This window comes from Delphinapterus leucas, chromosome 12 (genome assembly GCF_059928025.1).
Source record: "Delphinapterus leucas isolate spDelLeu-1000000601 "Yukka" chromosome 12, BTC_Dleu_Yukka2, whole genome shotgun sequence".
Classification (NCBI taxonomy): Eukaryota; Metazoa; Chordata; class Mammalia; order Artiodactyla; family Monodontidae; genus Delphinapterus; species Delphinapterus leucas.
This window is the reverse complement of record NC_143140.1, coordinates 87994894-88066982: the sequence shown is the minus strand read 5'-3', so window position 1 is coordinate 88066982 and position 72089 is coordinate 87994894. Positions and strand designations below refer to the sequence as shown.

At 40.3% G+C, this 72089-nt stretch overlaps 1 protein-coding gene across 1 annotated transcript; it reads left to right on the top strand.

Moving 5' to 3' along the window:
* Nucleotides 1-12804: 12804 nt before the first annotated feature.
* RSPH3 (radial spoke head 3) lies at nucleotides 12805-68608 on the top strand. Its single transcript, XM_089921683.1, is given in 11 exon segments — nucleotides 12805-12861; nucleotides 12917-13108; nucleotides 13110-13627; nucleotides 18565-18652; nucleotides 24567-24708; nucleotides 26273-26418; nucleotides 27798-28001; nucleotides 29577-29739; nucleotides 32140-32226; nucleotides 32641-32911; nucleotides 32913-68608. Coding segments are annotated over 11 exon segments (1908 nt in total). The 3' UTR covers nucleotides 32953-68608.
* Nucleotides 68609-72089: the final 3481 nt, after the last annotated feature.

Below are 72089 nucleotides of genomic sequence, written 5' to 3'. Positions count from 1 at the left end.
CTCCCTATCCCACCCCTCTAGGTGGTCACAAAGCACAGAGATGATCTCCCTGTGTTATGCGGCTGCTTCCCACTAGCTATCTATTTTACATTTGGTAGTGTATATATGTCCATGCCACTCTCTCAGTTCGTCCCAGCTTACCCTTCCCCCTCCCCATGTCAAGTTCATTCTCTATGTCTGCGTCTTTATTCCTGTCCTGCCCCTAGGTTCTTCAGAACATTTTTTTTTTAAGATTCCACATATATGTGTTAGCATATGGTATTCGTTTTTCTCTTTCTGACTTACTTCACTCTGTATGAGAGACTCTCAGTCTATCCACCTCACTACAAATAACTCAATTTCATTTCTTTTTATGGCTGAGTAATATTCCATTGTATATATGTGCCACATCTTCTTTATCCATTCATCTGTTGATGGACACTTAGGTTGCTTCCATGTCCTGGCTATTGTAAATAGAGCTGCAGTGAACGTTGTGGTACATGACTCTTTGAATTATGGTTTTCTCAGGTATATGCCCAGTAGTGGGATTGCTGGGTCACATGGTAATTCTATTTTTAGTTTTTGAAGGAACCTCCCTACTGTTCTCCACAGTGGCTGTATCAATTTACATTCCCACCAACAGTGCAGGAGGGTTCCCTTTTCTCCACACCCTCTCCAGCATTTATTGTTTGTAGATTTTTTGATGATGGCCATTCTGACTGGTGTGAGGTGATACCTCATTGTAGTTTTTTAATCACTTTTTAATAAGATTTTTTCCACATACCCTTTTTAATCACTTCTTCCTATAAAGATTTTATAACATTTTGTGTAGAAAGAATAAAACTTATATCTGATTTTTTTTTAGCTTACTTGATTAAAATGGTGTTCTCGTCAACATTAATAGTTTAGAATAATTTTTTCAGCTTCTCAACTCATTATTGGTAATGTCATTTAAATTTTTAAGACTGTTGTGAAACTTGGAGAAATTTCTATCAAGTTTCTTTCATATAGAAGCTGTAAAATCTGGAAATTTTTTCCACAGGCAACTTTCTGGCTCCATATATCTCAAACCTTTTTTCTCCTCCAGTACCCACATACTGCATCAGTGCTAGGCTCTGTAAAAAGTGTTCTTACATGTGTTTTTTTAAACATATTAAATATATATTTTAAAATTTATTTATTTTTGGCTGCACTGGGTCTTCGTTGCAGTGTGCGGACTTCTCATTGAGGTGGCGCAAGCGCTTAGTCGCTCTGCAGCATGTGGGATCTTCCTGAATCAGGGCTTGAACCCGTGTCCCCTGCACTGGCAGGCATATTCTTAGCCACTGCGCCACCAGGAAAGCCCCTTATATGTGTTCTTATTCGTCTCAAAAGCTGGGTGAGTAGGCACAGTGGCCAGTGGGAATACCTCAGCAAGGCCCTTGTACCCCAGATTAGCTATTAACAGCTTACATATTCAAGGAGGTGGCTGCAAACCACATAAATACATCTCATTGAACCCAAATTAAATGTATCCATAAGTCAACTTTCCCTTAGCCCAGGCCCCAAATCCCCATGGCCACTCCAAGGCCATCCAAGTGGCTGGGGGTCGGGGCAGGGGGTCAGAGTGGAAGGAGACCGCAGTCCTAACTGATTGCAGTTAAAATACCTTTTGCAGATTTTTTCAAAGCCACATGACCATTTGATCCATTTTTGACCTTGACCCTTCCCAAAGCCTTAGGAGGGAGCTGGGTAAGTAGAGACTATTAGCTCAAGGGGCCTCTGCTTCACAGTAAAAGCCACCTCTAGGCTCCCTAGCTTTTCACGCCCTTAGTCTCCCACTAACCATCAGGGAAAATCATGCATGAGCTCTTAAATTACTTCAGTCTTCCACCCACCCCCATAATCACAGTCATGGAGGTTGTCAGTTAAACTGTAGAGAGTGAAGGCGAAGCTTATGAGGCATCAGGTTAGGTGATTTCAGATGTGTTCGTTCATTGACATCTCACAGCAACACTGAGAAATAGTCCTCCCATGTTCAGATTAGGAAACAGGCTCAGAATTACTAAGTAGCAGAGCAGGACCCAGGGTCATCTCCCTGAAGCCCTTACTCTTTCTACTTTCAATGGCTGCTTCCTGCGGTCTCTTTTCCCTCCCATAATAAAATGACACACACTTATGATAGAAAACACTTTCAGTATAGAGAAGTAGAAGGAATTAAAAAAAAAAATTACCTATAGTTGCATTACCCAGATACAACCAAAGTATATTTCCATGTTTTATGGAACATAGAAATTGAAATTATTATATTAAATAAATCTATTTCCCTCACTTTTAAAGAAACATATGTTCCTTGTCAAAAACATGAAAATACTGAAAAATATAAAGAAACTAAAAACCATCTGTGTTAGTTTTCTAGGGCTGCTGTAACAAATCGATTGGCTTAAATACCAGGAGTTTATTGTCTCATAGTTGCGGAGGCTAGAAGTCCAAGATCATGGTGTTCATGGTGTTACTCAGGTTGGTTCCTTCTGAGAGCTGTGAAGGAGTCTATTCCAGTCCTCTCCCCTAGCTTCTGGTAGCTCCCTGGAAGTCTTTGGCATCCCTTGGCTTGTAGCAGCACCATACCAATCTCTGTCTTTAGCTTCACAGGGTTTCTCCCTGTGTGTGTGTGTGGGGGGGGGGTTGTGTTCAAACTCCCCTTCTTAAAAGGAGCCCAATCATGTTGGACTAGGAGCCCACCCCACTCCAGTATGACATCATTCTAAATAAACTAATTGTATCTGCAAAGACCCTATTTCCAAAGTACTGAAGGTTAGGACTTTAACAGATGAATTTGTGGGGAGACACAATTCAACCCATAGCACCATTCCAAAACCTGTGAGCCAAAGAAAACCAATGTTAGCAATTTATTATCAGGTAGTTTCTAAAATAGAGCCACAAATTTTTTGACACTCCTCCCACTGAAAGTGGGATCTACGTCCCCTTTCCTTGAGTCTTGGCAAGTTAGCAACTATTTTGCTCAGTGGTCCTAGTATTCAAGTCATCACAACCCAGGCACCAGACAGGAGAGTGGAAGAGCTTCCAGATGTTTCCAGCCCCTAGCTGTCAAGTCATCTCCAGTTTGAGTCTTACTAGCTGAGGTCCCAGACCTCACGGAGTAAAGACAAACCATCCCCACCGCATCCTGTTCCAATTTCTGACCCACAAAATCTGAGAGCATGAGACAATGGTTATTACTGAAGCCACTCATTTCTGGAGGAACTAGCTACACAGCAATAGTAACTAGAAATGTTATGATTTTCAGGTTTTTTTCTGTGCCTTTAAGAATGTCTGTCTTACTGAAATGAGTCACTAACTTCCTTGATCAAAAGGAAATGATAAATTGTGTATCTGCTTCTGAGATTTTCTGTAAGAAACAGAAAAAGATATAAGCTACATTTCTAAACATCAGCATCATATGTATATAATGAACATGCTGGTTCCAACCATAGGTAACACAGGGACATTCACAAGTCCCAGATGAGATAAGGCAAAGATTCAGGACTCAACGGCTGCTAATACACAGTTTACTAGTCTTGCCCAATTAAAAGAACCGCAAGCTCTTGGACATGAAAATGATCAATAAGCTACACGACTCTGTTCTGAGAAAAGGGGAGTGTTTAGTTCTTCTCGACATTGTATCTCAACCAGGTAAGTAGCTAAGGCAATATTAGCAGACGCTGGAAACGAAATCAGTTTTAAGCGGTCATCAAACATGACATTCCTTCTGAAACAAGGGGTAAAGCATGTGAGGCAAGAAATACATTTTCTGGGGCTTCCCTGGTGGCGCAGTGGTTGAGAGTCCGCCTGCCGATGCAGGGGACGTGGGTTCGTGCCCTGGTCCGGGAAGATCCCACATGCCGCGGAGCAGCTGGGCCCATGAGCCATGGCCACTGAGCCTGCGCGTCCGGAGCCTGTGCTCCGCAACGGGAGAGGCCACAACAGTGAAAGGCCCGCGTACCGCAAAAAAAAAAAAAAAAAAAAAAAAAAAAAAAACATTTTCTGGGACATGAGAGTTGCCTCAGGTGGAATAGCTCAGGGAAGTTCTGCAGGCCAAGCTTCACCCTCAGTCCCCAGAACCGACCAGACCACATGGAGGTCAACCAAGTAGCTGTATTTTGGTCCAAAATGAGTAAGGTTGGTCTCATAAGTCCTTGTGAATCATAATTTCCTCATTACTGAGTTCTTCATTTTGACTGCTCTTTTGTGAGTATTTTTTAATGAGGGACAGGAATGGTCTATGGTGCAAGGCTTTGCAAGTCTGAAAGTAAATGCTATTGCCTTGAAAAATAATGGAATTTTTGAGGGTGAGGTTGTTCCCAACATTTTCCCTGAAAACTCTATTAGATGTTGTTAAATTGTCTTCTGATCTTGTTGCAGAAAAGCCTAAGGTCAGTGCGATTTTCATTCTTGCAAGGTAATTTGCTTCTTTTTGCCTGAATGCTGGTAAGATCTGTTTTCTATATCCCTGTAGTATAAAAATGTTGCCATTAGTTTTTCTTGGATTGTGGAGAGCCATCTTGATCTGTGTATTCAAGTACTTTTTCAACTCAGGGAACACTTGTTAAATTACATGTTTCATTGTTACTTCTATGGTCCCATAGGAATATGAGTTTTAGGTTGAATTGTTATCTGCTCTCCTATATATCAATACCTATCATCTCCCATGCTGGGTCAATATTTTAATCCTTTCCTCTAGTTCTGGGAACATTTCTCAGGATGGTTCTTTAAATCACTGATTTGACGTTCAACAACATTCTCCATAATGTGGATTTGAATTCTGTAACTACGGGTTTAACCTCCTTTTAATCACATATTTTTAACACCCCCTGCCTCATATTCTGATTCAGACACGTTGAGCTCTCAGATCCTCAAGATTCTAGGCATTCTCTCACCTCTTGGGCTTCACACCTGGTATTCTTTCCCCCTCATTTCATCTGGCAAACTCCTACAATTTCATTCGGCCTGATCTCCAGCATCATGTCACACAGGAAGCCTGCCATGACCCCCAGCATGGGTTAGGGGTCCTCGTGCTTCTATTGCACCCTGTCCCACCCTGTTATCACTCATATCACACAGGATTGGAAGTTTCTGTTCCCCTGGTTACCCCACTAGAGTCGTGAGGGCAAGAACCATGGCAATTTTATTCATCATCCAAATCTCAGCCCCCAGCACAATCCCTGGCATTCAGAAAGTATTTTTGCCTATAATATCGCTCCCTTTCAATCGCATCTAATTGTCTTTCAAGCATTCTTTTTCTTGTGGCTTCCTGCTTTTATTCATGGGTGGTGCCAATGTCTTTAGGGATGCCAAACTGTCTCACTTCTAGAGATGCGTCTTCCTCTGACTGTCCAAATACATACTTCCTTTCCCCTGTCTGACAGCACTTTTTCCAGAAGCTCCATGTTTCTCCTCTTCCTCCTCTTACCTTCCAGCAAGGGAATAAATCCAGACTTGGTGCTTTGCCAACAAACAGCATCATAATTGCCCCCCGCCTCACTCATTGTCTACCTGGGTGCCTTTTAAATCTCCTTCTCAAGCTGAAACAGACTGCTATGCACAACTTCTACCCCCTGCCCCTTGCTTACATCTACTGCGCTCTTCTAAACAGAAATGGACAAACCCTATCACTGCTGCCACAGATATGTAGCTAGTACTTGGAAGAAATTCCCACTTCATTCAATGCCATTTTAAACCAAGAGTCCCCAACCCTGTCCTTTTAAAACAAATCTCAGGGACAAGGATGTTATAATTTTGGGAAATATCCTTGAACACAGTTTAGAAGACCTAGTTATGCTCTATGTTGTATTAGAGTTTCTTATACAGATCTAAATATTTAACAATATTCATAAACAGCTGGGGCATATATACAATAAAGCACAATTCTACCAGTGTTGTCAATGTTTGGGTGAGCTGTATGGAGAGCAGGGAGACACCAGTCTCCCAGGCAAGGGAATGGTCTTTGCTTTTGAGATGTTTCCCTCAAAACAGGGGACTTAAGTGCTAGTGTCTGCATTTCCTGGATTTCAATATAATCTCAGGGCTGGGAAGAGAGATTCCATCCATTCAATATAAGAAAGTTTATAAAACTTGCTTCTGCTTCTGCCAAGGGAATTCAGCTCAGAATTTATTTTCAGATAAAATCTCATGGATAACTAAAGTGACTTTTGATTAATTAATGCATCTGCAGGGAAAAAATTCAGTAATAGTTCTTAAGATTTTTTGGTTAAAAGGAATTGGCATACTTGGGGGGGTTTAAAAGAAATTAAATACATCATACATGACTAGCAAATACACCTCATAAAATTGTGATACATATGTTCCTGAAGAGTTATGTAAAAATAGGTTTTAATTAACATATATTCCAGATCAGAATGCCTTTTAAAAGAATACCATTCTGAAATGTTTAAAATGAAGATTTCTTTTTAAAAAATTATACCTCTTTTTTTGGTAATTTTTAAAAAAACTTTGCTTTCTTTAAATTAGGTACATTGATCCCGTTATCTTAACTCTTTATAATATGAACTTATTGAAGATAATAAAGACTGTCTAACTTTTTAAAATAAAGACATGCAGGCCCAAAGATACTAGACTGTTTCAGAACATTTGGTTTTTATTTTTTTTAATTTGAAAGTCAGTATTGACAATGGCTTTCATAAATTTGAAATTCACATTCTCTTCACCAAAATCAAGGTAACTTCTTCAGCTCTGTCTTCTCAACCTACGGGATGTTGTCATGTGGATGTCCCACAACCTTCATAATATCAACATGTTCCCTATTAGGTGGAGGAAGCAAGCTGGAACCAAAGCGATAAAGACATCATACAGAAGGAAAGAGGAAAGTAGGGGTGCCCATGTTGCTGTCATTCAAATCCCTGATTCCAGTGACGCCCGAAGCCGTCCCATCCCCGCAGCGCTGCCATTCCGGAAGTCACGTGAACTGCCCTTAGAAACATCAAAGCATACCCTGCTTGCCAAGCAAGTTCAAACTGGGTTTCTACCACTTGCCATCAAGAGTCTTCACTAATATAACTGCCTAACGTTATACCTACATTGCTATAAAGTTGGGCATAAATGATTTTTATAAAAATTGTTTTAAATCTTGTATTTACATTGCACTTCACCATTTTCTAAGCAACTCTGTTATACACATCTCTTTTGACATGTAAAAATAATTGGGTGAGATGGGTAAAGGAGCCTCTACTCTGTTATTTTAAAATAATAATGAAAGATAAAAAAATCAATAAGACAAAGAATCATTTAAATTTTGCCTGAGGTCACACGGCTAGTGAGCGCAAAACTGGAGTTGCACCCCAGTCTTCTAACTCTCAATCCAGTGCTCTAAGTCCAGAATCCTGGCCCTCTGATTCCCAGCCTCATGTTCAATGTGTCCCTTTACGCCTGTGCACAGATGTTGAATATTCTAGAGAGACTGGCTCTTGAAAGGAAACCTTTCCCCAGTGTAAACAACTACCTTCTAATTGGCCTATTTTGTAAATGTGATTTTAAAAAAACAAAACAAAACAGTATTTCCTTAATACCAGGTATGCTTGTGCTGCAATAATTTTACTTACCAGAAGATAATAAAGAATTAGTGACACCTTGTGGCAAAAACACATTAATTTGTGAGCTACTACCATCCATTTTCAGTTGAGAGACTTGTCCAAAGGCCTTATGCCCTTCACTAAATAGTTAAGACAATAGCAAAACTTCTGGAAAGAGTAATCTATGGTTGTAGACTCTGCTTCTCACAACTAAAACTGTCCTCCCCTTGTTCCACTTGGGCTCAGTTCCCACCACTTCACGGAAACTGCTATTTTTGTCAAGTTCACAGACAACTTCCATGTTGGCAAACCCAATGGTTACTTCTCAGTTCTCATCTTACTTAACTTCTCATATTTGACCAGGCTGACCCCACCGGTCCTGAAACTTTTGGTTTCAGCAAGACCGCACTGTTTCTTTTTAACTTCTAAAGTCTCTAAAGCCTCTAAATGTTCATGAGTACCAAATTCTTATCTCTAGCCCCAACCTTTCCACCAAACTCCAGGCTCACATCTCTAGCCTACTCCCGTGATACATCCATTTGATGCCCAAAGCATTTCAGAATGAACATGCCCAAAACAGAACTCCTGATTTCCTACTCCTTCCACCCAGTCGGCTGCGTCTCTGTAATTGACATGATTATCACGTCATTTTGCTCAAGCCAAAACCTTAGCAGTCACCCTTTGCTCCTTTATTCCTCCCCTCCATCTAATCCATCAGTAAGTTACCTAAATTCATTCTCCAAAGTATCCCAAATGCACCCCTTCTCTCCACCTTCCCTGCCATCACCCTGACTCAAGCCACACCCTCTCTCTAACCTGCAACACCTTCCTGACTCATTTCGTACCCTTACCTCTTACAATCCTTTCTTCACAGAGCGATGGGTGACCTTTGTACCCGCTAACTCAGATCGGGTCATCCTCCCACCTTAAAACCTTTGAACAGCTCCCCATAATCCAAAGTCCTCCCCCATCCTACAAGGCCCTAACGGGCTTTGACTCCTCACTACCTCTAAAAACTCACTGCCAAGCTCTCTTCCGCCTTCAGGACGGGACCGTGCACCAGCTCCTCCCCTCTGCCTGTGCTGCTGTCCCCCAAACTCCATGTGGTTGCTGCCTTCTTATGTCATACAGGTCTTAAGGTAAGTATTACCTCCTCAGGCCTCGTCTTCGAGCTAATCTAAAGCAGCTGCTCAGGCACTCCTTATCATAACACCCCGCTTTGTTTCCATCGCAGCTTTTATCATTCCCCCCAAATTTTCTTCTTTCTTTCTTTTTTGGTTTACTTGCCTGTTATCTGCCTCTACCTATCCCTAGCTCCCACTAAAGTGCCTGGTACAAGGAAGTTGCTTGATGTGTCTTGAATAATGAACTGTCATAAGTTCTCTCTTGCATTCTCTTACCTATGCTCAGAAAATTTCAGAAACCACAGCCATTCACTCATTTTTTAAAAACTCTAAAAGGATAAGATGCTTCCTTTTCTTTTCCTTGGAAAAACTATACAACTGTGCTATTCATTCATTCATTCACGCATTCACTCAACAAACTATTATAGACAAACATTACAAACACAAATAGGATACAATCCCTACCCTCAAGGAATTCATGGCCTAGTTGTGGAAGCAAACATGTCAACACATCATTATGAATATCACTTGATAAGTAAAAGATAGAAATTGCTTGAGGACTATGGAGAGTCTAACAATATTTGAGACTGGAAAAACAGGCAGTAACCAGACAGTGAAGGCTCAGCATGTTTAAGGAGTTTGAACTCATAGGGCAAAGTGGTGACAGAAATATTTGAGGAGGGAACTAGCATGGTCAGAGTTGCACTTCAGATAGACCATTCTCTGATTGCACAGAAGATACAACTTAGGCTGTATGGGTCTCGTCAAAGGCTGGTAAGAATAGTAAGAATGCAAAGAAGAGGACTCAGAATCAAGAAGCATTTAGGAGGTAAAATGGGCACGGCTTGGTGATTACTTGGGAGATACATATATATATATGAGAGAGAGAGAGATACACAGCAAAAGAGGTGGAGGGATGGGAAGAGAACAACCACCCTAAGCTGATATGTTAGTGCACAGGTTCTACAGTCAGGCACATAAGGGTTTAAATCTTGGTTCGGTCACTTACTTGCTGTATGACATTAACATCCTTAAGCTTCAATTTCCTTGTAAGTTAAATAGAAAGAATATGACAACTAACCTCAAAGGGTCATTGTATGAAATCATGTATGCAAAGTGCTTAGCATAGCGCCTGCTATATCAGAAACCTCCATGAATTGTTAAGGGGTTTTAAAATTACAGATCCTCCTCAACTTACAATGGGGTTATGTCTCAAGAAACCCATCGTAAGTTGAAAATATCATAAGTCGAAAATGCATAACCTAACAAACATCACAGCTTATCCTAGCCTACCTTAAACGTGCTCAGAACATTTACATTAGCCTACAGTTGGGCAAAACCATATAACACAAAGCCTATTTTACAATAAAGTATTGAAAACTTCATGTAAGTTGTGGAACACCTTACTGGAAGTAAAAAACAGAATGGTTGTAACTGTATCAGTTGTTGACTCTCCTATCATGCCTCACGGGGAGCTGTGGGTCACTGTCTCTGCCCAGCATCATGAGAGAGGATGGTCCCACATACTGCTAGCCTGGGAAGAGATCTAAATTCAAAGTAAGGTTTCTACTGGATGCTATTGCTTTCACAACATTGTAAAGCCAAAAAATCATAAGTCGAACCGTTTTCGTTGGGGACCATCTGTATTACCATCTACCTGAATCTGTGATCATATACCTACTTTTTCTCCAATGCTATGGATGAACTGTCCATGCTTCTAGACAAGGCCAATCCCTCTACTTGTGGGTAAGAGCCCATCCCTTCTTGCCTACATCCTTACATCCATTCCCTCTCTCTCCTACATCATCCATTCTGCCCTCTCTACTGAATCACTCCTTTAAATAAACACATATACAGTTAATTCTCCCATTAAAAAATAGAAAACCTTCTCTTGACCCAAGTTCCTTTTAGCTACCACCTTAGTTCCTTCTTTTCCTTTGTGGCAAACCTCTTTGAGTCACAAATTTCTCTCCTCCCATTCTCTTCTGAATCCATTATAACTGACCTTTTTTCTCCATAACTCTACTGAAGGTGTGCTTTCCCAGATCACCTCTATGTTGCTAGATCCAATGTTCACATCTTGCTTAACTTCTGAATAGGATCAGACATCGCTGACTACTCCCTTCTCCTTGAAACACTTTCATCACTCGACTCCCAGGTGACCAAACTGTCTGCAATTTCCTCCATCCCTCTGATCACCTTTTTCAGTCTCCTTTGCTTATTCCTTAACTTTCCAACCTCTAAATATGCTCAAGGCTCATTTCTCTATACTCCCTTGATAATCTCATCAAGCCTCATGGCTTTAAATGCCACCTATATGCTATTGAGTCAAAAATCCACATCTCTACTCTGGACCAATCCCCTGAAACCCTAGACTCCCATATCCAACTCCTACTCAACATCTCTACATTCAGATGACTAACATGTCTCTCAAGCTTAATGTGCCCAAAACTGAGCTTCCAATGCTGCCCCCCAAATCTGCTCCTTCCCAGTGTTCCCTGTATCAGTAAACGGAAACTTCATTCTTGGCATATAACTTCTAGCTATGACTTAGTAGCTTGAATCAAACCAACACTTCTATAGGAATTAGGAATATCTGTTGCTGAAAAGAAAAATAAAACCAAAGGATAAGAGTAAAACAAAAACCAAGAAAAGCTGAAAAAACAAAACAAGACAAAAATCACACAGGCGATTTGAAGGCACTGGAGAGCAACCAAGCCAGTGAGGACATAAGGGATTGGGATCCCAGGGAGAAGAAAAATACATAGTGATAGAGAACTTCTCCATTGCTTTTTCTCCTGGGGCATTTACTGAGTTTCTGAGCACAGCACTTAGTGCAGGCAGAAAGCAGTGACCCAGAAGTGTCAGGAGTCTTTCAGATCTGGGAAGATAAAAGTTAGAGTTGAGAACTTTAGACAGGTCTTGAAGGGACAAGACCCCAGAGATAGGGGGACCACAGAAAAGTAAATCGGACAATTTGCTTGACAATTTGCTTAATTTCCTTTTATCCTTGAGACATTTGGTTAATTCTAAGCTGCAAGGACACTAGAAATCAAGATACCAAGCAGGTGCTAAGTGGTCAAAAGCTAAGTAGACCTTTCCACAATCTCACAGAGCTGGGAATACAAACTTACAGAGTTCAAGGCCCCCCAAGATGGGGACCTGTTAAAATGCTAGGTTTTCTGTTGAGATTCTTAAAGGCCTATGGTCTGGAATAAGGGCAAACCAGAAATCTATCAGTCCTCCCAAAGCCTGAATCCTTTATTAAATGTCAACTCTGCCAGCTGAATAAAATTAAATCCTCCGAAGAAAAACAACATAAGCCAGAACGTCTCTGCATTTTTTTCTACACAATGCCCAACATTTAATCAAAACCCTTAGAGTGATCTTTAACTCGTTTCTTTCTCTAGCCCCCCACTTCTAGTCCATCTGTTTCTACGCACATCAAACACAATTTAAATGTCACTTTCTCCTCTGGCCCATTCAGAAACCACCTCAAAATTAAGAGATCAGACCTAAAATCTTCATTCAGTGTTTTTACCTCTAGCATTTACCATATACCTTTATGTTAGTGTTTATACAATGCCTACATCTGCTTTAGACCATAAGCTTCAAAGCACAGGAGAGATCTCGATCTTAATGGAATGCCTTATCATTTACCAGATACAGTTCTACGTATTTTACTCTTAACTCTTTTAATCCTCATGACAAACTCTTAAGAGATAAATTCTATTACCCCTATTTTGCAAATTAGCAAGATGAAGCACAAAAACATTACCTTGCCAGAGGTTACAGGGCTAGTATGTTGCAGAACCTGGATTTAAATCCACACAGCACTTAACTGAATTGAAGAACGCAAACGCAAATGCAAATAACCGATCGCTCAGGGATGCCTAAACTTCACTTACACAAACCAATATTCTTACATTGCCAGTACTAAAACCAATCCATTGCGTTTCAAAGGGCAGACTCACCCCATGTTGCTTCATTCTTCAGGGCAAAAGGGGCCTAAAAGACTCAAGAAAGTGCCTACCCTTTCCCAAAATGAGACGTCGGTGGGGCAGGCCTTCACGCTCCGTGCGCCCGAGGGTCCCTTGTAGGACTAGCAACAGAGCGGTAAGCAGAGAAGGCGGAAAATGCAGACCATCTGCGGAGGACGGCGGCAGGCGGCCCCTGGGGCGGGAGAGGTGGCGGTGCTGGGAGGCACCAGGGAAGCCCTGGCTCGGCCCTGGCACGTAACAGAGCTAGGAGCCCGGGTGCCACGCGTGTGCGACCGTAGGTGGACAGCCCGAAGTAGAGGCGCGGCGTCAGTGCCGGGAGAAGCAGCCGAGGGCGGCCCCCGAGGAACGAGGCCTGGGAGAACGGCGCCAACACAGGCCCCGCAAAGCCACACTCAAAAGTGGGGCCGAGGACCGCTGCCGTCCTCCTCAATCCTCCGCGGGGGTCCGCCATTCCCGGGTCCTTCACGCGCAGGTGCATCTACAAGGTAGACTTGGGTGGGCGGAGTCAAGAGCCGGAAGTGCCCTGGCGCACTGGTCTTCCTCCGAAACCCGCCAGCAGGAACTTCCCTGAGGTCCCGCTTCCAGCCGGAACGCTGGGTTGCTGGGAAACCGGTGCGGGTGGCGCCGGCGGGCTCAGTGCTGCACCAAGTAAGCCGAGTGTAGCGCCCACCTCCTGCCCTGGCAACTTCCCGTCCCGCCCGCTTCCCTTCTTGCAGCCTCTCCTTGCGTCGCGGAATCCCTGCCCTTGGCACTTCGTGCACCTCTTCGGCTCCCACGACACTTTCGTGGCCACCTGCTTCGAAGCCAAGCTTCACCGAAAGCGAAGCGGTCTGACCCTGGGCGTGGCCTGCACGTTGACGGACCGCGCCTCTCCGGCCATGGCCACCTACACCTACACCAGCCGGCCCCGGGCCCTGCCTTGCCGGCGCCGCCGTTACCGGGACGACCAGATGCAGCGGTGAGTGAGCCAAACAACCCCTCTGTGGTCTCCACCCCCACCCCCGCCACGTCCCGGGGCCGCGGGGTCCTGGCCCCTTCGCCCTGGCAAAACCTGCCTATGCTGCTTTCCCTTCTCTACACTCTGCGAAATATAAAATTTCCTCCCCTAAAGAACTCTCCCGTGGTGTGGAGAACTGAAGCAAGAAAGGGCATTAGTTAACTCTTATGATGATGCTGGCATGATTGATAACATGTGGACGGAACCGACTTATTTCACTAAGTTTGAGTCAAGTGATGTTTACTGTTGGCCGACTATGTGCCATGCAAGCACCTTCTAGGGGCATTTACAGACATTTTCTTACGTAGTCCCCAGTGCTGTGAACTTGGTCTATAACTCTATTATGCAAATGAAGAAACTGAGGTAAAAAGGTGTCACACAGGGCTTCCCTGGTGGCGCAGTGGTTGAGAATCCACCTGCCGATGCAGGGGACACGGGTTCGTGCCCCGGTCCGGGAGGGTCCCACATGCTGCGGAGCGGCTGGGCCCGTGAGCCATGGCCGCTGAGCCTGCGCGTCCGGAGCCTGTGCTCCGCGTACAGCGAAAAAAAAAAAAAAAAAGGTGTCACACACAATAGCGTGTCCAAAATGGGAGCCAACTAAAGCTGTTTCCACAGCAGTCTTTGGACAGGAATCGGGTTATCCTAACATGCTGGACCCCAAATTGTACTTTTACATTCATCAGTATTTGCAAATATTCAAATATCCATATTTGGAAAGGGCGTTAAATGTTATGGGTCTCTTAAAGTTCTTGCCATAAGCCTCAAATTTTGGAATCAGCAGAACTTTCCAAGAATTCAGGCTCCATGCAAGCAGGAACCTTTGTGACTTTTGTTCACTTAAGACTCTGCCTGACACATAGCACTCAACACAAGTTGTTAAATTAATGACTGAACAGGAGAAGTGTAGCTCTTGATGCTTATTTCAAACAGAGTCTAAATTCATAATTATCTTATTCTGACAATAAAGACTGCTTTTTTTTTTTTTTTTTTCTTTTTTGCTGTACGAGAGCCTCTCAGTGTTGTGGCCTCTCCCGTTGCGGAGCACAGGCTCTGGACGCGCAGGCTCAGCGGCCATGGCTCACGGGCCCAGCCACTCCGCGGCACGTGGGATCTTCCTGGACCGGGGCACGAACCCGCGTCCCCTGCATTGGCAGGCGGACTCCCAACCACTGCGCCACCAGGGAAGCCCAAGACTTCTTTTATAAGAAATGTCTACCACTTTAAGAAAGCCAAAACAAGAAAATTTAAATGTAAATTATTTATATTATAAAAGGATTCCATTTTAAAAGGGACTCCTTTGAGAAATACTTCCTGGTACCTTTAAGTGGTTGCTTACAAATCCTTCCTATTAAATCATACCAACAGTTGAAATAAGAATCAATGGTGGTTCATTACGAACAATTTTTTTTTTTTCATAGAGTTAGTTGATTGGTATATTCAAGTAATCTGTTGATTCAAGCCTTTGGAAGGAGTACTTTTATATTATGCCTTTGATTTTTCAGTTTAAAATTATCCTTATTGGTGATTTTCAATTTATAAAAGCAATATATACTTGTTGAAGCAAATGAAGAATGCAAAATAAGGGGGAATAAAGGCAGAGTTAATTATCTCCCACCGACCTCTACTCCCACTTTCTTGTTGTAACCAAATTTAACAATCTTGGGCTTCCCTGGTGGCGCAGTGGTTAAGAATCCGCCTGCCAACGCAGGGGGACATGGGTTCGATTTTCCCCTGGTCCGGGAAGATCCCACATGCCGCAGAGCAGGTAAGCCCATGCGCCACAACTACTGAGCCTGCGCTCTAGAGCCCATGAGCCACAAGTACTGAGCCCACACACCACAACTACTGAATCCTGCACGCCTAGAGCCCGTGCTCCGCAGCAAGAGAAGCCACCGTAATGAGAAGCCCGCGCACCGCAACGAAGAGTAGCCCCCGCTCGCCACAACTAGAGAAAGCCCGCGCACAGCAAAGAAGACCCAATGCAGCCAAAATAAATAAATTTTTAAAAAATTGGGGCTTCCCTGGTGGCGCAGTGGTTGAGAGTCCGCTTGCCAATGCAGGGGACACGGGTTCGTGCCCTGGTCCGGGAGGATCCCACATGACGCGGAGCGGCTGGGCCCGTGAGCCAAGGCTGCTGAGCCTGCGCGTCCGGAGCCTGTGCTCCGCAACGCAAGAGGCCACTTCAGTGAGAGGCCCACGTACCGCAAAAAAAAAAAAAAAATCGTATTCTTTCACGCCTCCTTGCTTGTTCACACATACAGGAGCATATGCACATATGTATAGAAGGTTTATTTCCAAAGTAGAATCATACTACACATATTGATCTGCAGTTGGCTCCCCCCATTTTATAAGCTAATTTCTTTATGTATACATGCACATACATATCTAATCTTTTAATAATTATCCTATCACTCATACCTGTGGGTTTTCTTAGTACAGCCTTATTCCCCAGCCCCTTCCCTTGCAAACCTACTCTCCCTCTCCTGCCCCCAAACCATGTTAATGACTTTGAATGAATACTTTTGTACTTTTCTCCAGGTTCACATGTTTATGTACACGTGTATAAATATATACATACACATACACAGCTACAAGGGCTTTACTTCATAGCAATGGTAACATACACAATTCTCAACATCTTTCTTCACTCACTTAATTCTTTGTGGAAATTCCTCCAATTATTTTTAATAGCAGCATGATATCCCCGATACCATATGTTATTAAAATTTTCCACTATTGATAGATATTCAGTTCACTTCAAGTTTTTACCACAAAGAAGGAAGTTGCAGTAAATAGCCTTATGTACTGGCTTTTTTATATCTATGAGGCAGATTCCCAGGGTGGGATTGTTAAGTCATGTGTATTTTAATACAGACAAATAGAACAAAATATCTTTCCTCCAGAAATGTTTAAACGTATCGTTTTTCCCACATCCTCTCCAGCAATAGGTGTTACAGATTTTTTTTCTTTTTGTCTTTGATATCATAAAAACAAAACCAAAATTTATCCTCACTATCACTTTTAATTAGCACTAGGAGGCTTTAATCAAGTAAGCATTATGTTTGGATTTTTCCGTTCTGAAAGATCACTGGCTACAGTGGATAGAAATGTTGGAAAGAAATGTTGTTCCACACAGTTAAGAGACTAAGAGACTTCTGCAACAGTCCCAGTAAACGGTAGTGGTGGCAGTGAGCAGTGGATGGATGCCAGAAAGATTTGGGGGGTAGAATCAATAGGATTTGATGGTTGTAGAAAATGGGGAAGAGGAAAGAGTCATGGGTGACTCCCAGGCTTCTAAACCAATTGGGTGGTTAGTAGTACCATTTAACGAAATAGAGAACACTACAGAAGTAACAAGTTGGAGTGGGAAAATGATAATTAGTTCAATTTTGAGGTTGCCTTTGAGACATTTGAGTGAGCTGTCATCAGGCATGTCAACTGGCTGTACAGTCTGGAGCTCAGAGGAGAGTTCTGAGCTAAAGATAGAATTGGGCGTTTTAGGTATATGGACATTAAGTGAAGCCTTGAGGGTGGATGAGGTCAACTCAGACAAGAGAAGGCTGAATCATGAGGAAATTCTTCAGTGGGGGGAACTAGCAAACACCTGGCTGAGAAAGGAGTCAGAGAAAAAGCAGAAGAGCATTCAGAATAATATGGTGGTATCAGGGAGGCCTGGGATGGAGAGCACTTCAGCGGGGAACTGGCCGGCTGAGCCGAACACTGTCCAGGAGCCGAGTAAGATGAGCAGTGAAGCATGTCTGGGTTTTGAGTAATATGATGCCAGGCTATCCAGTAGTGGTTTCAGTATGTGATAAACAAGCGATCTACTACCCCTAACAGAAGCATTTCTGAGAGAGTACTGTTATTGGTACAGGTAGCTATTTGGTTTCATAGCCACAAATGGCATATCGTTCAAAGAATTTCAAATGAAAATATCAGCTGTGTATTTTTCACTATTGATCATTCTGACCCCTGAAGTTAAAATTTTATTAATATTTTTAAAGTATCATTTTAAAATATCTTTGAGGTTAAAGAACAATAATAAATTTAACTTATTTTTAAGCCTGATTCTACTAATGTAACTTTTCAATTCTGGAATCAAAATTGTTTCAGTCCTTTAGAGCAAGCCCCATTTCACCTGGGCTCTTTTCAGGTTTGTTAAGTAGTCTTAACAGATTTACATCCTAAATCTAGCTCCACCTCTCACTAGCTAGGTAACCTTGGTCAGATTCCTTTCTGGGTCCACTTCCTCTTCAGTCAAATGGCAACCATCATTCCCAATTTGAAGCTTATTGTGAGCAATAAATAATATCTGGGAAGCCCCTGGCTTTATAATAAACATTCCATAAATGGCAGCCGTTTGTCTCCTTACTTTATGGACTGTGCTAAAAAAAAAAATCAATTAAAATATTTTCATCTTAAATGAAAATGTTTTCATTTCTAAATCCTATTAAAAATGAGTTGACTTCAGACAGAGAAAGACAAATATGACATCACTTATATGTGGAATCTAAAGAAGTGATATAATTGAGCTTATTAACAGAACAGAAATAGACTCACAGACATGGAAAACAAACTTACGATTACCAAAGGGGAAAGGGGGGAGAGGAATAAATTGGGAATTTGGGGTTGACAGATACACATTACTATATATAAAATAGATAAACAACAAGGCCCTACTATATAGCACAGGGAACTACATTCAATATCTTGTAATACCTTATGATGGAAAAGAATCTGAAAAATATATATATATATGTATAATTGAATCACTTTGCTGTACACCTGAAACTAACACAACACTGTAAATCAAGTATACTTCAATTTTAAAAAATGAATTGACTCCATAGATACCAATACTCTATTACAGTCATTATTTAGAATTTGCTTTTTTACAGAGCTGAAGAACCTATGCGTTACGGAAACATAATGTATGACAGAAGGGTGATCCGAGGCAACACTTATGCTCTGCAGGCAGTACCACTGGTAAGTATAATTTGAATAGTCTAACACAGAGCGTTCATGTGGTGAAGGACCAATTTTTGTTTCTTTTAATTTCTAATCTGTTATAGACTAACACACTTATGAAATAAAGATGAATTGCTAGAAAAATGAAATGAAAAAAAACAACAAAGACATGCAAAATACAAGCCAGATAGTGGTTGCCAGGGATGGGGGAATAGGGAGTAGTTATTTACTGGGTATGGAGTTTCAGTTTTACAAGATGAAAAGAGTTCTGGAGATGGATGGTGGTGACGGTTGCACAATGTGAATGTAGTTAAATGCCACTGAACTGTGCACTTAAAAATGGTTAAGATGGGGCTTCCCTGGTGGCGCAGTGGTTGAGAGTCTGCCTGCCGATGCAGGGGACACAAGTTCGTGCCCCGGTCTGGGAAGATCCCACATGCCGCGGAGCGGCTGGGCCCGTGAGCCATGGCCGCTGAACCTGCGCGTCTGGATCCTGTGCTCCGCAACGGGAGAGGCCACAACAGTGAGAGGCCCGCGTACCAAAAAAAAAAAAAATGGTTAAGATGGTAAATTTTATGTTATGTGTATTTTACCACAATTAAAAGTATTTTAAAAAATACAAACCCCAATTTTTTTTTTTTTTTTTTGCGGTACCCAGGGCCCTCACTGTTGTGGCCTCTCCCGTTGCGGAGCACAGGCTCCGGACGCGCAGGCTCAACGGCCATGGCTCACGGACCCAGCCGCTCCGCGGCATGTGGGATCTTCCCGCACCGGGGCACAAACCCGCGTCCCCTGCATCGGCAGGCGGACTCCCAACCACCGCCCCACCAGGGAAGCCCAAACCCCAATTTTTTACTAGATTAATAGAACTGTGGAGATCTATTCTAAAAGTTTCCAAATGTTTACTCTCAATTTCTGTAATTAAATTGTTATAGACCAGTTCAAATAGCTCACAGACAACACGAGTCTGAGGACCACACTTTCAGTAACACTGGTCTAATATATTTAGGTTTGCTTAAATTATCTCATGCTCCAATACTGTTATCATTATTTAATCAAAAAATCTGAATTATGCTTCTTTTCTTTAGTTCACTCAACAAATATTTATTGAGTTTTAAGTCCTGTGCTGGGTATGTAGGATACAGAGATGAGTAAGATGTAGTGTGATATTAAGAATGATTTCTTGGGGATTGACATATGTGCACTAATATGTATAAAACAGATAACTAATAAGAACGTGCTGTATTAAAAAATTAAATTTAAAAAAATAATTTCTTGGCACAGAAATAAAATATAGTTAACTTGTAAACACTATTTGACATATAAATGCTTAACACCACATGGGATGTATGGGATGTTAGACCTTCTGAATCAGCATATATCAAGATCACCTAGAAAACTCAAGTATATATATATGCTTCAGCATACCATGCATCCACTGCGTTAGAACCTCCAAAAGTTGGACACGGGTATGTAGTATTAATAAACTTCCCTGGGCCATTCTGGTACAGCCAGTTCAGGGGCCAGCATTTAGAAACAATAGCTCAAACATGTGATATAGACATGTTCCAGCATTTTCTTGCGGCAGTAGCAATGAGTACTGCCAGACCTCAAACAAGAGTAGAATGAAGAATCACTGCTTTTTTAGTCCTTTTTAAAAAAATTAATATTATGATGATTTGGTACATTTTTTTTAGTTCTTTAGTCAGTTCATCAACACCTCACTTTAAAAGTATACTCAGACTTCCAGTTCCAGACAAGTAGGAATTCACCAGCTCCTTCCTATTCCTCCTCTTACAACTAAAAAACCCTGGATGTAGCACCACAAACAAACATAGGAAGATTCTGAAAGGTGGAAAGAAGAAAGTGGACTGGCTAGGGACCTCTGGACTTGAACAACATGGCAATGAGTCCATGGGGTTTTTTTTTGCCTCTCACTTATCCCAGAGTGCCAGAAAAGGCTGCAACCTGCAACCATGAACACCCTGGAACCTGGCACACCCTAAGAAAAGCCTACTCCCTCTATCCAAAGGTAGAGGGTGGCCTCGTGGAACAGAAACCTTCTTACCATAGTAGCCCTCCTCCAGCCACACACCAATGGATAAACCGCCCTGCCCCTCCGCATGGCCATTGGTGAGGCTAAGGTGGAGAGCTGGACCTTTTAACATCACGTGATCTCCACGTGACAGCAACAATACAAATCAGTCCTCTGATTCATCCATGGAGTTGGTGTCAACAAGGGCAGAGCAGGAGGCTGAAGTGCCACCCTCACCCAGGGGCAGTGAGGTGGTAAGAGATGGTATAAATGGATCTCCTACTTTTTCTGGGGTGGCATCAGCCGAGCCAAGAGGGAGCTGAATTTTCAACCCTACCTGACAGCAACAAGGAGGAACAAGGTAGTAAGAGGCAGTGCTAGCCAGAACTCAACTCCCCTACACTCCAACGCTAGTGTCAGTGGAGCATAGCAAGGAGCTGAACTATCACCCCCACCTGGCACCAGTGAGGTGATGCAGGTTGGCACCCTGCTTTCACTGCATGGTGGTAAACTTCCCTCTCCACTCACACCTGTGCACTAAAACAAAAGGGATGACTTCCTGCTAATACGATTAAGACCCATAGTCTCACAACATAATACCCAACATGTCCAGAATACAATTTAAAACTCACTCAATTGTACCAAGAACCAGGACAGTCACAACTTGAATGAGAAAAATCAATCAAGAGATGATAACACCAAGATGACTCAGATGTAGGAGTAACCTGACAAGACTTTTAAAGCAGTCATCATAAAAATGCTTCAATCAAAAATGAACAATTATGAACTTTCTTGAAACATGGAAAAAATAGAAAACCTTTGCAAAGAAACAGACAAGATTAAAATGAACCAAATGGAAAATATAGAACTGAAAAATACAGTAACCAAAATAAAAACCTCTCAGATAGACTTATTGGAGATGACATAGGAAACAATCAGTCAATACAGAAACAAATCAATGGAATTACCTGGTCTGAAGAACAGGTAGAAAATAGACCCCTGCCCCCAAAAAAGCCTCAGAGATCTGAGGAACAATAACAAAATATCTAAATTCAGTCCCAGGAAAGGAGGAAAAGTGTGGGATTTGAAAAAATACTCAAAGAAATAGTGCCTGAAAATTCCACAAGTTTGACAAAAGGCATAAACCTACAAATTTTCACTAAGACACATCAAAATCAAACTTCCAAAAGCAAAAAACAAAAAAAGTCTTGAAACCAAGATTAGGGAAATACAAATTAGAGAAATACAAATTAAAACCACAATGATGTAACTACACACCTGTTAGAAAAGCTAAAATTTTAAAATAATAGTAAGATGAAGTGCTTGTGAGGATGTAGAGCAACTGGAACTCTGGTAGATTGCAGTTTGAAATGTAAAATGGTACATTGACCCTAGAAAATTGTTAAGTGGCTGCTTATAAAAACTAACAAGCACTTACCATTCAAGTCCACAATTTAACTTTTAGACTTATCCCAGAGAAATGGGAACATATGTTCACATATTAACCTGTTCACAAATGAACATTCATAGCAGCTTTATTCATAATAGCCAAAAAACTGAAAAACACCAAGTGTCTTTCAATAGGTAAATGGTTAAACAAACCTGGTACATCCATGCAATCAAGTACTACTAACAAAAAGCCATGAGGGCTTCCCTGGTGGTGCAGTGGTTAAGAATCCTGCCAATGCAGGGGACACAGTTTCAAGCCCTGGTCTGGGAAGGTCCCACATACCGCAGAGCAACTAAGCCCGTGCGCCAGAACTACTGAGCCTGCGCTCTAGAGCCCGTGAGCCACAACGACTGAGCCCATGTGCTGCAACTACCGAAGCCCATGCGCCTAGAGCCCATGCTCTGCAACAAGAGAAGCCACTGCAATGAGAAGCCTGTGCACCGCAACAAAGAGTAGCCCCTGCTCACAGCAACTAGAGAAAGCCAGAGTGCAGCAGCGAAGACCTAACCCAGCCAAAAATAAATAAATTAAATACATAAATTTTTTTTAAAAAACGAATGAACTATTGATACAGGTAACAACCTGGGCGGACCTCAAGGACATTATGCTTAGTGAAAAAAAGGCAATCTCAAAAGGTTACATTCTGAATGATTCCTTGTATATAACATTCTTAAAAAGACAAAATCTAGAGATCGAGAACAGAATTGAAGGTGGGACTTGGAGAAATATAAAAGAGGCTTCTTTGGGGCAATGAGATAGGTCTCTATCTTTATTGTGGTAGTGGTTACACAAATCTACATATAAAATCACATAGAATAATATACACAGACACAAATCAATGCCTGTAAAAATTGTGAAAACCGAGTAAGATCTGTTAATATCTTACATGTTAATTTCCTGATTTTGATATTTTCTTATAATTGTATAAAATGTCACCATTGAAAGAAGCTGAGTGAAGCATACACAGGACGCTATGTACAGTTTTTGCAAATTTCTGTGAATTATTTCAAAATAAAACTTTTTTAAAAAGAGATTATAGCTAGATCTGAAACAGTTAAGTTAGGCAATGCATTTCTAAAATGAACTTGTTGTATTTCTGTTACCCTAAATCTTTTAAGGCTGACATTTATAATTCTATTACATTAAAAAATAGAAATAAATCAAGCATGATATTTATAATAATGTAGAATATACACATTATACAAAGGAAAAGCCCTCCATTGAAGAATCCCAAAATGATATTAGTAATTGTATTAGAAAAACAAAACTGTAGGTGATATTTCTTTCTTTTTGGTAAAGATATTTCTTTCTTTTTGGTGGTTATTTTATAATAAAAGGAAATGATAACTATGTAAGGGAAGAGCTATTCTATGACAGGTATTGTGTTAGACTTGTTACATTACCATCCGATTTGTTCCTTATAATCTAAAACTTAACAGATGTTATTCCCATTGTACAGATGAGAAAACTGAATATCTGAAAATGTGGGTTATTAGTCCAAGCTTTACTAATCCTAGTAATTAATAAATTAAGCAGTTGGAATTTGAGCTTCAGAGCCAATGCTCTTCTTTCCACTATATAATGTGAATATGGGGAAAATTTACGATAGGTAGTGTTAAGTTAGGAAAACAGTATAAAATGTATGGTATCACCACAACTTCAAAAACACTGTATGCATTTAAATAGCAATGGCCATTGTATTAGGAAGATGGGATTATAGGTAATTTTCTTTTTTCTTTTTAAAAAAACTACAATTTCAATTAAAATGTTTTTAGAAGTCTAATTTTAAATATTAAAAATTTTCATGTAAAGTACTTTTATATTTCTCCTTTTCTTTTCATATTTACCTTGAGATAAGACAAGTTAGCTATAGAGAAGGACTGCAAAATTAGATATGAATATGAAATCAAGGACCGCCACATATTGCAGGACTACTGTGAATAATTATACTTTTAATCCCTTAGTCAGCTATTATTTTGTGCACTTGGACAGGCTTCGTTTGGACTGAGGATATTTTCTTTGTGAGCTAATATATTTTTTAAGGAAATTCTGTCCATGAAATCAGATTTTTAAAAAATTCGAGCGCTTTTCAATTTCTTAACTACACATTAAAATTTACTGTGACTGAATGGTTGTATCGGTTTACTAGGCCCCAGAGGAGTTCATGGTAAAAATCCTTGAATGAGGAAAAACAATTTATTAGATGGGATTCTGCACCCATTTTAATTAACAGTCATAAATTGAAGTTACTTTATATGTTTTGTCACATACCTTTGTAATTACCAGACAAAGTTCAAATAAATTTTTAATCATCAAGTCACTGATGATAATCAGGAGGCATTCTATGACAGAGGCTTTTATACCATCCAGGAATCACTTTTGGAACAGCAGTCCTATATGTTTTGAGAAATATTTTCTAAATTTTAGAAGCCTTTTCTGTCACTCAGCCTGGGCAGCCCGATCCTGCAGAGATTCAGAGACAGCAGCAGGCTAAGAGGAGGGCTCTTGCCAAAAAACGAGCCCAAGAACAGCTCAGACCACGAACACCCGAACCCGTGGAAGGCAGAAAGCATGTAGATGTACAGACAGGTATGTGGGCCCGCCATTGGCATGGTGGCTCCTGGGTGTGCTTGGTTTTCTAAGTCAGTTCATTTTATTTGGCCTTTATATTATTTATGTATCTGTTATGCTGTCCAGTACTTCCCCAGTCACATGGTAGGAGAAGTCCCTTCATTAAACAAACTCATAGACTATATATTATTATTATATTGGGTATGGCTGAAAGTATGAGATGGGGTTTTTGAAAAAAGAATTTAATGACCAAATTAAGTTCTCTCTTAGCCCTTTTCACATATTCTATTCTCAAACTGGCATTATTTCTTACTTTTTATAGCCCAACATGAATCAGTGTTGGACCAACAGGAGAGGACAGCAATCTAGTTTTATTTTGGTGTTTTGTCTTTTGACGGGAGTAAACCCATTTAGATCTGAGTCCCCCACTTCTCTCACCATGGCCTCTTCTTGTCTCTCCTTTTGTTCTCCATTCGCTTTGCATACTCCCCAGGGCCATTCGGGCTCTCCTAGGCTAGTGCCAGGCTTTTCCTGCTTGTTTGACTGTTGTCAGCTGTGGAGGCTTACCTAGACCTATAGGGTCTAGCTGTGTTGTTGACAGAATCTTGATAGTCAAACAGTACTTGGTGTTCTCCTTGGACCAGCGTAACTACTCGGCATTCACCTTGCACCCTGCCAAGATGGTGAGTGGATTCATCTGAGATACTTCTGGATAATAAGGATGAAAGGAAGAGGACCATTCCGTGTTTTTTCCCTACGTTGAGGCCAAGTCTAGAATGCGTATATGTCTGTGATTAGCCAACATAGTTGTAATTCTGAGAGAGCTAAATTTTAGTGTTTATTTATACCATCAGAATATTAAGTGATGGAATAGCAGGTACTTTTTGTTGAGTATTTCTTATATCTCAGAGACTATACCAGGTCCTTTTCCTATGTATCTCCTTTATTATTGCAAAGACTCCATGTGACTGATAATTATGATCCCTTTTACACATAAAGAAATTGAGGCCCAAAGAGGGTGTAATTTGGCTAGGTTCTGTGTTCAACATCTGACTCCGATTCTCGTGTTCTTTGTGTGATACCATACTGCCCTTGCCTCATATAAATTATTCCTAAGGTGAAATTTGGTTTCATATGTCTGTTTATAATATGTAGGCTAGAGGGAACATCAGGTAACACAGTGACATGGTGCATAGCTTTTTTAAATATCCAGGAATTTTCAAATCTTTGTAAGTTGACTATCTTAGGATTCATTAAATAAATGGATTGTTAACTTTGCATCCTGTGTTATACTTTGTGTCTTACGTACATCTATGGTTTCATGCTCTTCTTTAGTTCTGTTTTCAAATACAAAGCACAGTGCTTTCTCAACATTTAATTAATGTTCTAGCCTGAGTGACTCTACAGTCTTCCAAATATTATAAAAACGCTTAGTACACTGTGTGAATTGAACCCCACATTTGAGTACTTTTATTCCAAGACTTGTTTTCTGATCCATTCAGTTCTATTTTGAAGGGACTGTAGTTTCAAATACTTGAAATAGACCATAATTTCAAACTCAATGTATATGGTGTTCTCTTAGAATTATACCTTGAAGAAATTGCTGACCGCATAATAGAAGTTGATATGGAATGCCAAACAGATGCATTTTTGGACAAACCACCAACACCGCTCTTTATTCCTGCCAAAACTGGCAAAGATGTGGCCACCCAAATTCTAGAAGGAGAGGTATAGTACATTATTGGACTTTCCTCTATCTTCTTTATAAATAGTTAAAGTTAGGTTTACTTAAAAGCTTAACATGAATACAAACCACTTCACAGTCAAGAAGATTCTACTTAGTGCATTTCTTTCCAAATTTATCTATAATAGTTTTATCCTGAGCTACCCAGAAATGTTTTTTTTAATTATTTTTTAACATCTTTTTTAGAGTATAATTGCTTTACAATGGTGTGTCGGTTTCTGCTTTATAACAAAGTGAATCAGTTATACATATACATATGTCCCCATATCTCTTCTTGCATCTCCCTCCCAATCCTACCCCTTCTTGCATCTCCCTCCCTCCCACCCTCCCTATCCTACCCCTCTAGGTGGTCACAAAGCACCGAGCTGATCTCCCTGTGCTATGCGGCTGCTTCCCACTAGCTATCTATTCTACGTTTGGTAGTGTATATATGTCCATGCCACTCTCTCGCTTTGTCCCAGGTTACCCTTCCCCCTTCCCGTATCCTCAAGTCCATTCTCTAGTAGGTCTGCATGTTTTTAAATACCATAATCTCATTTTCCCTCTTTGCTGTTCAGAAATAAAAATTTTTAGAAATGTTTTTAGAATATTTACATATTTAATTTTTGTGTGTTTGCATACTTGCTTAATATATGAATATAAGGTAGATTTGTACCAAATAAAAGTAATATCTCTGGTATAAAAAGTTCCACTGTTAGTTCCTTGTAGATTACATAAATTTTATGAAGATAATCTATGTTAGGAAAATAATCCTAAAATAATTACATTTTCGTATCAGTGTGGAATGCATAAATAGGCCAGTTTATGAAATTGAAGAAGAGAAGGCAATCCTTATGTACATAATGACTTCAGTGAGATTTAAGATTCGAAGGAATTTGAAAGTACTGTCGTTGAAATTGGGAAATAAAGTAAGTTTTCATAATCTACATAGAAGGGTATATTTGCCTCGAAATCCTAGAGATGAATCGCCAAAATATCCATTATTCTTGTTCCTTTGTTCTTCGAACCGTTATCAAAACGACCAGTAAAAACTGAGCAGAAAAGGCAGAGAACAAAAAAGACGGATATTTCCCTTGGGTTTCAGAGTTTTATCTGAAAATTGTTGAGTATCGAGGTTCATTCTGATGATTGCATAGGTCTTTTTATAACTTAGACTCAATCATTTTTTGCTTGTAAACAGCCTGTGTGCCCTTCAGGCTATTTTGAGGATCAGAAACCATAAATAAAACACCAGCACGGTGTCTGGCACAAAGAAGACACTCAATAAATAGTATCCTGTTATTGCTACTCTTCCGGATATTTTTTCACTGAGCCTTTGGTTCAGGATTACAATTTTAAACTTGCTTTGTTTTGTGTGTTTAAGCTCTTTGACTTTGATCTTGAAGTTAAACCAATGTTAGAAGTTTTGGTGGGAAAGACCATCGAGCAGTCTCTTCTGGAAGTAATGGAAGAAGAAGAGTTGGCGAACCTGCGGGCCCGTCAGCGCGCACATGAGGAGTTACGCAACGTCGAGCTTGCGGAAGTTCAGCGACTTGAAGAGCGGGAGAGGCGACACCGAGAGGAAAAAGTATAGAATTTTAGTTTCTCTCTTAGATTTTGGTTATTTAATAGACTATGTTCAAAATCACATGTAGTATGAACAGAGCTCAAGATCTTTGCAAACATATAGAAAAGACCTGTAGTAATTGTTGCTCAGGTCTGTCCTGTAGATCACAGATCTTTCCTGGACTGAATTACGTTTTTAAATTCCAGTTTACATAAATGTACCTACACAGAGTTCCCGAAGTTCCTAAATGTAACAATTTAAATTACATATGTTCCAGTGAAAGGCACTCTTAAATATCAAGAGTGCTAGAGAAAGAAATAACGTCAATTTGCCCCAAGTCAGTGGCAGAGAAGGTGGCAGGAAAAAGTGGAGTATCTTTGGGTAGGTGGGCAGTAAGAAGCAGAAGATCTGCCTAGAATTCTGCATCTTCTTCTCTGTGGTGAGCCTTGCTCCACATCTGTAGAGTCTACTACTTGGGTCTTTATAAAATATTTATACTTGGGTCTTTATAGAATATTTCTCTAGATTAGAGGTTTTTAGAACCTTTAATAAGAAAAGTTTTAGAATCCAATTTTTAAAATATGCCAGAAACCTCTAGTTAGGAAGCACGAGGCTCAGTAATCTTTAGATAAGAGTCTGTCTGGGTTTGGCAATAACTGTCACCCTGTATTAAACACTGGCTGGATAAATGATGAAGGAGTTCCCAAACACCTGAAAGGGCTCAAAGAGTCTAGCTTACCACGCAGAATAGCTTAGTTGTCGGGACATTCTACCCAAAACCTAGTCAAATGGACTTTCAGTTCTCCTCCAAAGTGAATAATTAATTGTGTAGAGAGCATAGGGCTGATGGTAAAGATTGTGCAAATGCACGATTATTTGTTCACAATTACAAAATGAACACTGACAGAATTAGCTTTGTTGAAATAATTGGTGAAGGCTCTATCAAAAAAAAGTTAAATTTGTTTATTTACTGTTAGGAAATACATTTTAAAAAATGAAGTCTACAAATCATCTAGATTTATATTTGCTTAAACTTTGAAAATAGATTTAATTAGAAAATATATTAATGTTCCCACTTGTACATAGGAGTAGAGAATAGTTCATTAGCTTCACAGGTTTCATATGAGCTACAAGAAGCAACAACAAAAAGAGGTTTTATAATTTTCTGAACTTTATGAACTCAAAGAATCATTACAAATGAGATAATTCATTGGCCCAAGTTTTTAATCAAAGATATCTAAGCAACTGTAATTTTCATATCAGCAGTACTTTAAAATACTAATTAAAAATAAGTATAACTATTATTATTCTTTGATATCAGCCACACAGTCAAACATGTATATCTTGAAATTATTTTACTTGAAAATGGATCAGGAAACAAATTTTACCTTAAGCTTCATCTCCTCTGAATTCAGTACCTACCTAGCTGTTGAAATTCATTCAAATCTTGATGAAAAACATGAACTGGTAATAGACACCTCTCTGTTCATTTTTGGATACAAATATAAGTCCAAATTCTTCCGCTCACTAGAGTCAGCATTTGGGGAAGACGTAATAGCTGAATAACCACCTGTGGCGGCGTTTTTCTCTGGGCAGGAACGTCGTAAGCAACAGCAGTGGCAGGTGGTTCACAAGCATGATGAGACTGCACAGAAAATCGCCGCCCAAGCGTTTGCACAGCGTTACCTGGCCGACCTTCTCCCTTCTGTTTTCAGCAGCCTCAGGGATGGAGGCTACTTTTATGATCCTGTTGAAAGAGGTCTGTGGAGGTCTTCGTTAGATTAGCTGTCTAACAATAAGCATCCTCTTCATGGTTCAGATTTATCGCGTGCCCATTTTTATTTTGAATTGGAATCTTTCTATCTCTGAAACAAATTTTAAAATCAATTACAGTTGTTTTAAGAAAGAACTGTCACTAGTAAGAGGTGCATTATAAAGATCTTGATTTTAGGATGTTTACTTTCATTGAGAAACAACATTGGATAGTAGAAAGAAATACGGACTTGATGTCAAAAACTTGAGCTTGAATCCCAGTTTTATCATTAACTAAGCTCTGTGACCTTCAGTCTCCTCCTGTGTGACACGAGGATTATTTAGGAGCTGAACATCATAATGTAAATAAAACCTAAACGCGGGCTTTTCCACCCAATACGTACTGTAGCATAGTGCAGCCCGTGGTTGGTTGAAGCCGCAGATGCAGATCTGCAGATACAGAGGTCTGCCTGTGAAGTCATATGCAGATGTTTGGCTGTGCCTGCGGTCAGCAGCCCCAACCGCCATGTCCTTCAAGGGTCAGTTGTGTATGGAATCTATATGCGTAAGTAGTTGTCGCTAAGTTTCTTTCAGTAGACTTCCTATCGCAATCAAAATCTCTTTGGGGACAGCTAGTGAGGTTATGTAATGAGGTGTTTATACTATCCCAGGCATTGTATTAAGTGTTGGAGGCTTCAACAACAACCAAACCAACCTGATCTCAGCCTTGATAGAACCCGTACCTGTTAGCCATCTCCCAGCATCCCCTCAGAGCCACTCTCTTCAGCTTGGTGTGGCCAAACGGAGGGGAAGAGTTGGCACTTTTTCACTGCCGCCCTCCTTCCTCGGGTTCAAAAGCACTTACATCCATGTTGCTTTGTACACAGGTCCTATTTCAAATGGCTAATACCGTCTGAGGGCAGATATTAGCCATGTCAGTTTTCAACGATGACACACTGAATTCAATACATAAGGGTCAGGTTACAGACAAATATTATTAGTTTACATTTCTATTGTACTTCGCAATTTTTGTCGTGTTTTTCACACATGATGCCGTTTGGCCCATCCGAAAGGGCTGTGAGGGAGGGAGTACGGCAGATTAAGTCCCATTTTTCAGAAGTAGAAACTGAAGCTCAGAGAACTTGAATTGCTCTTGGACACTCAGGGGGTGCTTAGGTCTGCACTGACTGGGACTCTGACTCCAGGTCCAGTGCCCTTGCCATGCTGCCAGCTTCCCGGGGTCCAGCTGGGCCTCTTGCTGTTAGTCACAGAGGCCAGCAACCTTTTCTGCGTTCATGGGTTGCTGGAAAAGTCAGTTATAGGTCATTTAAAAGCTTGCAAAGGAGATTCATGCTTCAGATTAAGACTCTTTATAGTAGTGAATATATATTCTATCACACCCTCTCTTGTCACCCACTGAAAAATAATTAGGTGCCTGCCCCCAAAAAAAGCCTTTTTTTTTGGCCATGCCGCACGGCATGTGGGATCATAGTTCCCCAACCAGGGGTCGAACCTGTGCCCCCTGCAGTTTAAGTGCAGAGTCTTAACCACTGCACCTCCAGAAAAGTCCCCCAAAAAAGCCATTTTAAAACATTAAAATGTATATTGTAAGGGACCTTTTTTTTTCTTTTTTTTTTTTTTTGCGGTACGCGGGCCTCTCACTGTTGTGGCCTCTCCCGTCGCGGAGCACAGGCTCCGGACGCGCAGGCTCAGCGGCCGTGGCTCACGGGCCCAGCCGCTCCGCGGCATGTGGGATCTTCCCAGACCGGGGCACGAACCCACGTCCCCTGCATCGGCAGGCGGACTCTCAGCCACTGCGCCACCAGGGAAGCCCAGGGACCATATTTTTTAAAGGCTTACACCATAGAGTAGATTTCCATTTCAATTTGAACAAATTTATCACTAATGGAAACACCTCGTTTCTGACCCATTTCTACATGGCCTTCTTAGATGCCCTCTGACCCTTACCTCTGAATCTTGATCCGCTTCTGTCGTCCCCAGGCTTCAGCTGGGCTTCAGATGGAGGTGCCAGCGTTGCTCAGTCCTGGCTTTGCATTGCATTTGGATTGGAGTTCTGCTCCCAGTTCCACACCCCCTGCTTCCACACCCCCCCCCGCCTCCTTGATTCATCTCACGTTGCACCTATAAAGTCAGTTCTAACACCTTTGACTCCAAGGAAGGCCTCATAGTTCTAAAAATACTGTTTCTACTGCAATTGAACGGAAATAGACCAGAAGATATATAGAGAATGTGGTAACAACAAAAGTGATGCTGTATGAGTCTATTTGACATTTTATAATAAGAAAACAATATTGATGTATCTGTAACATTAGGGGAAAGCACAGATTCTTCCAATCTATAATGATTCCTAAAAATCACTTAATGAAGTTAACTTTTTAAATTACAGATATTGAGATAGGATTCCTTCCATGGCTAATGAATGAAGTTGACAAAACCATGGAGTGCAGCATGGTTGGAAGAACAGTGGTTGACAGTAAGTTCTTTTATTTTATTATTTGAAAGTCATCTCTGAAATTTTTCAGTAGAAAGAATATATTGAAGAAAGATATTTTAAAGTTTTGGTTCTTAAATTTTCAGTATATCAATTATATTAACAAAGGTACATATTTTTACCCTCAATATTAATTTTGGTTCTTTTATAATTTGATCAGAATTAATATCTTCTGTCATTACTTTATAAATTATATTCTGTTAAAACGGGCATTGAATATAATGCATATTTAGCGAATTAAGTGGCACAGAAGGTAAGTATGTTGACTTTATATAAAAGGTCATGATACAGGGAAGGGACGAGGGCTGGTGAATATTTTGTACTCATCTGTAAGTCAGCATTATAACTACCAAAATACGAAAAATCACAGTGATTTCTGCACCTATAATTTCTCAGTGTTGATTCGTGAGGTGGTTGGGAAACGACTGAGCCTGTATGAGCGTAAGGAGGACAGGCACTCTTCTCTGAAACCTGAGGATGGGCTCAGTGGTCCTGGAGGAATGAGAGACCCACCGGTGGGCTACGAGTTCCAGGATCACGGTGCATCACAGGCACAGAGGCCACTTCCAGACACAGACTCCCTGCAAAGAACACCGTATGATGCAAGGTATATGGAGAGAGTGTCATCCCAAGACAGGAAGCTTATGGAAGAAGAGGATGAGCAAACAAATGAGGAAGTCCTTCAGGAGTGAAAAACTGTTGCAATAGAGGGGAGCTTCGGAGCCGTGGAACCCATCAGCAGCCAGTCAGCTTTGCTAGCAATCAGGTAACGATGCGCGAGTCCCCTCAGGTTAGGCACTAGGTTGTGTTTAGTCAACATGTCTTCTTGTCTGATGGACTGAGCAAATCAAATACGTTGAAATAATAAAACTAATTTTTTTAATGAAACTTTATTTAATAGTAGACTATTTAGAAGCTATATTATAACTCTAATGAGAATTATGTCTAATTACAAGCTTCCCATTACCAGTATATATAACTAGTGAATGTATTTTTCCTTAGCCCTTCCATCGCCACTGTGTAACTAATATATTTTTACTTACTCTTCCCATTACCACTATGTATAGCTAATATACTTTTCCTTAGTTTTGTGGTTTCGTTCTTTTTTTAGTAAGTATGCTATTTAATGTTAGATATCAGTGCTGTCAGCCATTGAGCTTTTCTTCTCTGCAGAAAAACTGTTTAACTTACTCTAACCAAGAATCCCTAAATGTTGGGTAACTGAAAGCTAGAGTGCTCTCTCCTTGCAAAGACCAAGAAGTGTACCCATATTGTATGAAATTAAACAGATAGTTACCCCTTCAATCTTCAGTCTTCAAGTAATGCTCCAGGGGTTCTATGAATTAGTAATATGCTCTCATCTAGTTTTTCACATTCCTGCTATTAAAAAATTTCAGGCAATGCCAATAAAGCTAAAAGTCCCTCCTCAGAGACGACCACTGTCATCCATCAGGTGTGTACCTTCCAGGCCTTTTTCAAGATATTTTTATAGATATAGATTTGAACACCTGGAAATATATGGAATGTATTATTTGCATTTTTCACCTAACAGTATATCTTAGACCTTTCAACATTAGTACCTATAAATCTCTTTTTAAAATATGGTAAGATATTACCTAGTATGACTGTGTTATAGGGAATTACCATTTGACTTTTTAATCTGAACTTCTCTGGTGAATTTACCTGCACTATTGAAAATCACAGATATTTTATTTCTGAAGTTATGTTCATCTTTAATCACTGAAGTCTTCTGAAGCTTTAGGTAGATATAGTCTGTTTTTCTCAGAATATTTATAAATATATAATATTTATAAATATATATAAATATTTATAAATATATAAGCTATTTGAAATAGCTTGCAGTTATTAACACACTTACCTTAGTTTCTTTTTCCCTTTAAAGATTTTTTTTGATGTGGACCATTTTTAAGGCCTTTATTGAATTTGTTACAATATTGCTTCTGTTTTATGTGTTTTGGTTTTTTGACAACAAACCATGTATCGTCTTAGCTCCCCGAACAGGGATCAAACCTGCACCCCTTGCATTGGAAGGCGAAGTCTTAACCACTGGACTGCCAGAGAAGTCCCAACCTTAGTTTCTTTTTAAATTAGGTATTAAAAATATATAAGAACATCTTTCTCAATTTGTAAAAAGAACTGCACTGTACGTCTCTATAGCATCTTTCATGATTCTCAAGCTAATTCCCCACATATTATAACCCCACATCATTTTAACCTCAGAGCAACTTCTGCAGTGTATGTGACAATATTTTTATTTTCATTTTCAATCAATCTTTGGTTTGTTCAGCCAGCAAACGTTCACTGAGTGCCTTCTGGGTGTGGAGCACCTTGAGGAGGCTGCAGATACAGCCTAGCAGTGGAGCTGAGTGAAGCAGGGGTAAAATGAGGAAACCACAGCTCAGGGGTTTTAAGTGATTTGCCCTAAGTGACAAGCCTAGTAAGTAATGGGATGAAAGCTGGAGCCCAAATCTCCTTCCTTCTAATCTACTATACTTTCTTCTGAACAACCTTGAACCTTTGTGAGGTGCAAAGAATAACTTCAAATAAATTATCGCATTAACAGCATTTTAAAAATTGGAATCACTTCTGTTATTCATTGCTGGGTTAGTTCCATCTTGTTAAACAGTCTTTATGATCCTCCTAAAATTTACAAAATACTAATTTTGGTAGTAAGACCAGGAAATTTTTTTTAATTGGGGTTGTTGTGGATCACTTTTATTATGGATTGTTAAATACCCACAATTTTAAGAATGCTTTCTAGATGGATTTGAGGTTGATTATCTTCTACAATTCTAACCTTCCTTTATAGTAAGCCAGTCCGTTAAACACTTTGCAGATGTTTTGCTAAACATCCAGTTCTGAGCTCTATAATTCCATAAGTTAATTCAGTTTATTAAATATACCTACATCTGTAGACCCCACACTGAAGTTGGTTAAGCTTAACTGCCATCCTGTTCCATCCTAGAGAGAAAAAAAATAGTTGAGAAGTTAGGGCACTGTCCCGTGAAGCCGGTTATATATTATCTGTAGGAAAAAAATACTGAATGGAAACTTTAAATTGGCTATGCTCACATTTGCTAATACTCTTCTTACGAGTTCTGTTCCTTTCTATTTTCAACCAACACTAAGCTAACAGAAGCTAAATAGTGATAAAACGGATAATATGTAATAACTTTATAGAGATTGTCATCCCTGACAAAAATTCCCATATCAGTGAAATAGATCTAAAAGGTAGAAGCGATTTTCTCTAGTGTAGGTATCATGGTGTTTAAGCCATTCTGACTTCTGTTGAGCTGAGGAATATTGGTGTGGGCTGAGAAGTCACTCAGCATCACACGGTGGTGACTGAAAGCAGATGCCAGAGCCAGACTGCCTGGTCCTGAGTTCTTCACCACGCATAAGGGGTTTGCCTCTGTAGTTGGGAAAAAGAACTGTTTTATCAGACTGTGGTTTATTTTGAAAACATGTAGGAGAGTGGAGGTTTTGCAAAAGGAAAAAGTATTTGGACATGATAGTTCCTTTAAAACTCATAATGGGTGTGGGAGAAGTGGCATTTTGCATATCATATCAAAATGTTATGGTACCATAACCATCCGAATGTTAATGGTACTCATTTCTTCTAACCTAAAAAACTTTCATTTTCTTGTCATGTTGTTAAAACATATTAACCACATCAGCTAAATTTTTTATCTATAATTTTAGTTTTCATATGTTTTATTTACTATGCAAAATTTGTTACATTCTGCTTTTCTCTTTTGTTTGTAGGTGAATCACAGAAAGTTTTATTATGTATTCTATAGCTCAATAGCCATAGCCATTTATCTCAGTTTATTTAGCATAAAGGCATTCTGAAGAGGCCCAAATATGGGTTTGATTTCCCCTTAGCCCAATTAACACCTATTGTTTTTTAGCCATAGCTCCTAGGTCTAACCAGAACCAACCTTCTCCAAGCTTCTCCAAGTTTGTTCACAGAGACCCAAACAAAAATGTTACAGATCAGGTGTCACTATGATGAAAAACTACTATTAATGGTATTGGATTGATGTCTCTAATTCTCCCTTTGAATTAGAGCATATTAACCTTTCTGTTTTAGTGCTTTCAACTTACAGATTAAAATTTAATAAATTGATAGCTTAGGTGATGTTTTTCTGTTTTTTATAAACCATGAAAATAGCATAAATGAAATATATGAGTTAAAAGATACAGTAATGGTGTTATAGGTTTGTTTATAAATAAAATCAATCAAGGTATTGAAGTTTGAAATTTCAGTATAAAAATATAACATTTAAAGAATTTTAAATTCTTTTTGAAAATAGAATTTGAAACATTAATACATTTTTATCACAATGTGCATTTATAATTTTTGTAAATTATACATTTTGTTGTTATACATCTTTATTTTTATAATGAGCTTGTGTGTATGGTCTTCTAACATTTTGGATTATATTGATGTCTATTTTTACCACTAGGTGTCAGTAAATCCCTAAAGTAAAGTTGACTTGCCTCCAACGTCATACATAATTTAATGACCCTAAAGAGACCTTGGTAGACAAAGAGTTCAAAAATATATTGTACTCCTTGGAGACTCTAGACCAGGGGTCCCCAACTCCTGGGCCGCGGACCACTACCGGTCCTCAGGCTGTCAGGAGGCGGCCGCACAGCGGGAGGTGGGCAGCGGGCCAGCAAGCAAAGCTTCATCTGCCGCTCCCCGTCGCTCACATCACCGCCTGAACCATCTCACACCTCCCCCATCCCTGGAAAAATTGTCTTCCATGAAACCAGTCCCTGGTGCCAGAAAAGTTGGGGACTGCTGCTCTAGACTCACACTGAATATTTTATCTTGCCCTAAAGTCATCTGCCAGCTCTGCAGGGACTGCAGCAGACTCCACCCTGTACCTCAGACCCTTAAAATGGTAGTGTTAGAATGGACGTTAGCTGTATGTACTCCAGTCTTCTATCCAATACAGCATCCTTAACAGGTGGTCACTTAGTCTTTGTTGAATCCCTAAGGATGGGGCTTTCCCTTTATGAGCTGCCCTAGAATAGTGATTCTATCTTATTTAGTTTTGTCTCCCCAGGCTCAAGCTATGGTAAATACTTAGTCAATTACATTGTTTGACAGTTCTCATTATTAGAAATCTCTTCTACACTGAGTCAAAATCTGTCCCATTATAACCTATTCTTTTTCGTTTATAACCTGTAATCAATTGGCATGATTATGGTGGAGGGAGACAGAATAATTTTATTACCATACCAGCACTGTCCTGTACTCCAATAGTTTTTTCTTTTTTCCAAGTTTTTCTTTCTCCCAATGAAGTACCACCACTGTTCCCAATTATTCCTTGTATGGCATAGTTTTAGAACTACTCACTCTCCATCCTGGTTACTGTTACCTTGAAATTCCTATTTGGTAAAAGTCATCTTAAAACATGTTTCCCAAAATTAGGTATACTACTATAGATATAATCTGACTCAGCAAGGAGTATTGTGGGACTATTATCTCCTATGATTTGGACATCACCAACTCCCTTCTTCTAAATTCAGATATCTAGAAACCTCATTTTTAGAGCATAAGAGAAAGAAAGCCAAAGTGACTCCTGAGCAGTCACAGTGTCCGAGTCCACGCATTTTGCCATGGACCATCTAAAGCTATTCTAACACTGCTACCCAATTTGGCTGTTTATTAACCCCACAGCATATTAGAAGTAGCATATTGACAAGGAGAGAGGGACTGCTATGGGAAGACCGTGGGCTAACATTTGTAAGAAAACAAAGGTAGAAGAAAGGCAGGAAGCAATAGATAGCTCAAAAGGCACAGCAGTCTGGGGCCAAAACTGAATATTCCTCATCAGCTCTTGAGTACGTGATCGCACTACAGCACGGCACAGAGGTTAGGGATGATGGACGAAGCACTACAGCACGGCACAGAGGTTAGGGATGATGGACGAAGCACTACAGCACGGTACAGAGGTTAGGGATGATGGACGAAGCACTACAGCACGGTACAGAGGTTAGGGATGATGGATGAAGCACTACAGCACGGTACAGAGGTTAGGGATGATGGACGAAGCACTACAGCACGGTACAGAGGTTAGGGATGATGGACGAAGCGCTTCTGGAACGGTGGAGTCAGGACCCCTGAAACTCAGCTCCTCCATAAAAGCAATGAGAACACAGGCCAAAATGGTCAAAAAAGTAACATTTTCAGAACTCTAGAAATTAACCAAAGGCTTGCAACAATGAAGAGTATTTATTCAAGAAAAGTAGCTGAATCACAGAAGAGTAAGCTTTGTGGCATTTTAACGTGCCCTATTCCCATCTCATTCTTCCCAGCTCCACAGTAGCCTTGAAAACCAATAGACTCAAAACCACGGTAACTGAGAAAACAAGCAGCCTATCAGCCACTGGAGGGAGCAAAACATGCCCTAGAGCTCTCCGGAAAAGCCATATCCCCAGAAAACTGTCAGTATTTGACCTGTCTGGGGGCTAGCTCCCTGGATAAGTCCTTTTACAGGACTTATCTTTATTTGACCTGACTCAGAGCTTGCTCGGTGAGGAAGGTCCCAACACCGGGGCATTCGTTTAAAAATAAATAAATAATCAGCAGTAATTGTCTAACATCACAGCTGCCTGAGCTGGAAATGCCAGTTGGAGCAAACAGGAGGCTGGCCAAAAAACTTGAAAAGGAAATCTGAGGAATGTGACGTCCACAGGAGGTTTTGAAAAGCTTCAACATATTCCTGGGAATCTATATGTATAGGGTGCTTTGTAGGGCTGTTTGCATGCCCAGGAAAGACCTGGGAAGGCCTTTATCTCTCATCCCTGGCTGACCTTGAGGATCTACACAAGCAGGAGTTAAAAGCTAAGTCAGAGTTGTAAACTGCTGAAATACTGAGGGTGTGTCTCGACACACACAGAGCTCCTCAGCAAAGGGTGTAAGACTTATTGGTTCAGGGCACTTAAGAAATCTCTCTAATCATTAGCTGAACACTAAGCTAACTGAGCAGACTTCAGTGGCAACACAAAGAATACAGACTTTACAGAATTTGTTCAGGAAGGCCATTAAACAGACAAACACCAACCAGAAACCCAGGTTGAAGGGGTAGAGCAAGAATCTGATGTCCAGAGTTACCACATTTTAATTCTTTAAAATGTTCAGGGCCTCTCTGGTAGCACAGTGGTTAAGAATCCACCTGCCAATGCAGGGGACACAGGTTCGAGCCCTGGTCCGGGAAGATCCCACATGCCGTGGAACAGCTAAGCCCACGAACCACAACTACTGAGCCTGCGTGCCACAACTACTGAAGCCTGTGCGCCTAGAGCCCATGCTCTGCAACAAGAGAAGCCACTGCAGTGAGAAGCCCACGCACCGCAACGAAGAGTAGCCCCCGCTCACCGCAACTAGGGAGAAGCCCACGCGCAGCAATAAAAACCCAATGCAGCCAAAAATAAATAAGTAAAATAAAATGTTCAAATTTCAACAAAAAATACACGACATGCAAAGAATAAGAAAGTTTAGCCCATGCAGAAGAAAAAACAAAGCAGTCGATAGAAACTGTCCCTGAGAAAGTCCGAATTTTGAACCTATTTAACAAAGACATTAATCAGCAATTATAAATATGTTCAAAGAACTAAAGGAAACCATGTCTAAAGACTTAAAGTATGAGAATGATTCTCACCCAAGAGTGAATATCAAGAGGTAGAAATCATAAAAAGGAACCAAATAGAAATTCTGGTGTTGAAAAGTACAATAACTGAAATGAAAAATTAACCAGAGGGCCTCAGATGTGAACTGTTAGAAGAAGGAAGCCATGAAATTGAAGTTAAATCAATTGATATTATCCATTCTGAGGAACAGAAAGAAAAATGAATGAAGAAAACTGAATAGAGCCTCAGAGACGTGTGGGACACTATAAGAACGCTGACAGACACATAGTAGGAATCCCAGAAGGAGAGGGAAGAGAGAAAGGGGCAGAAAGAACACTTGAAGAAACCATGGCTGAAAACATCCTCAATTTGATGGAAAAAAAATGTTAATATTTACATCCAAGAAGCTCAGTAAACTCCATGTATAATAAACTCAAAGAGATCCACAATTGCACACATCATAGTCCAACTGCCAAGAGACAGAGACAAAGACAATTCTGAGACAGCGCCACCAGGGAAGCCCCATAGTGGGTTTTTTATATCATTTTTTTCACTGTTTCTCAAGTAACTTGAATTCAAAATAATCAATATGCCACTGAGACATATTTGGGGGCAGCATGCCCTGGGCCTCAACAGCAGCAAGACAAAAATAACTCATCATATACAAGGGCTCCTCAATATTAACAGCTTATTTTTATTCAGTCACCATGGAGGTCAGAAAGCAGTAGAGTGATGTACTCAAAAGTGCCAGAAGAAAAAGGCTGCCATTCAGGAATTTTATATCCAACAAAACTGCTCTTAAAAAATGAAGGAGGGGGCTTCCCTGGTGGCGCAGTGGTTGGGAGTCTGCCTGCTGATGCAGGGGACACGGGTTTGTGCCCCGATCCGGGAAGATCCCACATACCGCGGAGCGGCTGGGCCCGTGAGCCATGGCTGCTGAGCCTGCGCACCCGGAGCCTGTGCTCCGCAACGGGAGAGGCCACAACAGTGAGAGGCCTGCGTACTACAAAAACAAACAAAAAAAAAAAAAAGTGGAGGAAGTAGGCAATCTGAATAAGCTTATATCTATTAAATAAATTGAATCAATAGTTAATAACCTTACAAAACAAAACACCAGGCCCACATGAGTTCACTGGTGAATTCTACCAAACATTTAACACATTATACCAATTCTCTACAATTTCTTTCACATAATAAAAGCAGAGGGAATATTTCCTAACCTACTCTATGAGACCAGCATTACTCTAATACCAAAATCAGACATAGACATTACAAGAAAACTACAGACAAATATCTCTCATGAACCTAGTTGCAAAAATCTGCAGGAAAATATTAGCAAATTGAATTCAACAACGTATAAAAAGAATTATAGGGGGCTTCCCTGGTGGTGCAGTGGTTGAGAGTCCACCTGCCGATGCAGGGGACATGGGTTTGTGCCCTGGTTCGGGAAGATCCCACATGCTGCGGAGCGGCTGGGCCCGTGAACCATGGCCGCTGAGCCTGTGCGTCCGGAGCCTGTGCTCCACAACGGGAGAGGCCACAGCAGTGAGAGGCCCATGTACGACATACACACACACACACACACACACACACACACACACACAAAATATATATATATATATATATATATATATAACTACCAAAATTTATGGGATGCACCTACTTTTTTTGTTTGTTTGTTTGTTTTGGGCCATGCTACGCAGCTTACGGGATCTTAGTTCCCCAACCAGGGATCGAACCTGTACCCTCAGCAGTGAAAGCGTGGAGTCCTAACCACTGGACCACCAGGGATTTCCCTTTGTTTAAAAGAAGAAAGATCTTAAGTCAGTAACCTAACCTTCCACCTAGGAAATTAGATGATGAAGAGTGAAATAAACTCAGAGGAAGCAGAAGGAAGAAAATAATAAAGGTTGGAGTAGAAATAAACGGAGAATAGAAAAACAATAGAATCAATAAAGCCACAAGTTGGTTCTTTGCAAATATCAACAAAATTGACAACCCTTAGCTAGACTGACCAAGAAGACTCAAATTACTAAAATTACAAATGAAAGGATATCACTACCAACTCTACAGTAATAGAAAGGATTATTATGAGAATGTTATGAACAGCTGTATGCTACAAAGTTAAATAACCTTTGGTAAAAGGGACAAATTCCCAGAAAGACACAGATTACCAAAACTGACTTAAGAAGAAATAGAAAACCTGAATATACCTATAACAAAAAGATTGAGCTGATAATTTTTAAAACTTTTCACAGAAACCCAGGCTAGGGTAGCTTTACAGGTGAATTCTAATAAGCATTTAAAGAAAAAGTGATACGAATCCCTCACAAACTCTTCAAAACATAGAAGAGGGAATACTTCCCAATTCATTGTATGAGGCTAGTTTACCTTGATACCAAAGACGTCAAAAGAAAACTACAGATCAACATCCTTTAAAGTCATAGTTGCAAAAATCCTCAACAAAATACTAGCAAATTGAATCCAGCAACATATAAAAAGTATTATGGGGCTTCCCTGGTGGTGCAGTGGTTGAGAGCCTGCCTGCCGATGCAGGGGACACAGGTTCGTGCCCCAGTCCAGGAAGATTCCACATGCCGCGGAGCGGCTGGGCCCGTGAGCCATGGCCACTGAGGCTGTGCGTCCGGAGCCTGTGCTCTGCAACGAGAGAGGCCACAACAGTGAGATGCCCGCGTACCGCACAAAAAAAAAAAAAAAAAAAGGATTATGTATCATGACCAAGTGGGATTTAGCCCAAGGATGCAAAGTTGTGAAATCTGAAAATCAATCGATGTCATATACCATATTAATAAAATAAAGAAAAAAACCTGATCATCTCTATAGATGCAGAAACAGCATTTGACAAAATTCAATTTTTTAAATTAAAGCAGCCAACAATACTGGGAATAGAGGAGACCTCCCTTAGCCCTATAAAAGGCATTTAGGAAAACCCCACAGCTAACATTATAATGTAATGTGAAAGACTGAATGCTTTTTCCCCCTAAGATCAGGAGCAAGACAAAAATGTCTACTCTTGCCGCTTCTATTCAACATTGTACTGAAAGTTCTGGCAATGGCAGTTAGGCGGGAAAAAATAAATAAAAGGCATCTAGCATCCAGATTGGAAAGGAAAAGTAAAACTATCTCTAATTGCAGAAGACATGGTCTTGTGTACAGAAATTTTAAGGAATCTACGAAAAGACTACTAGAACTAATAAATGAGTTCAGCAAGTTTTCAGCCTATGAAATCAATAGTATGCAAAAGTCAATTGTATTTCTATACACTAGCAGTGAACAATCTGAAAGGAAATTAAGAAAGCTATTTTATTTATAATAGCATCAAAAGGAATAAAATACTCAAGTATAAACTTAACCGAAGAGATGCAGAACGTACATAATGAAAACAACAAAACTGATGAAATTAAAGACCTAAATAAATAGAAAGCATTGTATGTTCATGTTGGAAGACAATATTGGAAAGATGGCAGTGCTCCCCAAAGTGAGCCGCAAATTCAATGCAATACCAATCAAAATCCCAACAGTCTTTTTTTCAGAAATGGAAAAGCCTATCCTAAAATTCATATGGAATTTCAGGAGAACCAAAAAAAAAACCTAAACAATCTTGAAAAAGAAGAGCAAAGTCATAGGACTCACACGTCCCAATTTCAAAACTTACTACAAAGCTACAGTAATGAAAACAGTGTACTGTGGGATAAAGATAGATGTATAGATCAACAGAGAGTCAAAATAAACCCATACATTTATGGCCAATTCATTTTAACAAGTGTTCAAAACTATTCAATGGAGAAAGAATAGTCTTTTCAACAAGTAGTGCTGGGACAACTAGATATCCACATGTAAAAGAATGAAGTTTGACCCCTACTTCACACCATATGCAAAAATTAGCTCAAAATGGATGAACTCATATGGATTTAGCTCAAAGACCTAAATGTAAAAAGCTAAAACTTTAAAACTCTTGGAATAAAACATAGGAGTATAATTGTGTGACATGGGTTAGAAAATGGTTTCTTATATATGACATCAAAAGCATAAATGACAGAAGAAAAAAATAGATAAATTTGATTTCATCAAAATTTTAAATGTTGTTCTTCAAAGGACACCATCAAGAAAGCAAAAAGCCAAACCACAGAATGGGAGAAAACATGTTCAAACTGTATACCTAATAAGGAACTTATATCCAAAATATACAAAGAACTCTTAGACATTTTTCCAAAGAATTTAAACAAATGAGCAATGAGCACATGAAAAGGGTTCAATGTCATTAGTCAACAAGGAAATACAAATCAAAATCACATTTTTATACTACTTCATACCCACTAAGGTGGCTAAAATCAAAGCCAGACAATAGCAAGAGATGATGAAGATAAAGAGAAATTGGAAAGCTCATTTGCTGCTGGAATTGTAACATGGTGCAGCCACTTTGGAAAACAGTCTGGCAGTTTCTTAAAGTGTTAAACATAGAGTTACGTATGACCCTGCAATCCACTCCTAAGTATTCCATTTCTCCACCCAGGAGAAATAAAAACATATCCACACAGAAATGTGTACATGAATGTCCATAGCAGCATTTTTCATAAAAGCCAAAAAATGGAAAGAATCTAAGTATCCATCAATGAATAGATAAACAAAAAGTAGTATATCCAAACAATGCAATATTATTTGGCAATAAAAAGAATGAAGTGCTGTTTATATGCTATAACATGGATGAAGCTTGAAAATAAATTATACTGCAGAAAGAAGCCAGTCATAAGTCGCATTATGTCATTCTATTTATATGGAATGTCCAGCATAGGCAAATCCTAGAGGCAGAAAGTAAATTTGTGGTTGCCAGAGGCTGTAGAGGGTGTAACTGGAATGCCTGCTAATGGGTATTAAGTAATGAAAATGCTCTAAATAGTGGTCATAGTTGCACCGAGTGGTACACTTTAAATGGATGAGTTTTATTATATGTAAGTTATGTCTCCGTACAGCTGGCATAAAAAAGTTAATGTTTATAAAGATGACCTTGAAGCATCAAAAAATTAGTGAAATTATGTTCAGTGCATTCCATGTAAGATTCTTAGTGTGTAATGCTCTATAGAAAAAAATTGAAGATCAGACAACTGCACAATTTTGCTGTCCACAATAATTTATTCTTCAGTCTTCCTGGATAGATGAAAGACTGTTTTTCTGCCCCAAATATGTTCAGTAATTGAGGCTTCCTGTAGATAAACTAGTTTTTGCTGTCGCACAAAGAAAGAGCACCATATTCTCAGTCTTTTGAATGGTTGTTCCTTCAGATATACCTACCTTAGGATAAAGAGTTCCATGAAAGAATTTCAGAAGAGCAGATTTCCACCACCCAATAAGTAACCAATAACTAAAAAGCTTTCCCCTTCAAAACAACAAAATATACATAGGGAAAAAACCCAGCAAACATACTGCTTTTAATTTTCTACAAGTGGAATTGTTTTTTTGCAAATATTCTTTGCTGACTTAGGGTATATGACTATATCTTAGTCATTTAGGAAATATTTAAATCCATTAGGAAATTCCAACTGTCAGAATAGTAAATATTTTTAAAATTCCAAAAAAATAAAGAAAAACTTAAAGTTTTAAACCCTAGAGATGGCTGAGATACAATACCAATTTATTTACAAGTCAATCCTTCTTGCCACATTATGGTTTCTAACCCATTCTACTATGAGTTCACTGTGAGTCTACCAGAAGAATTTCTGCATTTCAAGGTGAAAGAATTTTCGTAGCCATCAAAATTAAGCAAGCAAAAAAAGTTAATGATTTATGGCAGGACATTGGTTATGTATGGATTTCAGGCCCTAAAAATGAGTTGAAGACCATCTAATCATAGTACAGAAAGAGACTTGAGAACCTTTCTAATCCTGTGGATCTCAAAATTCGATTCAGTCCACAAAAACTCTTCATTAAGCATGGCAAACGTCGAAAAATAAGGACAACGCTATGAGTTTTTTATTTAAAGATCTTTAATTCTGAGATTATATTTGGGAAGGGGGTGATGAAAGAAATTGAAATAAAGGTAACAGACGGTAGTTGCTTGGGATTTTTCCCTCTACATGTGCATTCTTAAACTTGTTTTTTAAAAGTTATGAGTTTGTGGAATCTAAAAATGTAGGAATATTTGTCCAGACCTCCCTCATCTCTTGAGTAGGGCACCTATATTAATAACTCATGACAATTCCTATCCTATAAATGAAACTAGCAAAAATTCTTTTCATTGGGAGTGAGAGGAGGATTGAAATTTTACTTTCTATTATCACTTTCAAGATCTATAGACTTTTTTTTTTTTTTGTGGTACGCGGGCCTCTCACTGTTGTGGCCTCTCCCGTTGCGGAGCACAGGCTCCGGACGCGCAGGTTCAGCGGCCATGGCTCACGGGCCTAGCCGCTCCGCGGCATGTGGGATCTTCCCGGACCGGGGCACAAACCCGTGTCCCCTGCATCGGCAGGTAGACTCTCAACCACTGCACCACCAGGGAAGCCGCTATAGACTTTTTTATTGAAGTGTAATTGATTTACAATATTATATTAGTTTCAGGTGTACAACGTAATGATTCAATATTTTTATAGATTGTAATTCATTTAAAGTTATTATAAAATATTAGCTATATCCCCTGTGCTGTACAATATGTCCTTGTAGCTTATTTATTTTATGCATAGCAGTTCGTACCTCTTAATCCCCTATCCCTACCTTGCCCCTCCCCTCCCCATTCTTCTCCACACTGGTAACCACTGATTAGTTCTCTATATCTGTGGGTCTGTTTCTGTTGTGGTATGTTCATTCATTTGTTTTATTTTTTAGATTCCACATATAAGTGATAACACACAGTATTTGTCTTTCTCTGTCTGACTTATTTCACTAAGCATAATACCCTCCAGGTCCATCCATGTTGTTGCAAATGGCAAAATTTCATTCTTTTTTATGTCGGAATAATACTCCATCATATATATACCAGATCTTCTTTATCCAGTCATCTGTTGATGGACACTTAGGTTGCTTTCATATCTTGGCTATTGTAAATAATGCTCTATGAACATTGGGGTGCATGTATCTTTTCAAATTAGTGTTTTTGTGGGGTTTTTGGATATATATACCCAGGATTGGAATTGCTAGGTCATATGGTAGCTCTATTTTTAGTTTTTTAAGGAACCTCCATACTGTTTTCTATAATGGCTGCACCAACTTGCATTCCCATCAACAGTGCACTAGGGTTCCCTTTTCTTCACATCCTTGCCAACATTTGTTATATGTGGTCTTTTTGACAAAAGTCATTCTGACGGGTGTGAGGTGATATTCATTATGGTTTTGATTTGCTTTTCCCTGGTTATTAGTGATGTTGAGCATCTTTTCATGTGTCTATTGGCCATCAGTATGTCTTCTTTGGAAAAATGCCTATTAAGGTCTTCTGCCTGTTCTTTAATTGGGTTGTTTGTTTTTTCTATATTGAGTTTTATGAGCTGTTTATATATTTTGGATATTAACGCCTCATCAGTCATACCATTTGCAAATATTTTCATATTTTCCCCCTTTCTGTAGGTTGTCTTTCATTTTGTCAATGATTTCCTTTGCTGTGTAAAGGTTTTTAAGTTTAATTAGGTCCTATTTGTTTATTTTTGCTTTTGTTTCCTTTGCCTGAGCAGACAGATCCAGAAAGATATTGCTATGAGTTATGTTAAAGAGTGTTCTGCCTGTGTTTTCTTCTGTGGTTTCAGGTCATACATTTAGGTCTTTAATCCATTTTGAGTTTATTTTTGTATGTGGTATGAGAAAATGTTCAAATTTCATTCACTTTCCAGTTTCCCCAGCACCAGTTATTGAAGAGACTGTCTTTTCTCCACTGTATATTCTTGCCTCCTTTGTCATGAGTTAATTGACCATAATTGTGTGGGTTTATTTCTGAGCTCTCTATTTTGTTTCATTGATCTGCGTATCTGTTTTTGTGCCAGTACCATTACTTTTTGAGTACTGTTGCTTTGTAGTATAGTCTGAAGTCAGGGCATGTGATACCTCCACCTTTGTTCTTTTTTCTCAAGATTGCTTTGTCTATTCAGGATCTTTTCTGGTTCCATATAAATTTTAGGATTATTTGTTCTAGTTCTATGAAAAGTTTGATAGGGATTGCATTAAATCTGTAGATTGCTTTGGGTAGTATGGACATTTTAACAATATTAATTCTTCCAATACATAAACATGGGATATCTTTCCATTTTTTTGCGTCATCTTCAGTCTCCTTTATCAGTGTTTTGTAGTTTTCAGAGTATGGGCCTTTCACCTCCTTGGTTAAGTTTATTCCTAGGTATTTTATTCTTTTTGATGTAATTTTAAACAGAATCATTTTATTGCTTTTTCTTTTTGATAGTTCATTATAGTGTACAGAAATGCAACAGATTTCTGTATATTAATTTTGTATCCTGCAACTTTACTAAATTCTAATAGTTTTTTGGTGGAGACTTGGAGACTTCAGGGTTTTCTATATAAGGTATCATGTCATCTGCAAATACATGACAGTTTTACTTCTTCCCTTCCAACCTGGATGACTTTTCTTTTTCTTGTCTGAGCGCTGTGGCTAGGACTTCCAATAATATGTCAAATAGAAGTGGCAAGAGTGGATATCCTTGTCTTATTCTTGATTTTAGAAGAAAAGGTTTCAGCTTTTCACCATTGAGTATAATGTTGGCTGTGGATTTGTCATAAATGGCCCTTATTATGTTAAGATATGTTCCCTCTATACCAACTTTGATAAGAATTTTTATAATGTTGAATTTTGCCAAATGCTTTTTCTGCATCTATCGAGATGATCCTGTGATTTTTATCCTTCATTTTGTTCATATGGTGTGTCAGATTAATTGATTTGTGGATATTGAACCATCCTTGCATCCCTGGAATTAAATCCCACTTAATCATGGTATATGATCCTTTTTAAATCTTGTTGAATTCTGTTTGCTAATATTTTGTTGAAGATTTTTGTATCTGTATTCATCACAGATATTGACCTGTAATTTTTTTGTTGTGTCTTTGTCTGATTTTAGTTATCAGAGTAATGGTGGCCTTATAGAATAAATTTGGGAATGTTCCCTCCTCTTCAATATTTTGAAATAGTTTGAGAGGGATAGGTATTAGCTCTTCTTTGTATGTTTGGTAGAATTCCCCTGTGAAGCCATCCAGTTCTGGACTTCTGTTAGCTGGGAGGTTTTTTTGTTTGTTTGTTTTGTTTTGTTTTTTTTGCGGTACGTGGGCCTCTCACCGCTGCAGCCCCTCCCACTGCGGAGCACAGGCTCCGGACGCGCAGGCCCAGCAGCCATGGCTCACGGGCCCAGCTGCTCCGCGGCATGTGGGATTCTCCCGGACCAGGGCACAAACCCGCGTACCCTGCATCGGCAGGCAGACTCCCAACCACTGCGCCACCAGAGAAGCCCCACTTTGCTGTTGTTTATTCCATTATTTTATTTCATTGAGACTATTTGGAAGTTATTAAACATTACTAAAAAGGAAAAAGATCACCTATAGTCTCACCATCAAAAGCTAATAGGAGTTATCACCTATAATATTTTCTTCCAGTCTTTTTTTTTTTTTAACATGAATGTGTATGTTTATAATTCCACCAGATTGGGATCATGTTGAATATAGTTTCATTTTCTGCTGTTATCATTTAATCGCTTTTGCATTTCACACTTTATTCAGTATTCTTCACAAACAGTACCTAAAGTGCAATTACTGGTTTAACGATGTCCTACTGTTGGTCCTTGAAGAACTTTAGGCTCAATACATATTGATGTTAACTGCTTTCCAGAAAGATTGCCCCAGCTTTTTTTTTTTTTTTTTTTTTGCGGTACGCAGGCCTCTCACTGTTGTGGCCTCTCCCGTTGCGGAGCACAGGCTCCGGACGCGCAGGCTTAGCGGCCATGGCTCATGGGCCCAGCCGCTCCGCGACATGTGGGATCTTCCCGGACCGGGGCACAAACCCGCGTCCCCTGCATCGGCAGGCGGACTCTCAACCACTGCGCCACGAGGGAAGCCCTGCCCCAGCTTTTTACCCACCCATCAAGGTCAGTGTAATTTGGATGTTATATTTTTACCTTCTTGAAATAAATCACCTTTAAGCTAAAAGGCAAATAGGAATCTCAACCTCCAGTAATGACAGAATAAAACCTGACTGGAGAACTCCCCACAGAAAGCAACTGTAAGCCCTAGACATAATACAAAAAGCAACTATCTCAATGAATTGGAGAGTGAACAGAGCAGACAAAATTTGGTGGAAAGGACAAGCTCAGAGTAGGAGAGGAGGGAGCTGCACAAAGTAAGTTCCCTGTTTTATGGCTTCTATTCTGGGGTTAAACGTGGTCTATGAGTAGTGCATGGTCTTGGAGGAGGTGCTAATTGAAAACAGCAATCTCTTTGGCCAGAGAATCATGGCCACTGAAGAGAGCAGAGGAATCTTGGAAGGGAAAGAGCAAGAAAGGGTTCCACCAAATGTGTCTACTCACATCTGAGTGACCTCTGAACCATGTATATATAAACCAAACTGAGCAGCTCATCTAAGGACAAAATATCTGAACTGAGACTGGAACTGTCACCCAAAAAATAGATTTTACAATTCAAGCACAGACAAGATAGTTGCCTGCTTAAACAAAAGAAACAATCATGTGAGAAAAATAAAAGAATCCAGAATTTCCCCAATTTAATATTTATCATTACTGGGATACAGTCGATACCTACTTGTCATGTAAAGAACCAAGAGAATGGAGCACATTCTCAAGGTAAAAGAAAATCAACTGAGTCCAACAGCAGGATGCTCCAGATACTGGGACTAGAAGACAGTGATTGTAAACTGCTGTCTCCTTCAATGAAGTAAAATAAAATATGCTTTCAGTAAGTAAAACCTAAGAAATATCAGGAGAAAAGTAGAAATGATTAAAGAAAGAACAAAATGACATTCTAGAACTGAAAAATACAATTTCTGAAGTTTTTAAATTATTGGATGGACTTAGACAAATGGAGATGACAGAGTCAATAGTATACTTGAGAAATCCATAGAAATTATTCAGTGTGAAGAACAGAGAAAGAAGCGAAAGATATCAGATTGTCAGTGAACACCAAGCAGAATAAACAGGAAAAATTTCACACCAGGGCACATCATAGTCAGACTGTTGAAAGCCAAAAATAAATAGCAAATGTTGAAAGTCATAAGAGGAAAATGACACATTACATACTGGGGAAAAATGATTTGATTAACAAATGAGTTCAAATCAGAAACTATTCAGGCCAGAAGAGAATGGACCAACATCTTTACAGCGTGAAAGAAACAAATGACCTGGAAATATATACCCTTCAAGAATAAAGGTGAAATAAAGACATTTTTAGACCAAAGAAGACAATTTATCACCAAGAAACCTACATTTCAAGAAATGCTAACAGAAGTTCTTCAGGCTGAAGGGAAATGATACCAGATAGAAAGTTGGATCCTCAAAAAATAATAAAGAGGATGAGAAAGGATAAATATCGAGACATGTAAAAGATGATTTTCTTCTTTTTGCTTTTTCCACTTTTAAATTCTTTATACAGTATAAGTCTTATAGCTGTTTAAAGCAAAAATTATAAAAATTGTCCTTGATAATAATTAAATGTTTACTCAGCAAAGGTTTATGAGTACCTTTGAGAACAAAATTGCATACTTAATATATGCCAGGCACCATATCAAGCCTTTTTGCATGCATCAATTTAATTATCACAACAGTCCTATAAGATAAGAATTCCCATTTTACATTAGAGGAAACTGAGACTGTGAGAACTTAGGTGACTTGCCTGTGGCTGGCCTGCTCGTTCACAGCAGAGCCAGTACCTGATTCCAGTTCTGCCTGATCCTCAAGCCCAGGCTCTCAACTCCCTATACGGAGCTGCCTCCCATCTATTTGGACTATAAGGTATGAGACACATCTGGAAATACAAAATGCCAGAAGAGAGATAGAGACCAGAGCCTGCAGTGCTAGTGGGAGGAGAGGTCAATGTGGACTGCAGAGAAACAGGGAAACCTTTAATGAAGAGGGGGAGATTTTAACAGGGCCTTGAACAATGGTTAGGGTTTGTATTGGCATTAAGGTAGGAATAAGCAAAATATTTGGGAAGGAAGTATGGGGTTAGTAAGCCTACTAGACTTACACTAACATTTCATGGTGGAAACCAGTATGAAATTGGTTTAGAAAAGGAAATTGGAGGGAATCCCCTGGCTGTCCAGTGGTTAGGACTCCAGTGCTTTCACTGCCGAGAACGCAGGTTCAAATCCCTGGTCAGGGAACTAAGATCCTGCAAGCCACGCCAAAAAAAACAAAAAAGAAAAGTAAATTAGAGCCAGGCTAGAAAAGCTTGGATATATGTATAAGGTATAGCCATGTGTCTGTGTCTGTGTATTTTATATATATATGTATATAAAATCATATCAGAGGCACTTTTCCAAACCTTAGACACCTCACTAGTATAATCAATCCTCTCTCTTTCCTTCACACCCACTTCTTGAAACAGGGACTGCACTTGTCCTCGCATTCTTACCTCCTACTGTTTTCAAACCCATGGCAATCTGGATTTTGTCTTCATCACTCCCCTGAAACTGGTCATCCTAAAGTCTCCAGTGATTTCTCAAGTTTCAGATACAGACTTGCTTATCTTACTGACTTTCACAATAATTAACATTCCTAAGCCCTCCTGTGTGAAGCTGAAGCTAATTCTCATGTGTCTCTGTCTTGGTCTGTCCCATGTGCGCTTCTCCCTTCCTTTCTCTGCTAGTAGTCAGTGTTCTTCAAGGTTCTCTTCTCTCTCATCTCTCACTTAGTGCTTCTACTCCCCAAATCCCAGGTAATCTCATCAACACCCACGACTTCAACCCACCTACACTCTGATGAGACCTCGGGCCTAAGCTCCAAATCTATATCTCTAACCATCTCTAGATAGCTCTGTCCAGAACTATGAACTACTTCCAAGTTATCAAATTAGCCTGCCAGAGATTCATGGATGCTGGTAAATTTTGACATAAGACTCCTGAGTTGGAGACATAGGGTGATATGTTACCCACAGCAAGAGTTGTACCCAGAATATCAGCGTTTTTGTGCTGGTTCTGGAGCTCTAGTTCCCACAAGGCAAAATGAAGGCCAGATGGAACTTGCACATGCAGTGAGTGGCCTTATGGGAGAGGAACGTGAGCTTAGAGAACTCCAGTCTTCTATAGTGGGCAGCAAGCATGCCTGCTCTTTGCTCCAGAGGGAGACACTATCATTTTCTTCAAAAGTTGTTCAAGTGTTTTGGGACTTCCCTGGCAGTTCGGTGGTTAGGACTTCACCTTCCAATGCAGGGGTTGCAGGTTTGATCCCTGTTTGGGGAGCTAAGATCCCACATGCCTTGTGGCCAAAAACCCAAACCATAAAAGAGAAGCAATATTGTAACAAATTCAGAACAGTCCACATAAAAAAAAAAAAAAAAATCTTAAAAAAAAAATGTTGTTCAGGTTTTCTTCAAAGGTTATTTGCTATCTAAACACCCCTGGAAAGACAGAGTCTGAAACAGAGGGCAGTCCATGACTTGCTCTCAGGATGCACAGAAACTCAGGTGACTCACAGAGAACTGTTTCTTTACAAGTTCCATTTTGCTTTCACACCGGCCTCTCAAATGCAAGACATAGTTAAACAAATTCATCATCGTCTTCTGAATTGGTTCCTTTCTGTCTTCACTGTATTGAATTAATGGTACAACCCACCGTTGGTTTCCTTACTTCTGTACATCAGTGTAGGCTAAAAGCTGAAATACTTAAAAAGAAATCCAAACATCTCAATGGCTTAAACCCAATAAAACTTTACATTACTCTTATGTAAAACCCAGTTCAGATGTTCCTGGGATGGTGACTCTCCTGAGAATCTCCCTTACAAAAAAATAAATCAAATATCCAGGCTGTTCCTGTTTTGTGGCTCCACAATCCTGTGGCTTCAGGGTCTCTTTGGCTTAATCACATGTGCAGTCATTCAACTCGACAGCGTTCCCTCTCCCGTCATTTTCTTCTAGACCATTGCAACCACTGCCTCCAGTCTTAGCGTCCTCTCACTTCTACTCTGGCAATCCATCAGAACTTTAGATCTGATTGTGTCACTTTCCTCCTGAAAATCCTTCATTGTCTTAACCATAGTGTACAAAGTATAAAGTCCAAACTCCTTAATAGGACATGCAGGCCCTCTGTGATCTGGCCCCTTCCTATCTTTCCAGGCACATTTCCCATGACTCTCACACACATAACCCTTTGTTCTCACCAAATCAAATTACTAATGATTTCCTGATTTTTATTTCCTCTGGTTTGCTTCTCTGCTTTTGCACGTGTTGTTCCTCTTGCCTATAAACCTCCCCCAACCACTGCCACACACACATATGTGCACACATACACACACACCATTTGCCTGTTTAGCAAACTTCTCATCCTTAAATACTCAGCTAAAGTGTCCCCACTTCATGAAGCCTCTGCCTTAGGACTGTAGCGTTCTGGCAGCACACATACCAGCCTGAATATTACTTACGGGAGAAAAACTTAGAAACAGGAGTAGTGAAGTGCAGAGTTTCCCCATTCTCCATCACAGTCTGGGGGAGCTGACAGGGATTGAGCAGAGCTGGAATTAGACTCCAGGAGAGAAACCTCAGCCCTGTGTTACGACATGCATCTGATCAGTTGCATAATAGGGTAAGTATTAGACCCTCCCCTAGCATGATCAGGGTCTGAGATCCAGGCCTTATAGCTGCGGCTCTATAACGTGGTGGATCCGTGATTTCCAGCTCTGATCTGCCACTCAGCATTCCATCAGGACTGACTGCAGTGCCTTAAGCACTCAGCTATGGCCAGTTTCCTTAGCGCAGATTGAAGATCCCAGTGGTCTCCATGGAAAGCCAACTCTATCTCTGAAAGGCCAATTCTGCAGAGGCGGAGTCCTGGATAGGTTGACCCCTACCTCAGTTCACCTTCCTACATGCAAAAGCTGCCTCATTCCTTGTTCCATCAGCATCTCATGCCATTTCACTCACGAGGACTGAGATGCCAGTCCTTGACGTACTCTAAAGAAGCATTGCAGAACAGACTAGAGGCCGTAAGGTCCAGATCCAGGCAAGAAGACAGGTCACAAGATCAGAGCCAGCATCATGGCTGTGGCACCTGTGTCCCATTGCTTTTATAGGGGCTCGAGCTTGATTTAATGCCCTGTTGTCACTATCTTGAAATTTTTAATAGTTTTTACAGGGGCGCCACATTTTTATTTTGCATTGCAGCCACAAACTAACGTAGCCAGTCCTGTGCAGGGTGTTCCTGGAACGTCGGAAACAAGCGTCCTTCTCATTCTTACATGTGGGAGGCTGACTGCTCTAGCTCACTGCTGGGTCGGTCCATACTCAGCGTGACGTGTTGGCCAGTGGGCAGACAGGCACACCCTTGGGCAGACAGCACAATGTCAGGAGTGATCCTCTTATCCAGAACCACCCTGGCCAAGGAAGCAGGCCAACCTGCTGGGTCTTTATGCCTTGGAAAATCTCACTGGCTCTTTGTCGAAGCACAGCTAACAGATCGCTATCACTGTTGTCAGCTCAGTTACCCCCAGCCAAGAATGAAGCCACTTGAGCAATTGTGGTGTCTCCTGTATTCCACCGGAATATTCCACCATCACAGGAAGGTTGCTCACTCACACTGGGGCCGGGGGCCAGCTGCTCTTGATAAGTGTCACGTGTAGTCACAGGGATCAGTTGGTCAGTGGCCATTCTCCCCAGCAGTGGGCACAGCGATGCCATGAGAATGGGCTCTCTGAGGTCAGCAGTGTTGCCCTCAAGCATTCTCCAGTGGCGTCCCTGTCATCCTGGCAGACTGAGCATGGCGTGCTCAGTCCCAGGGCCAAAGGTCCATTGCTGGCACTATGTTACCTCAGATTCAGCCCCCATCACGTGGTGTTGTCACTGTTCATCAGCCAGTTTCTACCACTAGACCGTGAGCTCCCTGAGGACCGAGATACGCTTTACATTCGAATTTTCGGATCCACATCGTGGGCATCAACAAATGTCCACCACGTGAACAAAACCAAGGAAGGATTAGCCAACATTCGTCTGGCTTAAACTTCAACGAAGCTATTACATCAAGCTCACTTCATTTAATTGTTTTCCTTATTTTTCCGACCCCTTGGTTTGCCGGTACCCATTCTTATAATTCACCTCAACTCATACATTCACACTTGTAGTGTATGAACAGTGCTTGCCCAAATGACCAACGCCTTGTTTACTTTTTCATATACCTAGTAATATTTTTGTGTCAACCAATTTTCATGCTTTCCTATGACTTTGGTTTTTCCTAAATTTCTAGTATCTGATCACTTTTTTAATAAGATGAATCAATAAGATACACTCTTTCGGATGCTGTTACTAACCTTAAAAAAAACTCGTTTCAAAAGTAATTTTGGCAATTAAGTTAATCTGTGACTCATTTTTGTTAGTTACCTTGTTGGATAAAACTAAGTTACTCAGTGCTTTAAAGGTAAACTTATTAACTGCCTCTTGGTTGAGTTTCTGGGTTCTTTGTAATGCAGTCATGCCACAGGGTGGTAAACTGGACTCCGCTCTCAGGGGTTGCGCTGAGGCCGCTGAGAAAGAGGCAGGAGGTGCAGGGGCGCTTGGAGCAGGGCCCCGAGGAGCTGCAGGGAGCCAAGTACCCCAGAGTGGGGGTCCTTTGGGGGTGACTGGGGTGCTGTGCAGTTTCTAGGCGGGAAAGAGGCTTCCCGGGGACCACTCAGGAGTTTGACCTACAATCCCTGGAGTTGGAGTTAATTGCCGTTGAAGGGTTTATAGCAGACTTTAAGAAGTATCACCAAATAATAAAGAATGGATTTACACAGCATGTCATGAGTGACATGCTGCTGGACAGGAGCATTCAGACGCCCCTCAGGACATTCTAGGGCAGGACCTAGCATGCCCCTTGTTCCCGCCTGTCCCACAGACCAACAGCTCGGTGACGTGAGCATCTGGCTGGCAGGCCCTCAGAGCCACCCCAGCAGCCGATGGCAGAGCCCGCTTCTTCGGGCAGTGTGGGTGCAAGAGTCAAGCCCTCACATCCGCCGTCCAGAGGGCCCTGATGGCAGAGCGCAGCTGCCCACCTTGGGGGGGGGGGTCTCCCTCTCCCTGGCCCGGGCTCCGAGGGGAGAGAAACAGGCGTTCACAGCAAGCTGGGGAGACTGAGGGAGAAAAGGAGGAGGGGCGCGACACACCACCCCCGGGCCTCTGCCACCCCACTGCAGACCAGCAGACCTGAAGCTGGCTGAGTCCCGGAAGGGGAGGCACTTCCGGTTGGATGAGAGTCTGGATTTTGACCGTTGCACTGCGTTAGACTCAGTTATTAAACTGGAGGTTTAAGTGCCTTAAGAGTGACCAGGAAAGCTCTAGAAGCTGCCCAAGATTTCATCCAAGAAGCAAGGAGAAACAAGTCCACAGAGAGGGCTTAACGAGCCAGTGGGGGAAGAATGAGGTTGTGTTCTGCCTGCCTTGCCTCAAGTACAGCTTGCTCAGTACTCTGCTATCACTGTGTAGGAGTAAAGTGTATTCATTAAATGCCATGAAGGTCAACTTCTCGACATCGCCACCCTGTATAGATTCTTTTGTTCTATTGCGAATCATTTATCTTTCTCTAAACATAACACAAAGGAAATGCAAACACACATGTTTACAGAGCATTGAGTTTCTAAGCAGACATACAGCCAGCTTGCGATCTTGCCCTAGTAAAGCTGAATACTTTGGCAGCCAGCAGCGTTTCAGCAGGTCCCTGAATTGTAAGCGAAGCCACCGTAATCAATAGAAAATATCAGGTAGTGACTTCACATCTTTTATTCTCATTCCTTTTAGGAAGAGTCCTTAGAAGTTTAAAAGTTTACCAAAATAACAGGAATACATAGCATTTTGCACAATGCTGAACTGAATCAATTTAGTTAAGAGGGTTCTCAGTATTTATCTTCAAACTACTATATCCAGTTATCTGTTTTTTAAAAATCTATCAGAAAAAGAGAATGGAGTTTTTAAATATAAAATAGTAAAGCTAAATAAAAGGCCCTCCTATAAAGCTTGAGTTCCTTGACAGCTGAACCCAGTGAGTTCAGAGGAGACAGGATAGGCCACGCTGGCCTTGGCAGTAACATCGTGAGAACTCAGCACCGGTGTGCTAATGTTGCATCAAGGAATGCTGTGACCCCGCTACTGTTAGTCTGCTTCTCTAGAACTTCACTTCAGACTCTGAAGTAATAAAACATTTGAGTTTTATTTCCACGAGGTCTAGGAATTATTATTTAGTAGGTGGCTCAGCCTGATGGGTCATCCAAGACCATTCTAGCACATAATGTGTGTGTGATGAATGTTAATTTTTAATATAAGAACAATACTGAATAAGAACTATTGCCTTTAGCCTGACACACCAGAACTAAACCGACTATATCTTATAGACGGATGTATTTGCTGTTGTTATATTAATACCTCTATACACATATAAGGGAATGCTACTTGTGATATCTTTGTCTGGATTTGGTAGTAAAGTGGTGCTGGCCTCATAGAAAAAGTTCAGAAGTATTCCTTCCTCTGCAAATTTTTGGAATAGTTTCAGGATAGGTGTTAACTCTTCTCATTTAGAGAAGAGTTTAGTTTTGTAGAATTCACCCATGAAGCCACCTGGCCCTGGACTTTTGTTTGTTGGGAGTTTTTAAATTACCGATTCAATTTCATTACTGGTAACTGGTCGGTTCATATTTTCTGTTTCTTCCTGGTTCAGTCTCGGGAGGTTGTACCTTCCTAAGAATTTGTCCGTTTCTTCTAAGTTGTCCATTTTATAGGCATATAGTTTTTCATAATAGTCTCCTATGATCCCTTGTATTTCTGTCATGTCGGTCGTAACTTCTCCTTTTTCATTTCTCATTTTACTGATCTGGCTCCTCTCCCTTCTTGATGCGTCTGGCTAAAGGTTTATCAGTTTTGTTTACTTTTTTTCAAAGAACCAGCTTTTAGTTTCACTGATCTTTTCTATTGTTTTTCCTGTCTCTATTTCAATCATTTCTGCTCTGATCTATATGATTTCTTTCCTTCTCCTAACGTTGGGTTTTGTTTGTTCTCCTTTCTCTAGTTGCTTTAGGTATAAGGTTAAGTTGTTTATCTGAGATTTTTCTTGTTTCCTGAGGTAAGCTTGTAAACCATAAACTACTGAGGGAATGGTATTTGAGGTGCACCTCTTTTAAAGAATTATGCTGAGAAATAACATAGTACTTTCAAGACTGAAATCGTACTACCTACTCCCTGAAGGCCAATTGAAAATTGTGTATACCATGTATACCAGCTTAATTTTTCTCTGCTCTTCAGTCTGGATTGTGGAAACTTTCATTCTGGCTTCTGTATTATGATGTCTGGTCAAGGATAAAATCTTCTGGGAGAGCAGGAGAGGGCAATAGTAGTTTTTAAGAAAGGAATGACCTCAGATTTGCAGTTTGAAGATAATTCTAGCAGAACTTTAAAACAGATTTTCAGTATGACTGGAAACAGGAAGGTACAATCCCAGTTGTCCAGACAAGAGATAGTAAGGTATTGAGAGGGTGGAAAATGAAAGCAAGGGACAGTTATGAGAGACAAAGCTGAGAGATTATAGATGAAGCAAAGTCTGTAAGTTAAGAATTTAAGAGAAGCTGAAATCAAATTCAGGTGAAGAAATTGGACAAATTAATTGCTCACTGAGTCTCAGTTTTCACATTTCTAAAATGGAGATTTAACAATATATTCCCTCAGCCCCATCACAAGATTTCTGTAAAAAAATAAAATAGGTAAATGTCAAATGGCTTTGTAGTTTCAAAAATGATCCACAGATATTTTTTCTTATTATCTCTTGAAATAGATTTTTAAAATTTGTGTGCCAAAGCAAAAATATGTCACCAACAGATTGAGCCGCAGCCACTTGTGCAATAAATACACACTGCATGCTTGCTATGTGCTAGGAACTACTATTCTAGACACTGAGGTTCCAGCAGTGATCAAAACAGACCAGAGGCCTGCCCTCATGAAGCTCCCACTCTAGTATCAAAAGACATAGGAACAGCCTTTGGGAACCTACCCTGCTTCTGAGTAGAGACAGTGAAAGACGAGAAGATAGTGGAAGTGCCTGTGACAGAAACAGGACTGAAAGGAACTGCTGGTTTGCAGGGAAGGAACAGGGCGGCTGTGATTTGGAACCTGTTCAGGCTGTGGGGAAACATCCTCGTGGAGGTATGCAAATAAGCTGTTGGGGTGACAAAGAAGAGTTTGGGCCAGAGAAACTGGACTGGTTTGTGGGCACCATCTCATAAAGGTGGTAACTGAAAGTGAAAGAATGAATGAGATCTTGGAGAGTGAAAGAGGAGAGAAATTCACAGGGTGATAGTTGTGGAATGCAATTAATGGACAGGAGGAAGGAAGAGGAGGCAGTGAAAGGAACAGATGATATGACAGAAAACCTGGAGGAAACCTGAAGAAATGGGATAGTAGAACAGAAAGTTGGATTTAGCTTCTAAAAAAATCATTGTAGGATTCCTTTAGGCAGCCTTCCATCTTAATTTAAAATTAATTAAACTTGGGCTTCCCTGGTGGCACAGTGGTTGAGGGTCTGCCTGCCGATGCAGGGGACACGGGTTCGTGCCCCAGTCTGGGAAGATCCCACATGCCGCGGAGCGGCTGGGCCCGTGAGCCATGGCCGCTGAGCCTGCGCGTCCGGAGCCTGTGCTCCGCAACGGGAGAGGCCACAACAGTGAGAGGCCGGCGTACCGCAAAAAAAAAAAAAAAAAAAAACCAAAAAAATTAATTAAACTTGTAAAAATCACACTTTATACAGACTCTAGATATACCTCAACTTCATCTAAGAAAACCATACCTGAATTTTTCACATTTCTAGACCAAAAGTTAATAGTCATAATAGGATACTTTAAAAATACGTAATTCTCTAAAATGAATATCAAAACGTGACTAATTAGTTTCTGATATAAGTTGTCAGCAGTTCTTTTTATGATTTATTTAACATAGTACCACATTTCATCATTCACAGCATAGTTGTGTATTACAATTTTGCTACCACACCTCCCCGCAAAAAAGAAATGCTGGAAGTGATAAGCTGAATAATGGTTCGCCCGAAGATGTCCACATCCTAATCCCCAGAAACTGTAAAGATGTTACCTTTCATGGCAAAAAGGACTTTGTAGATGTGACTAAGTAAAGGATCTTGAGATGGGGAGATTAACCTGGATTATCTAGTTGGGCCCAATGTAATCACAAGGGTCCTTTTAAGAGGAAAGCAAGAGGGTCAGAGTCAGAGAAGGTGATGTGACAGTGGCAGCAGAGGTCGTAGTGATATGCAGCCACAAGCCAGGGATTGTGGGCAGCCTCTAAAAGCTGGAAAAAGCGGGGAAATATATTCTCCTCTGGAGCCTCCAGAAGGAACCAGCCCTGCTGACACCTCAGTTTTAGCCAACTGAAACTAATTTCGGGCTTCTGACCTCCAGAACTGTAAGACAGTAAACATGTGCTGTTCCAAAGTCACGAAGTGGTCATTTGTTATAGCAGCAATAGGAAACTAATATGCTCAATAAACATTCTTAGTGGAAGAGAGGACTTTAAAGTCAGATGAGTTAATTGTCAAAATTCCTAAAACTTAAGGGATTACTTTCATAAACTGTCTAAAAACAAAAACAAATAATAGAAAACAGACCTATGCTCTGGACTGCACTAATAATTGACATGCCTACTGTCATGTTGTTACTGATGGCATAGTGATTGCCACCAGCAAGTCCGCTCCAGGAGAATTTTGTGTATGTACGATATTAGAAACCCTTGTTGTTTTACTTTTCATATTTTTTCAGATTCATATGATGGCTTTTCTTTTTCCAAGTTCAATTACTATGCAAGAACTTGACCCTTTATAATGTAGAAAATACCGGATGTAAGCACCAGGTCAGTGGTTGCTCCCTGTGCTATCCCAAGTTGCTCTCCCACACAGCCTTGCACACAGCAAGGGGGTGTTCAGTGGGTGTCTGTTGAGTAAATGAGCAGTGTGAAGCCCCGTCAGGAGCACTGCACTCTTGTCCTGGCCCCTGCCTGGCGGCTGTGGAAGGGGGAAAGCCCTTCCGTTCTCTCATTTCACTTTCTTCATTTGTCGAGTGAGGGCCTCAACTAGATCTATGTAAAGTCTCTTCCAAATTCCTGAATACTGTGAATGACGGCATCATGCTCACTCTTGTTTACTTCTCACAGGCAGTGATGGATGTAAAAGATTGTGTCAAAAATCCTCCACCATTTTCATTTGTGACCCTCCCTCAAATGCCCACTTTTTTTTTTTTTTTTTTTTTGCGGTACGCGGGCCTCTCACTGTTGTGGCCTTTCCCGCCGCGGAGCACAGGCTCCGGACGCGCAGGCTCAGCGGCCATGGCTCACGGGCCCAGCCGCTCCGCGGCATGTGGGATCCTCCCGGACCGGGGCACAAACCCGCGTCCCCTGCATCGGCAGGTGGACTCCCAACCACTGCACCACCAGGGAAGCCCCCAAATGCCCACTTTTAAAGTCAATACCAATGTCATCTCCCTCAAGCCTCCTGAACATCCTCCAAGGAACCTTTTTTGCAGGGCTTGGACGAGCAGTGCAATGGGACTCCAGCCACAGCATCAAATGTGATAAGACTCCTGGCTGCTGCAGTCATAGACATTTGTAACAGACATTTAAGGGTGCCAAGTGCCCAGGGGGGAAAAAAAAAAGCCAAAAGCATGTGAGGCTTTGTCAGTGTGGAGAGAATAGCTAAGTGAATAAGACGTAGAGCCATGCTAAGCTCCCTGCACTCGGTGTGGCACTGCAGCCCCCCAGCTGCCCCAGATATAGTGAGCACTGTCATTATCCCCCTTGATACAGGGGGAACTAAGGCCACTGAAGCTGAGTAATTTGTCCCGAGGTCACATAACTATTCAGAGGCAGGGCCAGGATTCACACCCAGCAGGCTGGCTCCAGAGGCCCCTCCTACTAAGCTGGGAAAAGACAATCAGCTCTACAATTACCATCTAAGTGAATTAGCAAATAGGAAGCTTGCCTCTAGAAATTCTGTTTATATGCTGACTTTCGAGAGAGAACTGACATCGCTTAAAAAAAGAAATATCAGGGCTTCCCTGGTGGCACAGTGGTTGGGAGTCCGCCTGCCGATGCAGGGGACATGGGTTCGTGCCCCGGACCGGGAAGATCCCACATGCCGCGGAGCAGCTGGGCCCGTGGGCCATGGCCGCTGAGAAAAAAAAAAAAAGATATATCAGCATCTGGGTTTTCAGATTAACCCTGATGCCACTTTTCTGGTCATATTTAGACCTTATAGAACCTCAGAAAGTTTGTATCACTTTAAAATAAAAAGTGACTGCATTCACATACTGCACACAGGATTTAATTAGTTATAGAGCTAGTTCCACATAAATGAAGACAATGGTATAACAGTTTACATGACACTGAAATAGTGTAGTCTTCCCAGAAGTCAAGAGAGAACAGTTTGGTTTACATGTGTGTAACGTGTGCTTCCTTTTTTCTTTTTTTTTTTTAGTAGTATCCAATAAGTTGCTATGCGTGGGTTTTTTAGGAAAAAAAGGTATTTGTAAACAAATGAATATGCCCCCAATTTTAATGAAAAGTTATCATTTAAAAATTGTTTAAGGTTCAGGTTCCCATTCTTCAGTTAATACAGGCAACAAATATCCCTGAAATGACTCATCTACTTCTGATCATTAAAAAAAAATCTTATTTCTTCTACTTAGGAAAAATTTTTTAAATGTAATGGCAAATAAAAGCTGTCTATAGCACCTTAAGAACAGACTATACAGGGACTTCCCTGGCAGTCCTGCGGTTAATACTCCATGCCTCCACTGCAGGGGGCACAGGTTCCTTCCCTGGTTGGAGAACTAAGATCCCACATGCCACGCAGTGTGGCCAAAAAAAGAACAGACTATACAAAGGACTCATAAATACACAATACACAAATTTGTTATTTCTAATACTTTTTATTTCTTGTGTAGTACATGCTAAAATTATTCCTAACAAAGTCACAATAAGTGAAATATGTTTAGATGGCATACCTATATAAATTATAAAATAACTTTAGTAGATCTAGAGATTACAGTGTTATAATTGCTTCAATATTATTCATGTATAAAGTATTAGTCATTCCTTTAATAATGTTCATGTAAGTTCTTAAATCATCACGCATTGCTTTCTATTGAGGGCATGTCAGCTAACAATTTCCATTGGACTCCCTCAGCAGGGTCATGTTTCCTGTCCTAAAAAAGTGGGTCCCATGGAAAATCACGTTGTTTGGTCAGGGTTCTGGATTTTTTCAATGAGAGAACTGTCTTATATTCAATGTGCTTTTATATATTTTTATATATTGTGTATATGTAATTTTACAGATCTTTATCCAAGATCACTCTTCATCCTTTGCATCAAGAAGATTTTGACTACAACATTTTGAATCCTCTGTTTTCATTTTTTGGATGGAGGAAGAAGGGATAAACGAAAATGTGAACATTTCTATTTTGTGGTTGGTTTATCTATTCAATATAGATTCTTCATGAAACCCTTTTTTTGACACTATTGTTTTCACTCGTGAGTCAGAAAAAACATAAACCACTATCTACTCCTTCCTCCAACCAAAAAAAAAACAAAAACCCAACCTAAAAAGATAGTATTCAATAAGAAGAGGCATAAATATCGCCTGTCAAGCAGATGGCAGTTTTGTTAGTGGGATGGTCAGGGAGAAGCCAGCCGCACGTTTGAAGGAAGAGTCTAGAGTGCACGGCTGAACCACGGGGAGAAAACAGAGTTAGTCTCCATAGTGTGTCATTTATTTATTCAACAAATATTTATTCAGTACCTACTGTGTGTCAGCCTCTTGTTTGTGACTAGGAACACGATGGTGAACAATCAGATAAAGTTGCTACCCTGACTTTCACATCTCCTGAAAACAAATAAATAAAATTCTGCCCCCCTCATTTAGCAAACCCCATCAGCCCCATTATGATCATTATGAGATACACCTAAAAGTACTTTTCAAACAACACTTTTTTTTAACGTTTATTTACTTTTTTTAATTGGGGTATAGTTGTTTTACAGTGTTGTGCTAGTTTCTACTGAACAGCAAAGTGGAGTTCCCTGTGCCATACAGCAGGTTCTCATTAGTTATTTTATATGTATTAGTGTATATATATGTCAATCCCAATCTCCCAATTCATCCCACTCCCTCCCCCGCCAAACAACACTTTTTTCAGTGAGTATAAGTTGTGATTCAGCTGGTCTGGGTGGGGGCCTGGCTCTCATTTCTTTTAAAGCTTCCCAAAGTTAGTGGAATGTGCAGCCACACACACTGGTGAAAAGTTGAAAACCTCTAAGCATTGTTTCTTCTCTGGGTTCTTTCCTAAATGGTGGTTTCTTTCTTCTCATTTGACCCAGAATATACCTCCCAATGTTAACAGAAAAAATAGAATTGGAGCCACTGAATTAGGGACTGCTGCCAGACCCTAGCCATGCCTGCCAGCCTCCCAACCCCCAAAGAACAGCGGCTGGAGGGAGTGTGGGCCATAAACACAGTGCTGAGGGGAAGATGGTCATCACTGACCCCATCTGCCCTCCTTAGCCACCTGCTACGTAAAGTGTTCAGGTAGAAGTGTGGATAAGAGTTCAAGCCCCCTGGAGAAAAAAATGCCCCAAATCTGTCTTATTTATAATTAAAATGACTATAACAAAATTGTGTCTTATTTACTTTGGTGAATGGTAAAAACAATATTACAAAATTATATAAAAACAATCTCTTCCTTTTTATTCAGAAATTTAGGAGATATCTATTGATAGATTTTAAGAACATAGTCATGGATTTATTTTCAGGTACTATTGGCCAAAGCAAATATTAAAATATTAAAACAACATCACATAATAAAAATCAATGAAGTATGAATGCTTCAAGTTTAAATAAGTTATCTATTTTAATTGATCAGTTATTTAGTCTGATTGTTATAATATATATATAATTCCTACAGTGCTTTCATGTCCTGTAACTTGCTTTGGTTGAAAGTGTAATTTAATTAAAGGTGGTTTATGAGTTTCTAAGTTGATAATTAACCATAAACTGTAACGAATCTCACCGGGTGGGAAAGTCTCAAGGCGTGTACAGTGTGGTCTGACAATCCTGACATATGGCTTATCGACTGTAAACCTCATATCATGTTCTCTTAAAACTATTCCATAAGTTCCAAGACGTACTCAGTGCAGCATATAGTACTTTTTTAAGAATATTTATTTATTTATTTTGGCTGAGCCGGGTCTTCATTGCGGCATGCGGGATCTTTTAGTTGCGGCATGTGGACTTCTTAGTTGCGGCATGCATGCGGGATCTAGTTCCCCTACCAGGGATCGAACCCAGGCCCAGGCCCCACCAGGGTTACCCACTGAGTCTTACCCAGTGGACCACCAGGGAAGTCCCCAGCATATAGTACTTTTTTTTGTTTTATTTTTGTTCCTTTTGAATTTTATTTTATTTATTTTTTATACAGCAGGTTCTCATTAGTTATCCACTTTATACACATCAGTGTGTACATGTCAATCTCAATCTCCCAATTCATCACACCACCATCCCCCCCAGCCGCTTTCCCCTCTTGGTGTCCATACGTTTGCTCTCTACATCTGTGTCTCAATTTCTGCCCTGCAAACCGGTTCATCTGTACCATTTTTCTAGTTCCACATATAATACAGTACTTTTAAAAAACAGAATTGCTATGCTTCAACAGCTTCCAAATTAAGCAAAACTGATTTTATATTTTGAATTGCTGCCTGGGTGGGCAAAGAGGAGAATATAAACCCTAAATAGCCATCTGTACCTCTATGACATGTTTGGAATTTGTCAGAGACCACTAATAAACATCTTTTCTTCACTCATTCATTCCTTCAGCAAACATTTATCGGGCTCCTGGGTTTGCGAGATACAAGGATGCACGAGACAGACAGGGTACCTGCCTGTCCAGAGCTTAGACTACTTCAGTTTGTTTTACCGCAGGACAGTGCGCCAAGGCGCACAGCAATACCAGAAGGAGGAGCCCAGACAGGGATTTAGCCAATGTCCAGCATTGAGAACTGAAGTAACAATGGAGAGAGTTTTAATTTGGTAGTAATCTTAAAGTATGTCCATCTGGAGGCAAACAAATGGAAAGACATTTTGTAAAATTCAAATTATACTGTTTAAATAGCTAAAACTAGCATTTACAAATAACTGCACTTAGAAAGCGGGGAGGAGGTTAGTTCTTTGAAGCACTGTGCTGTTTAGGAGATAAGCAGGTGTAGGAGCACGTTCTGTATGATGTTTAGAAATATTGTGGATGTTGACTGCATTACCCATAACCCGATCCTCCCCGGAGACTTGTGCGAGGAGGCATCGTATTTCACCAGTGTCTTTTCATCAGCTTCATTGAGTTTACTGACTGAAGAACCAGTGTTGAGAGACACTGTAAACCACCTGCTAAAATATTCTGATACTTACTTAAGACTGCACCAAACACTCCCTGGGAACGGGGCGCTAAAGTCAGCACATTAACTCTTTCAGACCGAAGAGGCTGCATCAGGCAGATGCAGCAGTGCCTGGAAGCAGAGCAGTTAGGTTGATGCTGCAGGCTGCTCAACTCTGAAGCCCTTTGCAGAGCCTCTGAGATTCTGGGAAAGAGGCCTCAGAGGGTTTATTCAATTGAATTCAATTCCATCTACAGAGCAAGGTTAACAAAAGAACCAGTATAAGTTACCTGCTTCATCACAGAGAACATAGACAGAGGACCTGTGATGTTAGCCAAAGGGTCCAGGGCACTAAAGTATAGGGAACACAGGTAACTGAGCCTACTGCATCCACCATTAAATCTTTGGGACCAAAGATTCTGAAATTATGTAATAAAGCTCTGAGCCTCAACAGATTTAAAAATAATAGAATCAATGTTACTGATCTACCAACAAGACAGTCTAATCCATAACTTTGTTTTATAGCAATTTTATAAATGTATCATTAAAAAAAAAGTTTGAGTTCTTGCTTTTTCTGGTACGGAATAAAATTGGTCAGTAAATTTTTGGTAAGGAAGGTTGTGGGTCTAGTATTCTTAACTGAAATCAAAAGTAAATTGCAAAAATATAAATGAGGTTTTCAGTCCATTCTTTAGACTTGAGGTTTGAACACTGCCAACTGCCTGTCTTTCTCCTGTCATTAGTGGCGGAGTACATTCTTGGGGAATGATGTCAGCGGAGGGCTCTGAATGCTAATGGAAAATCACATTTTGTCCTTCTGAATTGTTAATGCAAAATGTTATTGACTATAATCAGCTATAAGCGATGAAGGAAAACTAAAAAAAAAAAAAATTACGGGGCTTCCCTGGTGGCGCAGTGGTTGAGAGTCCGCCTGCCGATGCAGGGGACACGGGTTCATGCCCCAGTCCGGGAAGATCCCACATGCTGCGGAGCGGCTAGGCCCGTGAGCCATGGCCACTGAGCCTGCGCGTCCGGAGCCTGTGCTCTGCAACGGGAGAGGCCACAACAGTGAGAGGCCCGCGTAGCGCAAAAAAAAAAAAAAAAAAAAAAAAAATTACGTTCATTCCATGACCACACTCTCCATCGGGTGATCAGACAATGAAAAGTATTTTAAAAGGGGATTTTCCTGGAAAATCCAACAGTTTTACTATACATCCAAATTAAACTTTTATGACTCTTATACTGTAGAGGCACTGTACACGTAAGAGAACACCAAAAATTAGGGTTATTTTTTTTCTCTCCTGACTCACAGTTAACTTAATGCCGCTAAAGTTTAGAAGAAGAAAATACCCTTATCTGATAATAAAGTAATTGTGGGTTCTCTGCTTTATGAGAAAAGAACAGCCCACACTTGTAAAATGCAATTCCAGTATGCAGACAAAATCATTATTTATATGCATTTATTAGTTAGGTAGTAGCCGTCAAATAAAATGAGCTTTGCTACCCCTGAAAAAGATTTCACTTAAATCTCCAGTTTCAGAAGCTCAGTCTTCTTACGTATACTAGTTTTTCATTGTTTTTTATGCACTATTACTTTTCTAAGTGCATTTGTTACATAAGGTGAACTTACCTTGGATTTCCCAGGCAGCCTGTGTAATTTAAGTGAGCTCAATCATCATTTTTAAATGATGGTAATAAAAGTTCCACTTCTGGCAAAACTGAGTTTTTTCTGGGCCAGCACTCATACCAAGAACAATTTAGAAAACCTGGACAGAATATAACAAAAACAGGTTTGAAGATTTCAGAGATCTCCCAAGGCAGTGAGTACCTTCAGAGCTAAGATATGAAAGAGGCGGGAAGCCAAGAGAAGTAAGCCCGACATCCGGGACCACTTTTCTCCTTGAGGCAATTGTCAATTCAGAAAGCAAAAGCAATAGCTGACAGGTTAAAAAGCTGAACGGAGCTTTCGATTGCTTCAAGGGCTGGGGGAGTAAAACTTGGACTTTTGAGTCCACCCAGGATGAAGGGCCCCTGTAAACACTCCAGACTTTTAGTTGGGACTCCTAAGAAAGGTAAACCAAAAATAGACCAGCTCTAAAAAGACTGGAGCCCAGCTCTGAAACATCTCAATCTCTGACCAAAATCAGGTGATCTATCCCCAGCCCAGCTGTCTGCCAAAAGCAAAAGTAGATCTTCTCTGGAGGAAAATACTATCATGCAGCACCTCAATTTATCACTAAAAATTGTATGCATAACATCTGGCACTCATTCAAAAATAACCAGAGCATAGGAGAAATCTGGCAAATTCTGCTTTAACCACGTGATCAAAATAAACGTCACTAAAAGTGGGACTATCTAAAATTTTGTGCCTCCTTAGTGATGCACTAAGAAGGACACAACATCAGTTATTATCCAGTATTTCTGCCAAATAAGCGTAACTTGATTCTAATCAATCAAACGCAAGTTGAGAAAGCTGTAACACAACTGATTCATACTCGTCAAAATTTGTCAATGTTATGAAAACAAAGGTAGAGGCAATGTTTCAAATTAAAAGAAAGCTAAAAGAGATGTGACAGCTAAATGCAGGATGTGACCCTGGATGGATCTGAGATAGGGAAAAAATATAAAAGATTGAAACAAAGGGCATCAATAGGAAAATTTGAATATATTGGGTGGGCCAAAATGTTCATTTGGTTTTTTCTGTAAGATGGCTCTAGTAGCACTTAGTTGTCTTTAACTTCATTCGAAACAATTCTGTTAGATTGTATGTGACAGCTGTCATATCAGCATGCATTTAAAAAAAGACATCAAAATTGGTGAATTTTTGTGTGGCCATGTTAATATTGAAGACAGAAGAAAAAAGCAACATATTCGGCATATTATGCTTTATTATTTCAAGAAAGGTAAAAATGCAACTAAAACGCAAAAAAAGATTTGTGCAGTATATGGAGAAGGTGCTGTGACTGACTGAAGTGTCAAAAGTGGTTTGCGAAGTTTCGTGCTGGAGATTTCTCGCCGGACGATGCTCCACAGTCAGGTAGACCAGTTGAGGTTGATAGCAATCAAATCGAGACATTAACTGAGAACAATCAATGTTCTACCACGCGGGAGGTAGCCGACATACTCAAAATATCCAAATCGAGCATTGAAAGTCATTTGCACCTGATTGATTATGTTAATTGATGTTTGGGTTCCACATAAATTAAGAGAAAAAAAACCTTCTTGACCATGTTTCTGCATGTGATTCTCTAGTGAAATGTAATGGAAACATTCCGTTTTTAAAACCAATTGTGACAGGCAATGAAAAGTGGATACTGTACAACAATGCAGAACAGAAGGGATGGTGGGGCAGGTGAAGTGAACCACCACCAACCACACCAAAGGCCGATCTTCATCCAAAGAAGTTGATGTTGTGTATATGTTGGGATTGGAAGGGAGTCCTCTATTATGAGCTCCTTCCGGAAAACCAAACGATTAATCCCAACAAGTACTGCTCCCAATTACACCAACTGAAAGCAGCATTTGACGAAAAGCGTCCAGAATTAGTCAACAGAAAACGCATAATCTTCCATCAGGACAATGCAAGACCACATGTTTCTTTGATGACCAGGCCAAAAATGTTACAGCTTGGCTGGGAAGTTCTGATTCCTCCACCGTATTCACCAAACACTGCACCTTCAGATTTCCATTTATTTTGGTCTTTACAAAATTCTTTTAATAGAAAAAATTTCAATTCCCTGGAAGACTGTAAAAGGCACCTGGAACAGTTCTTTGCTCAAAAATATAAGTTTTGGGAAGATGGAATTATGAAGTTGCCTGAAAAATGGCAGAAGGTAGTGAAACAAAAGGGTGAATACGTGTTCAATAAAGTTCTTGGTGAAAGTAAAAAATGTGTCTTTTATTTTTACTTAAAAAACCGAAGGCACTTTTTGGCCCACCTTATAGATTGTATTTTATTTTATTTATTTATTTATTTAATTTTTTATTTTTTCGCTACGTGGGCCTCTCACTGTTGTGGCCTCTCCCATTGCGGAGCACACGCGCCGGACGCTCAGGCTCAGCGGCCATGGCTCACAGGCCCAGCCGCTCCGCGGCATGTGGGATTTTCCCGGACCAGGGCACGAACCCGTGTCCCCTGCATCGGCAGGCGGACTCTCAACCACTGCGCCACCAGGGAAGCCCTATAGATTGTATTTTAGACAAAAGTATCATACCAGTATTCAATTTCTTTTTTTATTGAGGTATAATCGACACAACATTATATTAGTTTCAGGTGCACAACATAATTATTCAATATTTGTATATATTGAGAAATGATCACCACAATAAGCCTAGTTAATGTACAACCATACATACTTAGAGAATTTTTTTAATTTTTATTTATTTGGCCGTGCCATGCAGCATATCAGATCTTAGTTCCCTGACCAGGGATTGAACCCGTACCTCCTGCATTGGAAGTGTGGAGTCTTAACCGCTGGACTGCCAGGGAAGTCCCCAGAATTTTTGTGTGTGTGTGATCACAACTTTTACGATCAACTCTCTTTGCAACCTTCAAATATGCAACACAGTATTATTAACTATAGTTGTCATGT